This window comes from Malaclemys terrapin, chromosome 6 (genome assembly GCF_027887155.1).
Source record: "Malaclemys terrapin pileata isolate rMalTer1 chromosome 6, rMalTer1.hap1, whole genome shotgun sequence".
NCBI classification, from domain to species: Eukaryota; Metazoa; Chordata; order Testudines; family Emydidae; genus Malaclemys; species Malaclemys terrapin.
The window spans coordinates 37,648,045-37,708,992 of record NC_071510.1 but is presented as its reverse complement, the minus strand read 5'-3'; the positions used below and the strand labels follow the sequence as shown (position 1 = coordinate 37,708,992).

At 39.3% G+C, this 60,948-nt stretch overlaps 1 protein-coding gene and 1 long non-coding RNA gene across 2 annotated transcripts; one reads left to right on the top strand and one right to left on the bottom strand.

Moving 5' to 3' along the window:
- Positions 1-266: 266 nt before the first annotated feature.
- Positions 267-48,086, bottom strand: ALDH1A1 (aldehyde dehydrogenase 1 family member A1). The gene is made up of 13 exons (XM_054031975.1): positions 47,921-48,086; positions 36,997-37,101; positions 30,074-30,214; positions 24,201-24,330; positions 22,994-23,055; positions 21,582-21,710; positions 18,525-18,638; positions 14,356-14,458; positions 13,458-13,642; positions 7,440-7,604; positions 5,695-5,852; positions 4,042-4,116; positions 267-878 (listed from the first exon to the last, which is right to left on the bottom strand). The coding sequence occupies exons 1-13, from the start codon at positions 48,014-48,016 to the stop codon at positions 806-808; spliced, it is 1,536 nt and encodes a 511-aa protein (XP_053887950.1). The 5' UTR covers positions 48,017-48,086; the 3' UTR covers positions 267-805.
- Positions 33,010-38,879, top strand: LOC128839198 (uncharacterized). Its single transcript, XR_008445381.1, has 3 exons — positions 33,010-35,514; positions 37,888-37,973; positions 38,143-38,879. It is a non-coding gene; the product is annotated as an uncharacterized LOC128839198 (long non-coding RNA).
- Positions 48,087-60,948: the final 12,862 nt, after the last annotated feature.

Sequence of the window (60,948 nt, the reverse complement as noted above, 5' to 3'; positions counted from 1 at the left end):
ATTTGCACCTCCACTTTTAAGTGTAGACATACCCTAAATGCTGGACTCAGATTATCCTGGTCTCTGTATACCTATGTATTTGTTACAGTTTTCTTCTATAAGTAACATTGTCAAAGAATTAGGCTTTCCTAGAGCCAACTTAATATATTTCTAATGACTTAAGCACATTTAGTTGAGAGTACTGCCTATTCTGTAGCATCCAAAGTGTACTGTACAGTGCTCAGTGAACACTACTGCCATTTTAAATGTCAGTAAAAGAAACAATATTAGATTTGAAGGTAGATTTTAATAAGGTTTACATCCAGATTACATGTGTGGAGTACTTAACATGATAAACAAATTCAGCATTCTTAGATATGTATCCAGAGCAAATCTATGATTTTCCAAAGAGACAGAGAAGAATATCGATTTGATAGTAATTTGTAAGTGCTTTTGCAAAGGTCCTGAAATGTAACGCCAGCTTGCCATCTAATATTTAGAATAGCACATTAAATCAAACTGCACAAGCTGTATGTATTGGAAAAAAAGACATTTTCATAGCACTACAGATATCTCCCATTGAAAAAAATAGTTCTTTCTCAATAAGAATTTCAAAATTTGTTCGCTATGTTCCAGGCATTAAAATGTTCCTTTCTCAGTTAATTACATGTAAAGTTTCTACATTAATCTCAATCATGTTAACGTAAGCAAATTCCTTATTTGCAAGTTAATGAATAATTTGGGATGTAAAAATTTTCACAACACAATTAACCTTTGCAGATTTGCTTAGCATTTTGAAGATGCTAAATTCCGCCCTGAAGCAACATTATGAATTCTTCTGTGGAATTTTGATTGTGACAGTCTTAACTTCTGTATATTCGTGAATGCCATATTCTCCCCTAGATAAACGAGAAACAACAATAGCACTCGCTGCAATGCTGATCATATTAGTGATGTCTCAGAATGGATCTGTTATAGTACTGTGCAACTGGCCACATTTTCTTGGTCACCTTGGAAGTTTTCAGTATAGCTAGGCTACTGCTGGATGCTATTTTCAACACAAAAGCAATTGCTTTCCAGGAAAAATGTGTCAAAGGACTTCCATTTTGGTATGAAACAATGTTACTGAAGCAATTTAGCACATCTTTAAACTGCATTTCTGAGCCCCAAATCAGGAACTTGTCACAACATACACCTGCATGCTTACAGAGTCCCCTTGCAGGGCCTTCCTCAGCTGTCTGAATTTTCCTAAGATTCTTATTCTCAGGTGAATGAAACACATAATTAAACCATTATGGGAACTTTTAGTTAGCGAAGAAATTGTATACAACATTATGTTTAAATATTGTTCAGGCTTTGACATAAACCAACAGAAGTCAGGAAACAAAGTTAAATCAGACTGACCCTTAACCTGTCATGATGGCCCTTTAAATTTCACATTGTGAAATCAGGATGGACCTGTATGCTTTAATTTCAAGTTACCTAGATGTTATACATTTTATGCCATACTGTCTAGACATAATTGATTGTTTTATAGCATATTAAGCTAGACCTTGCTACAATCTAATTATATCTTGGCTCCTATAACCATACTATTAAGTATTCATATGAGAAAAGCTGAGATTTATCAACTATCAGGACCCTACACTGAGAAATCCTTTACTGAGATTACTTTCACAAGGCAACTTGGACATTCATAGCATTCATTTATTTACTTTGTAACCGCAAAATTGTATAACCTTCACTGTAATGGTTACCTTCTAAGTTTTCTTTTAGCTTTAGTTCTAGATATAGCCTGGCACATTTACTTTCTTGTTCACTGTGTTATTTATCACACATTTACTTATTTGTGTGTCCACTCCTTGAAAATGTTTTTGCCAAATGTTGTGTATAGAAATGGATATAAACTGGCCGTGGGGAAGTTTAGGCTTGAAATTAGACGAAGGTTTATTGGAACGACCTTCCGAGGGAAACGGTGGGGGCAAGGGACCTGTCTGGTTTTAAGATTAAGTTAGATAAGTTTATGGAGGGAATGGTTTAATGGTAAAACATATTAGCTGAGGAATACAGAGTTATGGAAGGTAAATAGTATAATGGCTAACAAGGGTCAGGCTGGTGACTCTTGCCTACATGCTCGGGGTCTTGCTGATCGCCATATTTGGGGTCGGGAAGGAATTTTCCTCCGGGGTAGATTGGCTGAGGCCCTGGAGGTTTTTCGCCTTCCTCCGCAGCATGGGGCAGGGATCGCTAGCATGAGGGTTCTCTGCCAATTGAAGTCACTAAAACACAGGATTGGGGACTTCATCAGCAGAATCAAGGGAAGGGTAGGGACGGTTTTGTGGCCTGCAGCATGCAGGGGGTCAGACCAGATGATCATAATGGTCCCTTCTGACCCTAAAGTCTATGAGTCTAAATATAACATAAAATTTTATTCTTTTCCATATGACTTTTCTCCATAAATTCTCATTCTCTCTCTCTCTCTCGCTCATGTTTGGTTTACTTATGACTCAGATTCCCACGTTAGACACCCAAGCCAATGGAAATGTTGCCTCCTCATTGTCCTTTTATGTCACTCCATTAACTTTGATGATGCACTCCTACACAACATGAGGGAGGAGATTTTCAAAGGCACTAATGGGAATTAGATGCTCAACTTCCTTAAAAACCCTTATTATAGAGAATACCAGTGTTTACATTATTTTTGTACAATTTCCAGTGGTGAAATCATTCTCTAATAACTGTATGTATCTCCTGATTTCTGGAAGGGGGAAAAAAGAGTGGTTTCTAAAGACAGTGGTTCAGAAATGACTGCCTCAGGTATTTGACACATACCAAATTTAAAACAGTCTTTGATAGCAATAGCTTAAATCATCATTTGTTCACTTTGGGTGGGATTTTCAAAAGTGCCTAGCTGTTCCCTTCAACATTAATGGGAGTTTTGCCAAAAGGAGCAGATTGAGGCCAATACTGAGCGCTTTTGAAAAATCCTTCTCGTTATCTCTAGAACGAGAGCATTAACTCAGATGCAGTACACCTGTACATATGTTATTATCAAATTAATTCTGTTTTTCGATGCAAGTATCTATCATGAGACTTAATGAAAGGGAAAATATTTATTGTTTTGGCTTTACCCTTCAGTTAACAAATTAATGTAGATGGAACATTGCTGCTGTGATATATTGGTGTTCTTTAGAAACTTGCAAATGGCTGCTCTCAATGTATGTTCTGAAAATCAGAAGGCATAATGCTATTTAATGCCACAGGCTTACATGATGTCAGGTGTTTCATGATATTACTCATTACATGACTCATCACATTTGCTAATATTACAAGTGGGAATGAGTGAGCTGTCTCAGATAAACCAACAAGTGATCCAAAAGGAATATGAACCAAACTTCAGAGATTCAAAAGAGTCGGTTCGCTTTTCATTTGTATGCACCTTTCCACTTTGTGGTTTGGGTCAAAACCAGAGGTAGAAGGACTGGAAGACTGTGAAAGGCTATTTCTGTGGATACTTTTGAGTAAAGTGGAACTGGGAAGCAATTTAAAAATGTTGCCATAAACCTGCAAACCTGGAAACGTTCATCTAAACTAAAATGAACCTCCAAAACTTTTGAAATTTGTGCCTCACTAGTTATAATATGCAGGATGGGTTGAATTTTCAAAAACTGAGCACCCAAAGTGGAATCCACAAATTATACAGGAGCATTCAGGTAACTGCATGAAAATATTCCTGTGTGCACGCTAAATGGAAAACTGCACCCACAAATACCAATTTTGCATGTACATGTGAGCCCTTATACCTCACCACAAGTGCTCATGCTTTGAGACACTGGCTACAGTGTCAATAATTTAATTACTGACATTTATGAAATGATTTGCCTGATGCTATATGTAATAACAGGAAAGCTCTGAACTTTAGCTGAAATATATGACACTAGAGACACTAGGTAAAGCGTTCTAGTGAGAAATGGTAAAAGTGGTCCCCCAAAGTTGAGTTTTAGAATTCCTGGGAATGTCATGCAGCTAAACCCTAGTTTACAGATCTGAAGCATTACTTACAGTTCTCGTCCATTTCCTGACATTTTAAATCCTCCAAAAGGACACTGAGCAGATGCTGCACCATAGCAGTTAACCCTGAAAAAGAAAGATGACTTTACACATCATGGGCCAGATTCTCAGCTGGTGAACATCAGTATAGTGCCTTTGGTTTCAGTAGAGCTATGGTGATTTCCACCAGCTGAAGATCTTAAATATACTTACCAGGTATGTCGTTCATAATTCAGTGAAACAGTAATACTTGCATTTGCAGTAGTAGATATTGGATTTGTACTACAAATTTAGGGTCTTCAAGGGATAATGATGATTTTGTATTTGTAACTGACAACTATAACAAATCTTCCCCCTATTGAAAATCTGTGAAGTTCTGGCACCATTTTTCAGAGCCCAAGGAACAGTCAGTGTCTTTCAGATTTGTTCTCAGAAACAAAATCTAGGGTCATTTCACTATTCACTCAGGATATTCTGTTGGATTCTGCATGACAGTTCCACTACACTATATTATTTGCTGTTGAGGACAAGAAACCTCAGTAGAAGTGTAATTACCTATGGCAAATATTGTTAATAGGGCTGGAAACTAGCAGAATTAATAGTGTGGGCAGAGGGAGCCTTCTACTGGTTCAATTGATTAATTGACTCAGTCCTCCAGAATTTTCAACTGATGGATTCTTCATCTTCTAATTCCCTTCTCTTTCACTGCCAGGTCCCACTGACTTCAACATTGGCAAGTGAGGATTAGGAAGAAAACAGAGATTTCCACGGAGAACAACATTTATTTGAGACAAGAAAATATTTTTATTTAAATTAGTCTCTTTAAATGTTTTTGGTTATTGACTACTGGGATGTGCCACACTGTCTCTCTCGCTAAAGGGTTTATACAATTTTAAATAATCTAAAGAAAAATACTTACTCTTGAATCAAAACCCTAAAATTACTTTTGTAAGAAGGTGCATTTGTTTGGTTTACCAGTAACCATACATTATTCACAAAAGAATACAAATCTTAGTGGACAGGGGACTGGTGCTAATTGTGTGGTGTTTAAGATCTAACACAAAATAAGGCCAAGCTTTGGGTCCTTGAAAAATCTGTCTACCCCTTTCACTACCATGTGCCACTTTACTGGTGCACCAGGGCAACTCTCAATGGGGAGAACTGCATTAATTATTTGAGTCTTTCTCTCCATTCAGCTCATCCCCAGGGTGCCACTCCACCAACGTTGATGTCTGAAGCATTTTAAGAAAATGGGCTTTTTAAGGTAACGTGGGAAACTGAGTTTTATGAACTGAGTTTGACATGCATCTGATGAAGTGGGTATTCACCCATGAAAGCTTATGCTCCAATACATCTGTTAGTCTTAAAGGTGCCACAGGACTCTCGGTTAAGTTCATATTGTGCTACCACAGTATTGTGTATGAAGAGTCCATCAAGTCACCTGGACTTTCTAACGGGCAGATTCATGAGAAATACTACCTAATAACAAATGAGGTATTGGAGGGCCAGGGGATGGAATCTGCCTCCCTAGAGTTCAGAAAGGTTTAGAAGAAAAACATATATAGTAAGTCACGCAATAAAGTGTTGTTGAAATGGCCTACTATTTCAGCATAGGCTACTTTATAAATATTATCAATGAGGGATAATTAAATCATTGTTACATACCATACTGTTCCAGCCTGAAGAGCAGTTGCAAATGTCAATGCTTTATCAAGGTCTTTGGTAAAAACTGCTGCTGCTAATCCATACTGAGTATTGTTTGCCCTCTTGATCACTTCATCTACAGTTTTAAACTTCATGATTTGCTGCACTGGCCCAAAAATCTATTTCACATCCGGAAAAAAAAAAGTTAAAATCTGTGAAAACTTCAGCATGGTTTACTGTTTGAAATAATTTATTTCAAAAGTATTTATTTCTGTCAGATGAGTCTTATTCCTATGTTATTAGTCAAATCAAGAAAATAGACTTTAGGGCATGATAACTAAATGTTCAGTACTATCCTAAGTGCAAGTGAAGTTAGAATAATATGGAGTCTACAATTAATTAAAGTAAGATGATTGTAAACATGAAAATAATTAAAGAGAAACAGAAGATCATCTAACATGAAGTTACAGAATGTTACCAGATCTGTTCAGTGTTCCAGTGAACTCTTAAATTACTTATTTTTTTGTCAACTCCATTTTTAAAATTGAAAAAGACATTCAGCTTTTCCTCTCATAAACCTTTTATTAGCATTTTATCTCCACAAGTGCCTGCACAACTAAACAAGGAAGCCAAGTAAAATAACTAATTCTACTCTCCTTCTGGGTGTTAACTATTATACAGGAAAATATTCCATTAGACTCAGCTCTTCTTCTGTTATTGGGCAATTAATTCAGCTCTGTGTTCTCAGCCAGAAATTGCAATGCTGCACTAGTTAGTACTTCTGTAACTAGGGATAGGAGACTAGTACTACATAGGCTCAGTCTTGCTCCCACTGAAATGAATGGGAGATTTGTGCATGATTTTACTAGCAGCAGCATCTAGTCCTAATTTTGCAAGTAAGGGTATATGAATTGGTTTGGATAAAAGAAGCAGCCACCTGAACATCCCCTCCCCCCCCGCCTCCCAATTAAAATTGAAAGTCAACCTCTGAGGTTCAAAATTGTAAATTAAACTTGAACATTTTTAAATTGTCTCTGCCCATCCTGGTTTCGTCTAGATCAGTGCAGATAACAGAGAGGCTATCCTTGTGGGAGTGATGTTCTAACGGAAACCAGTAAATCTGGTGAGGAAGTATATTTCTGTGAGATTTCCCACCTGACTTCTAGACAACAAACAAACAAACAAACGTTCCAAAACAGCTTTCAAATCTATTTGACTGAGAGGTTATTTTAAACCACTCTCCTGTTGCGCCTGGACCCTCAGCATTCATTCTAGAGGCACCAGGGCTTTTTTATTCCCTTTAAGTTAATCTTACTGACAGCCAAATTGTGAACCCATGGGGGTGCAGCTACTCAACAGAATAGTTCCACTGAAGTCAATGGGACTACTGCAGCAAATAGCTGCTCATCAAAGGGTTCACAAGCTGTCCCTGAAAGATTTGTTTTCTCTGTTATGTGTTACCTTAGCTCTGGCAGTATAGGGTGATGTAACTAACAATTCCAACCACTGTACCTGTTGTCTCATATAGACTCTAACTGGAACCTTTTTTAGCCAGGCAGATTATTGTCCTTTTCCAGCACATTTCATTGAGTTGACTAAGCGAATGTAAGTAACTAAGAAAGAGATACTAAATGGAACCAACCTAAAATGAAAGATTTATTGTGAAAAATTTTATCTACTAAATTGACCTTTTAAATGGATGTTTTGTACAGACATTTAAGCAGAGAACTGCGTGTGAAAGTACAGACTGTCATGAATTTATTTACCTCTTCTTTGGCGATGCGCATATCATCTGTAACATTAGAGAAAACCGTGGGCTGGATGAAGTAACCTTTGTCTCCCCATGGACCTCCTCCACATTCCAGTTTGGCTCCTTCTTTTTTCCCACTCTCAATTAGGTCGAGGATTTTATGAAACTGCTCCCCATTAATCTAAATGAAAATATATTGCAGGAGGGATAAAAGTAGCATGTACTGATAGCAATCCCTTCCCAACCCATTAATCGCTCCTTAACAATGCTGTAGCTTCATTAAACCTTACATGTTGAAATGAAACAGCTGGCATGCCCCATAAATTTTTTCGTCTTTAACTTCTCAAAACTTTACAGGCTTTTCCCATATACTGGTATATGTGTGGAGTACTTAACATGATGAACAAATTCAGCATTCTTAGAAATGTATCCAGAACATATACCGGTATATCAGTAATTAGAAATATAAGCACAGTACAAAGGGTTAAATGTTCTAAACAAGCTGATATTCTAATTGCATAAAAAATAAAGATTCTCCTTTATAAAATACATTAATTGCAGACTTCTGTCTGTACTCTGAAATCTGTGGGATTACTATTGGCCCATGCAAGTTGGCATCACTGAGACTGATCCTGCAATCCTAATATAGGGCCCGATCTAGCACCCACTGACGTCAGTGAGATTGTTTGGGATCAAATATACCGGCAAGCCTTCCCAAGAACTGCTGGATTGGTCACACTCTTCTACTAACACTAGTAGAGGGAGAAAACACAGCAGAATTTGAATTCAGTACTATTTAATTTTGTTCTATGACTGGAAGTTGCTGGAATACAGAATAACTGTTGGCATTGAGCTTCAATGGCAGTTTGTTTATCGTGTTACACCAAAAACAAATGCAAGCAACGCCAAGCATATATCAACTTGGCAGGTCCATCCGAGCAAGATGTGGAAGGAACAGGCATTTACAATGGGAATGCAACTGAGACAAGCCATTCCCAACAAAATGGCAAAGTTGATAACAGAAAATAGAGTTGGACCATGTTAGAAAGTTATTATTGTGGCAGCAAAATAAACACTCTATTGTACAAAATTTCCCTACAGAAAGGAATGGACAAGTAACTCTGTATATGTTTCAAAATATAAAACCAACAACACAACCTGTTTCTTATAGGTTGAGAACCTTCCTATCTTGTCCATTTTCTTTGTGATTTTTTTTCTGCGTGTTTTTGGGGTTCAGCCCTACAAACACCCAGTCATGAAGACAATGAAAGACTACTCCCATGAGTATGGTTACCCCTATCCATTAGTGTAGATAGGGTCCTTACTCTGGACAGCACAACACTCAAAGTGAAATCCTGGTCCCAATGAAGTTAGTGGCAAAACTCCCATTGATTAATTTCAGTTAGGCACACTATGTTTACTTTTGCCCAGCATTTATCAGCATTCTTATTGTGCAGTTTTGCCCATTATTATATCATTTTGCTGAGGGGGGGAAGGGAGTTCTATCTTCTTGCTTAAGATGATATGTACAGTACTTTAGAGAGCTGAGGTGACAACTAAACTCTTGCTACAGAATTTGACTTCAAGCCAAATCTCACTGTAATACTCACATGATTTGTCCAGTTCTTAAAATTGTCAACTGCTAAAACCATTGTTTACAGTTATCAGGGTTGTGTTTTGAAACCTTACTGGTAGAGTTTCTAAGTAAACTCTTACTTAGTTTAGTAATAAGTAAACTCTTTAGCTAATAAAGTATACACAGAAAAGTTTATCTGGGAAGCAGTTTTTCTTCTTTTTCATTCTTTGTGGTCTGATATCATAATTCACCATGGATGTTTTGCACCTCATCCCTTTTCCACACAGTAGAGAAGGGGACCGGAGAGTTGATTAAGCAAACAGAAGGACAAGGCGGGAGGCCAAACACTTCAGCTTAATCAGCTCTAGTATTATCACATTCATTCCCATAAAACAGTATTTTTAAAAGGCTTTGGAGAACCCTGGGTCATTTCAGTCTATTTTGTAAGGTTCCAACCTACCCAATGGTTCAATAAAAGCTATGAGAAAAGCTTGAAAATATTTAAGAGGATTGAAGTCTAACTGTTTTCCTACCTTGGCCACCCACTATACTTTTAAGAAACTGCCTTATTGTACCCAATAGATATACAAGGTTACTGTTATCCTCATGGGAAAAATATCTTTGATATGTGCAACATCATGAAGAATAGAAAATATTGAATTGAAATAGCTGGCAGTTGTGTCCACTTTCCAAATTAACTCTTTGGGGACTTCAGTTATAATGTAAACTAGATTGTAAGCTGTTCAGGAAAGACTCTGTTTCATACTATTTGTTTGGACAGCACCCAGCACAATGGAGCCTTAATCTGATAGAGGCCTCTGGGCCCTATTGTAATACCCAAATAATAATAAGTGATGATAATGTGTGAGTCAATGTGCATGTACATATGAATGAATATATGATGATATAGTGTGCTCCCATGAGTACCACTGTGCAGTACCTCCCAAAATAACATCAAGTGTCATAACATTGACAATAGAAATGAAAGTGTCATGACCAGGCCCTTCCAGTATAAGAGACAAGTTTCAAAGAGAAGCTGGGAAGCTCCGCTTCCCTATGGAATAAAGCTCTCATTCTTAGCCTTACATGGTTGTTTGATAACACTCTTGGAAATGATAAGACTTTTGCATATAGAATCTCAGATAGCAATCTTGCCAATCCTGGGTATTGGGCTAAAGAGGGAACATTTCTCTAGCAGGTCAATTAAAAAAACTAAAATAAAATGAACCTGTGTCTCCTACATGTTAGAGTTTAGCTGGAGACACCGATTGTCTACATTCTGATTGGGTCCTTTTAATGACATCACATCTGCACACAAATCTCCAGTGGAACCAAGATTTTCCAAACTGGGTCCCTCAGACACCAAAATAAGTGGCCTATATGGGAGCTGCTGGGTGCTCAGAACTTTTCAAAGTTAGACCTCTTAGTGTACCTAAAAATGGACTTACAAATTTTAAGCACGCACTTTGCAAAATCTTGGTCCTGGTACCTCAATAATGTAAAGAACAAAACACACACATCCCATGCTCATTATATTTAATGGATATGGGGGAGGAGAAACAAGAAAAATAAAAGCAGCATGAGAGGATGAAGAGAGGCAGCTAGAGTAGAAGGGAAATGGGCAGAACTAAAAGTAAGAGTTTTAAGCTACCTCCTCCCCCAAAGTGCACAGCTACTCTTTCAACTCCAGGGTCTGGCCCACCCGTCACTTTTAACTCACTTTCCAGTACAAAAAATGTCAATATTTCAATTGGAGCTCTTGGTGAGGTGAAAGAAGCGGCTGCATCACAAACTGCTGCTGCCTTTTGGACTGAGAAGAGGTCGAAAATAGGGACTTACAGAAAAAAGGGAAGGGTTTGAAATAATTACTAAACAATACTGTAGTTACTGTCCTGAATGTGTGTAACTGTTGTTCACCATGTCCAGCTGAATCCAGTCCATCATCCCTTTTTCAATTCAGTTTTGAAAAACAGTGTAAGCAATAGTATAGTATAGTGATTCTGGGGATAAAAGTTCTGCTGGCCTGGGAGGAAGATAAGGGGTGCTGGTGAGCTGAGAATGAAAATGAGGGCAAGAAAGGGACATGGTGGGAGTGGGAAGAAAAGGTTTTTTTATTTTCCTTTTAAACCTTTTCAGAAATGTACCTTTCAGCAGTTTGACCAGTCCTTTTGATTGTGGTAGGTTTGTTTTCCTCTTTCATATCAAGCAGGAGTACTTAATTTTAAACTCAGTACAGCAACAATAACATGAGGGTGGCTTCATGTTAGCTTAGTATTAGTCACACACTAGACTAAGAAACACACACACACCTTAATTCCCTGAAGTTCAGTGTTATGAACACCACATTCCTTGGTGTTTATTCAACCCAGGATATGGTTGTTACTTCACTAACAGGATACACCTTTCAAACTCCCCAGCTAGAATGGTTTTGGATGTATTTTTCCATTTTTTGTGATGTCTTTGATTATTCCAAGTGTCAGTACAGTTGCCAGGAAGAGGAACATTTTATAACCATTAATTTTGGGGAGTTTTCTTTGCTCAGCTCTAGTTTTATCATCTCTAAGAAGATACTTTTATTCTATAAGGAGCAGGTACACAGTGAGTAAAAAAAGTATATTTACAGTACATACCCTACAGTGCCTGCTCCCATTTTAGTCAGACTTTAGACAAGGAACAATCTAACAGCTCTATAAAGTAACCTAAAAAGAATCCTTATCAGTTGCATAATGTTATATTTTAAAATATGCTTAATTGGTTATTTATGTAACAGGCTAAGGTTCTGCAGAGCAAAATGGGTCACCACCAAATTGTGATACAATGTGTTTAAAATTTGCAATAGTTTGGGAGCAGAACTGGAAGCACAAGAGCCTTGGAGGAGTGGGGAAAATATCAGTAACTGACTTCTGCACAGCTGTTCACTTATAATACAGTGGTAATACTTAAATATATTATTGTTAGAGGTCTCTGATTAGTATAGATGGGTAATAATAATTTGAACTTCTACAATGGCCTTCATCTGAGTTTTCTCAAAGCACTTTATGGGGTGGGTAGGTATTATAGTATTATCCCTATTCTATAGAAGAGGGAACTGAGACAAGGAGGTGAAGTATGTTGCCCAAGAACCTTTACTTAAAGATAGTAAGGCATAAAATGCCGGTCTCCTGGTATGTAATCCTCTCCAGGACTCTAATTTGTGATGTTGCACCCCATAACGCTTTATGGAAATATGCTTATGAATGTAAATATGACATCATTGGAATATGTTTTATGCTACATATGCCATGTAACATATCTCTGCAAGTTATGATCTACTGAATATATTCATCCTATTTGTATGCATGTATCATTTTTGTATTCGAAGTTATGAATATTGGCTGTGTACTTGTGTACCTGGTGGGGGGGCGGAACTGTTCATATCTCTCTACCAGTGTTATAGAGGGCGAACAATTTAGGAGTTTACCCTGTATAAGCTTTATACAGTGTAAAACAGATTTATTTGGGGTTTCAACCCCATTGGGAGCTGGGCATCTGAATGCTAGAGACAGGAACACTTCTTAAGCTGTTTTCAGTTAAGCCTGCAGCTTTTGGGAGACGTCGTTCAGACCTGGGTCTGGGTTTGTAGCAGGCTAGCGTGTCTGTCTCAAACCAGGCAGAGCACTGAAGTCCCAAGCTGCGAGGGAAAATAGGCTTAGAGGTAGTCTCAGCACATCGGTTGGCAGTCCCAAGGGGGTTTCTGTGATCCAACCCATCACAGTAATTAATAATAGAATATATTTTAAAGTGTGGTGCCTGTCACAGAGGCCCACTCACTCCAGGAACCACAGTCTCCTCTTTGTGACCCAGCCCTCCAGCCAGGTCACTATGAGTGTTTCCCCTTCCGGGGCAGGGTGGAAGGGTGAAACAAAGACTTTCCAGAACAAATTGTCCCAGGCAGTCCACTGTCCTCTGCCTGGCCTGTGTCATGTCCCCAGTGGCTGGTAGGGGAAACCGGGCTCACTCTCTCCTCGGGGTTCCAGCGCAGGGACCCTCTAAACAGCAGCCAAGGTCTACACTCCTGTTCCTTGCTGCTTTTCCTCTGAGCCTTCTTCTATCTTCCTGGCTTCCCCGCTCTTTGGGTTTGCCAGACTCCCAACACTCCTCCCAGGGAATAACTGTGGACTATTCTCGATAGTCCTAACACACCTCTGTTCTTCCGAAGGAGTGACTGCAGCCTACTTCCCTACAGCCTCCTTCTGTTGCCAACTACCTGGCTTTATACAGGTCCCTCCTGTTCCTATCCAGTTGAGCCTCATAGCTGATTAATCACTCCCTGCTCCCTGGCTGCTCCTCCAGGTGCTGCCTATAGGTTAATTGGCCCTAATAGACCCTCTCAGGGCCAGTGTGGGGAGTACACCTCATCCCAGTGCCTCTTTGCCATAGCATTACAGGACCATAAAAAGTTAGAGAAGTATACCTTACCTGGGGACCGTGATTTGCATTACAAGACAGAGGATCACCAAGGATAATTTTCTTAGCTCGCTCAACGCTCCTGCGGACAAACTCTTCATAAATAGGCTCTTCCACAAAAATCCTAGAGCCTGCTATGCAGCATTGACCCTGATGGTAGAACAGACCAATGTGTGCAGATTCCACAGCATTGTCCACTGCAATGAAATGAATATTTAATCAAGTCTCATTTCTTTACCGTCTCTACATATACTGGTTTTGAATGCTCAGAACATTCTGCCTTGCCTCCCTTTGTCATGCCACCTCATTTGTAAAACTTTCCACTAGGTGGTTTTTTAAGGCACAGATGATCACCTGCTTACATGTATCCAATGCTACTATTCAAAAGACATCTAAATATGATACACTTAGACAAGTGCACCTTTGAGTACATGGTACAGAATTTTCATTCCACATTTTCTCATGATGCTGGGTCAACAGTGCCAAAAGGAGCATTCATTTGTGGTAGCTGAAAATGATCAACTTTCAGCTATCCATCTGCCTGAGTTAGCAGCACTCTTGCCATTGGTCCAGAATCTCATGGATTTATATCTCACAACAGAAGCTAGTTTTGTAACCAAAGCTGATACTATCACACGTTACTAAGGGCTGACACACTGACAGAAGTTCTGTCCTTCCATGAATGTCAGATCAAGATCCTTTTTTCCAATTTTTAAGTGAAAATTAAGTTAAAGGTCCTGAGGCATGACTAGAAAAGAATGAAGGATCCCACACGGGTATTGGACAAATGCAAAATGTGGTACACATAGAAAAGAAATAAAACAAAAGGGATTTGGATACATTGTCTAAGACCAAGAAGCAAAAGAGGAAGGTAGCTGTAACAGGAAAAAAGATAAATAGAACTACTAACAATCTGCATCCGCAAATATGATATTAGGACTTTTCCCTCCAAGTTCCAATGTAACCCTCTTCAGATTACTCTTTCCAGCAGCTTCTGTGATCAGTTTGCCAACCTAAAATGTAGCACAAAAGAGAATTTCATCTAAACATTTTCATAACAAAACCCATAAAACTTAAAAGTGTTGTTCCATCCCCAGCTCTCACTTTCCCCAAAAAGTGAAGGTTGGGTTAGTAACTGTCCAATAGGAGAATCATTAAAAAAACATTTTGGGGGGATCAGATGGTGGGATGGGTCCCTGAGTTTTATGTCCCCCAGGAATTCCCCCATCCTCAAACCAGAGATAAGCCCAGGTCCCACTAATGAATGCATCTGTGAAGGGTTATTCTGTGGCTCCCTCACGTGGACACAGCACCTCCCTCACCAATCATGTGCCTGTCTTGGAGCAGCACTGAGCACTAACATCACCCTCACCTCTGTAACACAGGCATTCTGAGATAGGGGGCAGGAAAAGTTGCAGTCACAGGGCACCAGGGATCTGATCTCCCACCTTCTCCCATTCAAGCAGCCTTCCTCTACTCCAGGCAGTGGGAAAGACTTTTGAAACACCATATGTGGGAGGGGAGCTGTGGAGAGGGGAGATCTGTCTGCACAGGCCACTCTTTCCTGGTCCAACTTCTACCTCTTCAGTGGGATGAGGTAAGGAGGCCCAGAGGGGACTAGAGAATATGGGAAGGGCAGACACAGCCCATGACACCATTCTGTTTCCCCTCCACCTATTGCATTATTAAGGGGACTCCCCTGCAAACTGGACTGGAGAAGGTGGGGTGGCGATGCCAGCTTCAGTGTGAGGGATAGAGTCGGTAGAGTCCTGTTGGCTTTCGTTGCAGCTGGATAATTTGTGGGAATTGATAGTGCCTAGATCTTCCGGCTTCCAGGAACAGCTGCTCTTTCTTGCTGCTAAGTTACTCTGTGAGGGAAGGAATTGTCATTGATTCCTGGCCTGGTCTCTCATGACTGCAGGGTTTGTGGGTTTCCTCCACTTCCCCTGCACCAGCCAGCTGTAAGAAGCTCTGGAGAAGCTCCACCTGCTGCAAACTAGCAGCTAATGGGAAGCATTATGTTGCCAACCCCTTACTGATCTCCATTAGGAAGGTCTGTGGGGGTTCTTCTCAGATCTAGAGATTCCTGGGAGGAAAAGCAGCTACTGCAATCAGTGGATATGGACCCTTGTCATATGAGAGGTGTGTTAACCTTTGGATGCTACACCCTTGATAGATAAGTATATTCAGTCTCTTACTCACACTCTTGTGTGGCACACTCTTATAACATTGGTGTTCTTAAACCTCCCACAGAAAACAAATACAGTATAATTAAATAATGCCAGGTTTCAGAGTAACAGCCGTGTTAGTCTGTATCCGCAAAAAGAAGAACAGGAGTACTTGTGGCACCTTAGAGACTAACAAATTTATTAGAGCATAAGCTTTCGTGGACTACAGCCCACTTCTTCGGATGCATATAGAATGGAACATATATTGAGGAGATATATATACACACATACAGAGATCATAAACAGGTGGGAGTTGTCTTACCAACTCTGAGAGGCCAATTAATTAAGAGAAAAAAAAAAAACTTTTGAAGTGATAATCAAGCTAGCCGAGTACAGACAGTTTGATAAGAAGTGTGAGAGTACTTACAAGGGGAGATAGAGTCAATGTTTGTAATGGCTCAGCCATTCCCAGTCCTTATTCAAACCGGAGTTGATTGTGTCTAGTTTGCATATCAATTCTAGCTCTGCAGTCTCTCTTTGGAGTCTGTTTTTGAAGTTTTTCTGTTGTAATATAGCCACCCGCAGGTCTGTCACTTGCGCTACATTGATGACATCTTCATCATCTGGACCCATGGAAAAGAAGCCCTTGAGGAATTTCACCATGATTTCAATAATTTCCATCCCACCATCAACCTCAGCCTAGATCAATCCACACAAGCGGTCCATTTCCTGGACACTACTGTGCTAATAAGCGATGGTCACATCAATACCACCCTATACCGGAAACCTACTGACCGCTACACTTACCTACATGCCTCCAGCTTCCATCCAGGACACACCACACGATCCATTGTCTACAGCCAAGCTCTAAGATATAACCGCATTTGCTCCAATCCCTCGGATAGAGACAAGCACCTACAAGATCTCTATCAAGCATTCTTAAAACTACAATACCCACCTGCTGAAGTGAAAAAACAGATTGACAGAGCCAGACGAGTACCCAGAAGTCACCTCCTACAAGACAGGCCCAACAAAGAAAATAACAGAACACCACTAGCTGTCACCTTCAGCCCCCAACTAAAACCTCTCCAGCGCATCATCAGAGATCTACAACCTATCCTGAAAGATGAAGGGCTTCTTTTCCATGGGTCCAGATGATGAAGATGTCATCAATGTAGCGCAAGTGACAGACCTGCGGGTGGCTATATTACAACAGAAAAACTTCAAAAACAGACTCCAAAGAGAGACTGCAGAGCTAGAATTGATATGCAAACTAGACACAATCAACTCCGGTTTGAATAAGGACTGGGAATGGCTGAGCCATTACAAACATTGACTCTATCTCCCCTTGTAAGTACTCTCACACTTCTTATCAAACTGTCTGTACTCGGCTAGCTTGATTATCACTTCAAAAGTTTTTTTTTTTTTTCTCTTAATTAATTGGCCTCTCAGAGTTGGTAAGACAACTCCCACCTGTTTATGCTCTCTGTATGTGTGTATATATATCTCCTCAATATATGTTCCATTCTATATGCATCTGAAGAAGTGGGCTGTAGTCCACAAAAGCTTATGCTCTAATAAATTTGTTAGTCTCTAAGGTGCCACAAGTACTCCTGTTCTTCTTTTTTTAAATAATGCCCTTACTGGGCAACTATTAGCTCAGATCCTCGCTTTTTTGTAAAGTGAGGATTGGGGAAATTATCTGCAACCCCTCTTTAAATTATTGAATGGAAACATTATCAAATGCACTTTTCTTCTCAAAGAAAATTTCCTTTGATATATGAGTTATTAATGCCATCACTCATTTATGTCATGGTAAAGGCCTAAGCAGGGGTAGGCAACCTATGGCATGCGTGCTGAAGGCGGCATGCGAGCCGATTTTCAGTGGCATTCACACTGCCCGGGTCCTGGCCGGGGGGCTCTGCATTTTAATTTAATTTTAAATGTAGCTTCTTAAACATTTTAAAAACCTTATTTACTTTACATACAACAGTAGCTTAGTTATATATTATAGACTTATAGAAAGAGACCTTCTAAAAACGTTAAAGTGTATTACTGGCAAGCAAAACTTTAAATTAGAGTGAATAAATGAAGACTCGGCACACCACTTCTGAAAGGTTGCCAACCCCTGGCCTATGGCATTAGTGATCATCTACACTAGTGGTTCTCAAACTTTTGTACTGGTGACCACTTTCACACAGCAAGTCTCTGTGTGCAACCCCCCTTATAAATTAAAAACACTTTTTTTATATTTAACACTATTATACGTGTTGGAGGTGAAGCAGGGTTTGGGGTGGAGGCTGACAGCTCATGACCCCCTATGTAATAACCTCACAACCCTCTGAGGAGTCATGACCCCCAGTCTGAGAACCCCTGATTTAAACAGAGGCCCATCCTGTAAAGACTTATGCATACGTTTGACTTTACACATGTGAACAGTCCAATTGACTGTAATAGGATCACTCACGCGCACACATATGCATAAATCTTTGCAAGATTTGGGCCTAGATTTCAGGTGGTTTTCCCTACCAAAATGCCATTGTTGAAATTAAATAGTAGAAAGTTCCATTTGTTGCATTTTCAAATTTTTAAGACAACCTCACCTCCCAAAAAAGATATGAGAATAATATTTTAAAAAAGAAGCTTTAAAATAGTACTGCTAAATTAGAACCAATTGTTTCTCATTGGATTCCTTTGTTTGAAGAGGCCTTCCTACAGTACAAACATCGTTTAGATATGTTTGAAGTTTTCAGTAACTAACAAATCATTACACAGACTTTGTTTAACAAAACAGCAGCCAAAAAAGAAAAAGTTAAAATAATTACATAAAGCAAGCTAGACACTAAATCATTACTGAGAATCAGAGGAGAAGAGCACTCCAGTTTATAGTTACTTGCATTCAGAATAATACCTGTGTAGAGCCTGTGAAAGCCACTTTATCTATGTCCATGTGGTGAGAAATTGCTGCTCCAGCTGTGGGTCCAAAACCTGGCACAATATTCACTACCCCTGGTGGAAATCCAGCCTAAATTGTAAAAACCAACAGAACTATGAGTTAACGATGAAGACTGGATCAGCACTTCTATTACTCTGATTAAATTGTTTCTATTCTACAGCTCCCCAATAATTTTTCCCCAACCACCCAATAAGTCATTCTCAGCCCCAACTCAAATATTTTTCTATTTGACAGTTCTGTCTTTTTTGCTTTTCTTGCAGACTAGGTATCTTGCTCCAAACCATTGCAGACATTCTTTTGGAAAAGCAGACTCATTTTCTGTCATTATTTCAATGCTTTTGTCAAATGATGAAACAGCATTAATTTAATATGCCCCTCCCCAAATCAGAAAATGTTTAATGACGTGAAAACTGGTTAATATCTTTTTCAGCTTCATTAAGGCAATTCCATTCATTTGACTGCTGATTTAGAGTGAGATTCTGCTCTGGAAAGTGACTGTAAAAATGTCATTGAAGTGTGCCACACAGAATGGCTTGCTTCTTTCCATTGGCACAACCTGAGCTGTAGGTCTTTGGTGGTGGACTGCTAGCAAGGAACTTTCCAATACAAAGTGGGTGGATCTGGCTAGTGAGGAGGCATGTCCGGTGTACCTAGGAAATGGGCTGTTTAGCCTCCGTTTAAAAGCATTCTGTTTAATGCTGTCCTCCTCCCTGGTGTACAAATTTTGGCTTGACTCAAACCCATTGTCTCTCAGTGACTCCAGATGAAATTTGCTCAGTTTACAAACAGCATATATCCCCCCCGCAACTGCCACCCCAGCAAACTCCCACTAGGGTCTGAGAATCAAGTTGGGTTCCCTTCCTGCTCATGAATCCTCACTCCTAATTTAGACCCAGCTGAGGTGTATGGTAAATATAGTTAAGGTGGGTCTCAATTTCATAGAATGGGTCTGCAGGGCTGGCAGTTAGCAGAAGATTGTTTTACTTTACATGAAACAAATGTGGCATGGAATCACTGAAGGTAATAAACATGGATCCCTCGTGTTATCACTTTAACAGAGTCCCTTTTTAGAGTAGAACTGGGACTTTGAAATAAGAAGCCTTTGAGGCACTTAATAGTGAAATATAACTCCCAGACAGACATGTTTAATTAAGAATACCACATAGCTGAGACTCATACACATATTGTATATATTTTTTAAAAGTTATTTCATATTCCCTAACATAATAGCACCCTGACCCTAGTTAGCTTCTAGGCCCTACTACAATATACATGTTAAATTATAATATCAAATGTAATATAATAACATATATAAGCAGTTTTTTTAATTTCTTTTTAAACTTAGTCTTTTTAAGTGCTCATTAAAGGTTCCAGATTGACGTCATTGGCAACTGAAGTCCTCTGTTTAGCCACAGAATGGGTCTGCAACAATAAAATCTTCTCCATGCTGCCTTAGCTGTGTTTTGTCCCTAACCTAAAAGGACCACCGTTAGGGGGGGAAAATGAGAGTGTAGGGTCTAAAAATCGATTCCCTCACTCATCTCCATAATGAGACTGCCAATGAGGATCACCAATTGGTTTCACATAAAGCAGCTATCAGAGTAACAACTTTTTGCCACTACTACTAAGCTCAGATTTCAATAGGTGATTCAGATGCAAAAGCAGAGCTGCGATGAATTTTGGTTCACAAATTTGGACTCAGAAACAATTTGACAAACTTTGATAAGAATTTGCACATTTTAGTGCCCTATAACTTATATCGGAGCATCCATCAAAAATATTCAATCCGGATATACTCAAACTGAGCTTTCAACAGGTGAAATTTGGATAAAGAAAACAGAAACAAAATGAAAAATGATAAAACTTGATTTTTTTAAAATTAAAAAAGTAATTCTACTCCTTTCTATATAAAAGTGCCATAGTATTATATCAGTTATACTCTGTTGAACAACAGCACTGAGATTTTGAATACAGTCGACTCCTTATTGCAGGAATGTTAATCTTATATTTAGAGAGAGATGGTACTTCATCAAGGTCAGGGTAGAACTAAGTTAATTTCTCTTTTATATTGCTTTTCAATGGAGCCATCATCTTTATTTTAGCTGTTTAAAATGAACAGATGGAATACTTTGAGCAGTAAAAGCAATTCCCCCAAATTGTATTTTCTAGTAAAGTTTTCCTATGTGACTCACTATGAGCAACATTTGGCTTTTTTGTGAATCTCGTCCACTTCATCATATTTTTATGTTTGCCCTAAACGTACTATGGGCTGTATTTGTGATGAGTCATTGTTATGAGGCAGAACACTAAAATGTGCTGAGTCAGGCTGGTAGTACTTGGGGAAGTTACTGACCTGGTGATTATTGACCTTGGTGGCAGTAATCACATCTAGATAAAGTTTTTAGTTTGTTTTATTGACCGTAACGAGAGGCAGTTTAACCATTTCAACACTCTTCTCTGGCGTCGCTTCTATGCTTGGTGACACCCAGTAACATTACTTTGAAACCAATGGAATGTTAAGGAGTATTATACTTGAGACATTCAGAAGCACAGGAGGTGTATTATACCTGGACATATTGTACATGAAGTTTGGCAGCAGTCAAGCAGTTTAATTTTATCCTCATTAATCATAAACCCAGGTGAACAAAATATGTGTTCCGTAAAATCACCCACACAGATTTGTTACTAAGATAACCATGATGATAAACTAATCACAGTCATCTCCAAAAGCTTCTTGTTTGCTTTGAACTTTGAAAGGTATGATGCTTTTATAAAACAGTCATTTGCCAAGAAATTTAGTTTACTAGATTGTTAATGTGATGGGATTTTTTTTCAGTAGGATAGATTGTAAAATATGTAAGCTTTTCACCCTTCATTTGCTTCAGTGGTTTGCAGTAAATTCCATAGTACAAGGCTAGATATGCTATTTTCTATTTTGGCACAGTGCAAACTAGTTCTTACTACTGTACTGGCCTTTTCGAAAAGTGTAATAGTTTGCTGTGGCAAACTTACCTCTTTAATTAAAGATCCCATGTAAATAGCAGACAGTGGAGTTTCTTCTGCTGGTTTGATGACCACTGTGTTTCCACAACAAAGGGCAGGAGCGATCTTCCAGACAAACATAAGCAAAGGGAAGTTCCACTAAAAGACAGATGAGAAGATGTATCCTATTTCTAATACAACATTGTATTGCATTTGCTTTCCCTTCAATAGAAGCACGAACTGTCACATAGGCTGTGCAAAACCCACTGATTTGGGTTTATGCGATTTCAGTGCACTCAAACTGGCAGTTAGAGATCAGACGAGGCTGAAAATATCTAATGCAACTCAAGCGAAGCATGACAAAAGTTGCTAGTTTAGTGATGAAACTGGTGAATCTTGCCATCACCTTCTCTCTCTAATATCTCACCAGAATTGGCCTATTGAAGGGGATGGGGTTGTAAGTTGCAACCTCTCACCTCCGCATGGCTTTGGTGAATGGTTGATTGGTTCTCTCATTCTCAGGAGTCTTCAAGGAGCGGCTGGTTGGCTTGCTCCCCTTGCTGTGCATCTCCGGAGAGTCAACTGATTGGTTTGTTGTCTCACAATCAACAGGAAATAGCTTCAGGATCACTAACAGCCTGTTCCTCCACCCCACAACCTGCTGTAGCTGGTATTTGAAAAGGTTTACCTTCTACTAGGGTTGGTATGTACTGCTATCATAGGGAATGAACATCATGGGGTACATAAAGGGTCTTTAAATCATCCACACAGCACTGGAGAAACATCTCCTGGTCAAGCTGCTGCAGACTATGTAACTGGGGCAAGGTGGGCCAGCTGTCTGTTCTTTTGAAAATACTTCATGCAGGCAGGAGGCAGTGGGTCTCTGTGCCTGCAGCTAGGGACAGAGCAGGGTACAATGTGCCAACTGGCCACCTCTGAAGATCTGTGAGGGGTGAAGTGGCCAGTGAATACACCAAAAGGTACTTGGAGATTTACAACTTATTATAAGAGATAATGCAGATTGTTTTGCTTACTCCTTGTCTGCCTGTATCCATCTGTTATTTCTTGTCTCATACTTAGATTGTAAGCTCTTTGAGGACAGGGACCATCTTTTTGTTCTGTGTTTGTACAGCACCTAGCCCAGTGGGTCTTTGTCCATGACTAAGACTCCTAGGCACTACAGTAGGGAAAGAATTTATTTTACATTCTAGACTGTACATATTTTAAACCGTGCTGTATTTTGTGAGGGGTTTACCCTTCATATGTCAAACACCTTCTGATTTTAGCACAGCTCCTCTCAGGGTCAGGTCCAGAAGCAGTCTGGCCTGAGAAGGAAGGTTCTGATGGTTAAAGATCCATACATTCATTCGTGCAGAGATAAATTTGAAAGCAACTCCTTTTAAATAAAAAACATTTTTTTTAATGTAAAGGTTCCAACTCACAGGAATAATTTGGCCACACACACCAATGGGCTCATGTCTCGTAAATGTGAAAAAGTTTCCATCTAAACAAGAGGAAAAAAAGACTACAGTCAGACAAAAGCTTTTGTGAGAAACAGCTCAAGTATAAAGAAGATAAACTTAGTTACCAAACATAGCTACATACTCTTGTACTTATAAACGATATTTTCAAAATTTAAGTATGCAACAAAAAAATACATCTGGATTCAATCTGGACCTTCCCTACATGCCTCAGTGTTTGAGTCTGCCCAGCCTGGCTGATTTTTTCCTAGTGGCAGCTCTGCTTCTGTCTGTGTGGTGGGTAGGCCTCCTGACGCGGTGTGTAAAGCACACCCACTCAGCATTTTTAATTCCTTCTTCTCCCCTCCCCCCCCCTTTTTTTGAAAGTGTTTTTTAAAAAAAAGCTACTCACAATCCTAGGTGCTTATCAGACATTTTTTAATATTAGATTTTAGCTGGTGTGAAATCTATTAAGTATAAAATCCTCTTGGTTTCAAATAAACGTGTTCCAGTAAGCCTAGTATAGAGGTCTGTGTGATGCAAAAATCTCTGAAGTTTGAAGTATTTGTCACTCTAGTTTTCCCTAATTCCTCCTTCATCACAAATCTATCTTTCTTAGAGAGAAAGCTGGGCAGCCAAATTCCTTAGAGTTGATCAATGGAAGGGACAACAGAATGGGCTTTGAGCTAAATCAGGTGAATTTCTTCCCTTCCCTTCTTCCAGTCAGATTCTTCCTCATCCACCCTCAAATAATGGAATCAAAGAATAGTAGGGCACCTCACTTTCTTCTGGCCCAGGTCTTAGTCTTTATTGAGCCAAAGTCCTTTCTTAACATCTGGTTTCCAATACTGTTACACTGTTATGTGTAACCTCTACCACTAATATTGTCCATTTAAAAAAACTCTTCATATTTACTTTCACATGTAGAACCTAATAATTCTCTAGTAAATAATTCATATTATTTAGTTGAATAAATACCAAAAATGTAAATAAGTAAGTTATGTTAACTGTGCCAAATGTGTAAAAAGAGGCATCTGATAAGGCTTAACCAACCCATATTAATGTTTGTCTGAAATCTTTCCCAAGGCAAGATATTTTTCCACATTACAGAATTTTTAGCAGGAGGCAGTTCAAAGGCACAGCACACTCATATCAGTTCTGACTTGAAAAGTCTCTTAAAACGACTCACCCATTGGAATGGTACGACCTTGAACTTTATCAGCCCAGCCTGCACAGTAGTGTAAAGTTCTAAGGCAGGCTCCTAAATCCATTAAGTAGGCATTGGAAAAAAGTTTTCCACCATCAATGGCTTCCAATGTCTAGAAGAAAACATATCAGCCATGTATTAATAATGGCAGTTACTTTTTATATCTATCACTTGTTATTGGCTGCCCAAATTATAGATTTGCAGCTCTGGTATATTCACTTTCTAGAAGGCAAATCACTTTCTGAAGGAAGCAGAGCCACTGAAAAATCAATTTGGAAATCTGCAAACGAGACGTTTCCCTAGGGCTTTACTTTCAGTGATTTATGCAGATAATTTGATAGTGGTGCATTTTAAATGACGCAGGTTCTGGGGGAAAAAAAACAGATTTCTGTTAGCTGAGTAAGTGAAGCTGCTCTAGTTTAGACTGAGTATGCTACTGATATGTAAAAAGAGCTACAACCGGAAGCTCCTGGCTCAGATGATATGAATGGATCCATAAATACTGAGCCAGTGGGCCTTCTCAGTCTGCACTCTCTGCACCAGCTTATTCAGAGCTGGTTAATCCTTCTCAATGATGTCCAAGGAATGCAGAATCTCCCAGCAATGACAACACCACTCAGGTGTCATTGCACTAGGATACTGTGGTTCTTCAGTATTGTGGGAGACCTTCTATGGACCCTCAATGAAAGAGTGAATAATCTGCAAATAATATGAGCAGGGTTCTACTGTGGAGGGCTCCCAGGGCAGAATGGCATCCAAAACCAAACCAAAGTCTCCCAGTCTGCATATGAGAGCCCTGTACACATGAGGAGCCTTTGATGGAGAGCATTTCAGTATGGAAAAATAAACACCTCCTAAACAATGGATTGTCTTTTATTGGCTAGCTACATAGTGGTAAATGAATGAATAAAATCCTCTAACTTGGTTTCCACACTCAAGCCCTCCCTCCACCCCTGGCAAATACCATCCAAAACATTAACTCTCAGAGTGACAAGTTACTGATTCCAAATCTGTAATTTTCCCCTTGATCATGGATGCCCACTTCTGTCAGTACTCCAGCCCAAGAGTTAATATTAAAGAAATCCCACATTCCACTATATTTTGACTTCATTTTACTAAAACTTTTCAGAATAGCAAAGATGTTGTTATAGAAAAAATAAACAGTTAAAATTAGGGTTGGAAAGTAGGTTAACATAAATTAAGAATGGACCTGAACATTTGCCCATAGTTCAAAATAAATCAGAACTGAACTTTTAAAACATTGTTGATTTGTGTTTTTCACATTCATCCAGCTGTACACTTACTGCTTTTTGAGATTTCTGACCTAAATGGCCCCAGAATGTACAAGCAATCTCACAGAAACACCTATTGCTAATAAGGCAGATTCCCAGGCTGAGACACAGATCATGGAAGTTTGAGTTAAACCTCTAAAGGTTGGGATGTTTCACTAAGCAACCAAAGGTGTACATGTTCATCCAGAACTAAGCTGAAGATTAAGCAAACTACTCAGAAACCTCTTGGAGACTGAAATATTGTTAGAACAGTTTTTCTCATGTCTCCCTATGCACGAGGATACCAGGGGTCTTAAACTGTGTGAAGGCTCTTGTGGGGATCATCAGTAGGAGAAGCACCTAGTATTTCCTGCTCCCAGTTAGGCCAGAAATCCCAAAAAATCCTCATGTACTGTATCGGAGTTTCAGCATTTATGCTTTTGGTCCTGGCCAGATGTGCAAACTCATGCAAAAAAAATTTTTTTTAAATGAAATGAACTAAAATCAAAACAAAACAAAAAACCTTTGAATTCTCCTTAAGTTTTGATCAATGGTGTTTGCAGGGGTGTTCTAAGTCTATCCAAATTGGTTCAGCTTTGGGAAGGGAAAAGTCTCAAACTATTGTTGATGAGGTCTGGAAGGCACTGCATTCAATAATAATGATGCAGAAAAGGCAGACTTGTTCAATAAATATTTTTGTTCTGTATTTGGGGGTGGGGGGGGGGAGCAGAAGAACCAGATCATGTACGCATATCATATGATGCTGACACTCTTTCCATTCCACTAGTATCTCAGGAGGATGTTAAACAGGAGCTACTAAAGTTTCACATTTTTAAATCAGCAAGTCCAGATAACTTACATCCAAAAGTTTTAAAAGAGCTGGCTGATCTTGCTGGACTGTTAATGATGATTTTCAATAAGATTTGGAACACTGGAAGTTCCAGAAGATTGGGAGAAAACTAATGTACCAATATTTAAAAAAGATAAACAGGAAGACCTGGTAATTATAGACCTGTCACTCTGACATCAATCCCAGGCAATGTAATGGAGTGTCTGACAGAGGACTTGACTAATAAAAAATAATTAATGCCAATCAACATGGATTTATGGAAAATAAATCCAGTCAAACTGACTTGATTTTCTTTATGAGATAATAAATTTGGTGTATGAAGGTAATAGTGTTGATGTAATAGACTTGTAAGGCATTTGACGTGATACCACACAACATTTTGATTAAAAAACTTGAATATAAAATTAACACGGCACACATTAAAGGGATTAAAAGGTGACTAACTGATAGGTCACAGAATATAATTGTAAACAGGGAATCATCATCAAACGGATGTGTTTCTAGAGGAGTACTGCAGGGATTGGTTCTTGGCCTTACATTATTTCACATTTTTATCAATGTTTATGAAGAAACGTAAAATTATAATTGATGAAGTTTGCTGATGACACAAAAATTGGGGGAGTAGTAAATAATGAAGGGGACAGGTCACTGATACAGAGTGATCTGGATGGCTTGGTAAATTGGGAACAAGCAAACAGTATGTGTTTTTAATATGGATAAATATAAATGTATACAACCTGGAACAAAGAATGTAGGCTATGCCTACGGGATGGGGGAACTTTATCCAGGATAGCAGTGACTCCGAAAAAGATTTGAGGGTCATGGTTTATAATCAGCTCGACATGAGCTGACAGTGCAATGCTGTGACCAAAAGGGCTAATGCATAAACAGGGGAATTCTGAGTAGGAGTATAGAGGTTCTCTTGCTTCTATATTTGGGACTGGTACAATTTCTCTTGGAATACTGTGTCCAGCTCCGGTGTCCACCATTCAAGAAGGATATTGGTGGAAAGGGTTCAGAGAAGAGCCATAAGAATGATTAAATGATTAGAAATCATGCCTTATAGTGATAGACTCAAGGAACTCCATTTATTTAGCTTAACAAAGAAAATGTTAAGGGATGACTAGATCACAGTGTTTAAGTACCTACATGGGAAACAAATATTTGGTAATGGGCTCCTCAATCTAGCAGGGGAAGGTATAAAATGATCCAATGGCTGGAAATTGAAGCTAGAGAAATTCAGATAGGAAATAAGGTGTAAATTTTAAGTGTGGGTAATTAGCTATTAGAATAATTTACTAAAGGTCATGGTGAATTCTCCAACATTGATAATTTTAAAATCAAAATTGGATTTTTTTTTTAAAAAAGATATGCTCTCGGATTTACTTTCAGGAAGTTCTATGGCTTTTGTTATACAGGAGGTCATCTCAGAGGTCTTGGAATCTATGAGTTTATGAACACTTCCTATCTAAAATGAAAGAGGGATCCAATATCACGTGGAAGGTGTGGGAAATAAAAACAAATTAAGGAAAACAGAGACGTAAAAGAGGTTTGGTAGGGGAGGGAAGGAGTAATTAGATATTATAGGACTGGCAAGTAAAAAACAAATCTGACTGCTTCAGCTGTCTTGTGAAAGTAGCTTATTTTCCTTTTCTCTTCATAGAGCTGGACGGGACCTCAAGAGGTGATCTAGTCCAGTCCCCTGCACTCAAGGCAGGACTAAGTATTATCTAGACTATCCCTGACAGGTGTTTGTCCAACCTGCTCTTAAAAATTCCCAATGATGGAGATTCCACAACCTCCCTAGGCAATTTATTCCAGTGCTTAACCAACCTGACAGGAATTTTTTCCTTATGTCCAACCTAAACCACCCTTGATGCAATTTAAGCTCATTGCTTCTTGTTCTACCCTCAGAGGTTAAGAACAACAATTTTTCTCCCTCCTCCTTGTAACAAACTTTTATGTACTTGAAAACTATTATCATGTCCCCTCTGAGTCTTCTCTTCTCCAGACTAAACAAACCCAATTTTTTCAATTTTCCCTCATAGGGCATGTTTTCTAGATCTTTAATCATTTTGTTGCTCTTCTCTGGACTTTCTCCAATTTGTCCACATCTTTCCTGAAATGTGGCACCCAGAACTGGACACAATACTCCAGTTGAGGCCTAATCAGTGTGGAGTAGAGCAGAAGAATTACTTCTCGTGTCTTGCTTACAACACTTCTGCTAATACATCCCAGAATGATGTTTGCTTTTTTTGCAACAGTGTTACACTGTTGACTCTTACACCTATATAGTCTGTACTGTATGGCAAAGATACAAATATCAGTATATGTCATCATTAAAATTGGTATATAAAATCCACATCAAAAGTATGACTCCTTTAAAATAGGTAAACCACTAGTTCAAATAGTGGAAGGCTCAAAATGTAGCTCCCCCAGTGTTTCCCAAGAAGTATGACAGCTAGTTCTTCCGTTAGGTCTGACAGGACTAGGTTAGAGTGCGTACTCTGCTGAAGAAAAGTATACGTTCAGATCTGATTTTTGAAAAATAAACTGCCCAAGACACTAGCAGTGCCAACTCTCAAGTGTGAGCAAGTGACCACAGCCCCTATAAATCTTCATTTTTGGTTTTAAAAGCCTTTTGGAATGCAGGCAAGTGTTATTTAAGAAGACTGAATAGCCAGAAAGAAAGGGAAGGACAAATGGATATTTCTTTGCAGATATTTATGTATTTTTGTAGGCTAAGTATGCTGGTTCCGTTACATTAAATTGTTGGTGCCATCTGCAGCTGCTGGCTGTATAGTTTGAATGCTGTAATTGAATTACTCTGGGTGACGTGGTTAAATCATTGTGTTGTCTTGGATGTTAGCTACACTGGATGCTATGGCTAAATTTCTGGCATCTTTGGCAGCAAAACACTGTCCCAGCTCAAGATTTTGTGAACAATTACAATACCTGCTGGTTATTTTTTATGTAGCTAACTACTATAAGACCCTATCTCTAACACTGCTTCCAATAGCAAAGTGAACGTCTCAATGACAACAAAATTGGGCTACAGAGAAAGGTATAGGTAAATATTTTGGACCAGGTACACAGCTATTTGCAGCACTGATGTAAAGTTTTAAAGTGCATTAATGCAAGTTGTCAGCCATCTGATTGTTAAAATGTTCCAGTAAGGAGCACTACTAAATATTCAGAGTTAGGTGATCCTCTATTTGCTCACCTTCTCACTGTCAACAGCAAATATGTTGCTGCCTTTGGTCTTTGATTCAAAATTTGTCAGATACAAGGGAGGAGGGAGGAAGAGGAGGCAGTGGCAGTGATGAAAACGGTGCATTCATGAAATCCCAAATTCCTTCCACCTTTAAATAGTATCCACTGTAATTCTCGAAGAGCGGAGCTTCGCTTTTAGGCCCTGATTTAGCAATTTTGAGCATGTACTTAAATACCATTGAAGTTACATTGATGTTAGTGGGAACTGAGTATGACTTAAAGCTGAGCATGTGCTTAAGTGCTTTGCTGAATGAGGGTACAAAAGTGCTGGTCATTTAAACATGCCAATTAGCAATACAAAACAAGCCAGTCAGAGACTTGGCTGAAAACAAGCAATGGCATGGCCTGGTTTTCAGAAGGACTGAGCACCAACTTCTCCCACCAATGCTGAGTTCTTTGAAAATCAGGGCAACAATATAAGACCACCCTTTCCCTTCTCTCTGTAAATGCTTTATACTTACAGCTAAGACTAGACGATCTCTTTCAATTAAGTCAGCTAGTTTATTTAAGAGCCTTCCCCGTTCTGAAGCATCCATTGTACGCCATGGCGACCCAAGCTGAAAAGCTTTTCTCGCTGCTTTAACAGCTTTGTCTATGTCGTCCTGTGTGTGAACAATATGGAGATTTATTTGATTGATATTTGATTCTGTTATATAATCCTGTTTTTTGCTATTTGTACAGCACCTTAAGTGTGCTAGGCAGAATAAATACAAGAAATCAACCTTGCTGCAAGCAGCTTACAGTCTAATTAGAAGAGAACAATCATTTTACATCTCTTTTTTTCAAACATGCTCACTATCACTTGACAAGTTTCCCAGTTATATGAAGTGATATAGGAAATAGCTGAAGTCTCAAAGCCCATACATAAAAGTATATTAAGGAACTCCACTTTTAAGTCTAGATTTTCAAAAACTTACCTCCCATTTTAGCACCCACAGTTATTTGCAGTTATATGTCAATGTCCAGGTAATTGCCACAAATCAGGCATCTAAACATCTAATGTAGCCTAACTTCTGGACATAACCCTCCCCCTCTTCCCTCAAAGGCTTGGTTAAGGCCAGTTTCAAAATATGTCTCTTAAAATATTTCATATGATGACCACAGATGTATTTTTTGGAAAACAAATCATCTTTGTTTTTTTAATTGTAAGTGCAGGACCTAAGCATTCTAAATCATGGAAGCGTCTGATTAATTGACCAGGTTTTAATTGCCAACCCTAAGCACTCCACAATGCTGGCACTGTCTCTACATTAAACATGTTAACTTGTCAGCCTATGGCAGTTTTTATAATACTGTTTATTATTAATCTTTTGGCTTTCACAACAATGGACCAATGTATATTTCACTGTGTGGAATTGTATTTACATGGAGGGTATTCTAGGATGCAAAAGAAGCAATTAAAGGCCTACTTAGAAATAATTTTCAGTATTTGAGAGTTTGTCGTACTTCACACATCCTGCTGCTCCTAATCCAAGTAAAATACAAATGGAGGTTCAATTCGGCCATTTGGGTTTTTTTGAAAGCGTTTTCTAGAAAAAGTAGGAATTTATCTGTAGCACAATTTTCTGTGCAATTTGCATGTACAATTTAAGCAGCAACTTCTGAAAATTTGTCCCATGCTGTAATTTGCCTGATTCTCCTCTCACACTGGTGTAAATCAGGAGTAACTCCACTGAATTCAACACTAGGGTAAAATTGTTGTGAAAGGAGAATCGGGTCCAATATTTTAAATTAATATTGATAACTGAAATTGAATTATCTTTGGATGACTTAATGAGGGACAAATCATGTCATGGAGAGCTCAGAAAGCAAAAGAACCAGTGCCGACTTGCTATGCAGGCAGGATCTTCCAACAGTGGGTACTTACAATCACAGCACAGACAGCTCCACAGTGGCTCTCCGTGTCCAAGTCAGCATGGGGTTTGGGGGCAGGATAAAGGAAAGGAGTGTGTGGAGCAGGTGGATTCATGACCATGTAGCTCTGCTGACCAATCCTACCTACATGGGAAAGCACGGTAGCTGTGGGGAATATTGAGGCTACAATAAAGCTAAGATGTAGTTCCGCTAATATTTTGTAGCCTGATGGAGATGGAGAGGATTCCTTCCCCAAGGTACCAGTGGAGCTACCACATGCATAGCCCATGTATTTGGACATTGTGAAGGGATAAGGATTTGATCCCAAATTGAACATTGATACTTATCTGTCACAGATGAGAAAACTACACCTCTGCCCCGATAGAACGCTGTCCTCCAGAGCCAAAAAATCTTACCGCATTATAGGTGAAACCGCGTTATATCGAACTTGCTTTGATCCGCCGGAGGGCACAGCCCCGCCCCCCTGGAGCGCTGCTTTACCGCATTATAGCCAAATTCATGTTATATCGGGGTAGGGGTGTATATACACTGTATGATGGAATGTAATCCATGTACTGATTTAGATGTAATGTTTTCCTACAAGTGTAAAAAAAAAAATCAATGGTACACAATGTCTCTACGGTCTTATGCCATACACCTTCACTCAGCATGGATACCAGGGGAAATGCACAGCAGAATGAGGGAACATCTACCCTACAAGCCCATGGAGTAGCCTTGCAGCGGCTCTGCAGAGGCAATCTCAGCTCAATGGCTGAAGTAGCCCTCATGTACCCTTAATGTGGCCCTGCTTTGAGAGAGAGGATTGAATGGTCTGCACAGTGGCAGATCCTCTTCCTCACTCCCACAAATTCATGACCCATCTTATCCACACATAAGCCAATAGTGAGTCGTGGGTGCTCAGCACCTCTGACAATTAGGTCACTTATTTAAGTGCCTAGTTTAAGGCACCCAAGGGGAAAATATTGGCCTAGACGATTTAAAATTGTCTCAAATGTGTCTCAAATTCTCATTTTAATTATTTGTGGTTCCAATATCATATGAATGGAATGTGCAGATCTGACTGTAAAAAAAATGCAAATATGTTCAAGACATTTTCCATCATACTTGTTGAAATTTCAAAATTCTCCCATGCACTCTATCAGATATTAATGACCCAGAACAACTGCATAAAATAATAATTAATACCGATTAATTTTATGATGCCTATCGGCCTAAGGATAATAGATGCTTATAGTCTATATATGATCAAATGCTTATTTTTGCAAGGATCTTTTCAACTGTACAGTCAAAAATAGCTAGTTAGAATCCATAAAACCAGAAAGCTAAACTTAAATTCAACTAATTAAGTCCTGTGAGCAAAAAATATAAAAGCTCTGTCATTTGTATGAGACTAAATTTAATATAGAAATCTACACCAAGAGACAGAGACAGATAATTATGCACAGGGCCAGACTTACTAATTTTTTTTTTACACTTGTTATAAATGTGCATTTACTTTACATCTCACTGACCATTTGTTAAATAAATGTAGTCATGCTTTATTATTACTAGGGGCCTTCAGGATTAGTGAGCATAGCCTGAAAGAGCCATCTAACTGAAAGGAAAACAGTTCCCATCCACATATGTGTCTGTGCTTTGTAATCTTCACTTTAAAAAAAAAAAAACCCACTGAAAGGCAGTGTACAGCTCTTTGTTAACTCTATTGTACACACAAATTAAATTCCTAAAATCTCTTGGCTCATTATCTAAAGACTAGACTCTAGAATATTAGGTTTACAATGACTGTGTAATTTACTAGATTTGTACATTTCACTAGACAATTTAGTTAATAGCAGTTGTCATTACACATTAGTTTACAAAATTACTGGACATGAAGCAAACCTGTATGCTGAACAGCATTATCTCTTTATTTAAGGAGTTGTTAGATTGCTTGTAAAGAATGAAAGCTACAAGAGTTTCAAATGTTAAGTGAACAGTTTCAGGTCATGAGTAATTTAATTTGAGGATGATTAAATATCAGGTCAACCTGATTTGCAATGTAACTTGATTTTTAAAGATTAAAAAGAGAAGAAGTAGAAGGGTAGCATTTTACATGAAAGGTACCTACAATGCCAGTGACATACAATCAGACAATCAAGAGTGGTTATGAAATTCTTTGCATAAGGACAAAAGGAATGAAAAATGAAGACGAAGCCACTCTGAGCATCAGCTACAGACCACCTGGACCGGAGAAGGACAAAAATGAAAAATTCCAAGACCAGATTTCATAGGGCCAGATTTACTAGTGTTTTTTTTAAACAGAGGTGAGGGAGGAAAAATCTTGGATGCCCCCAACCACTTGGTGCCCTAGGCGACCGCCTAGTTCGCCTAGTGGTTGCACGGGCCCTGCACTGAGCATTTGGTCAATAAATGCAGCCATGCTTCCTACATCATGAGTCTTCCTGAGGTATTTGAAACCATGGGAAACCATTCTCATGAGGGACTTTATCTAGCCATCTGTTTCATAAGAAATAGATCCAAACTTGCATAACAAAGATGTTCCAAACATTGCCAGGTATCTTATAATCAGCTCTTGTGCTTGGACACCTACCAGACAAATCGTACTTGGACCTGAATCCTATCATCAAATCCATGGTGTAGGTATCTGGTAAAGTGCTGAAACCTGGAACTTAGAATCCATAGAATTATGCTATAGACAAAATATTTTATGCTGAATCTGGATCTGTACCATATTAGGGCCAAATGATTACTGGAAGGGGACGGGAAGCTGAGCAACAGAGACACTGAACTGTGCTCCTATGTATTCAAAGGCTGAACACGTAATAAAGTAAACAAATTATTTGGTCTAGTTAAAACCAATAAAACTGGGAGAAATCAGAAAAACTTAAGAAAGGGGGCATTTTGGCTAAATATGAAGAGTTTTTTTGTGACAGTGAAACTATGGGTATGACACTCTGCAATGTAAGTCCAGGCCCGGATGCAGGCTTGAGCCCAAACCCTCTTTTGTCTACACACAAATCTCTCGGGCTCAGACCCAGGTCCTAGGACCCTGCAGGGGTGGAGGGTTTGAGCCTAAGCCAAGCCAAGACCCAGGATTTAAGCTCTATTGCTTTACTGTGTAGATGCAGCCTCCTCTGACTTGGTCCTGGGAGTCTGCCAAAAGTATCCCACAGTTCCATGCGACAACTTCCTTTGTCCTCTCTGTCCTTAGCATCTCCAATCCACTCAAGGGAAACAGACACAATCCCCATTGGTGTAATGCAGCAGCTTGGTAAGTCAGTGTTTAACCCTTCCATTGTCTTTCCAATGCCAAGCTACAAACACACCATGAGAGAGCCTTCTGGGTTTCCAATGAAGGCTGAACAGAAGAAGACTTTTGCAAATCATGCTGCTTCATGGTCATGGGAGCACAGCCAGATTTGGATAAAACTCTGGTACAAAGCCAGCAAAACCGTGGACTTTAGTCAGAGTACTTGGAATGACCATGCATACTAGCAAATAGCAAAGAAACTGGCAGCATTCCAAATTTACTAGCTTAGTGACCAGTGCAGGGAGCAGATTAATCATCTCAAACCAGAAGTGCACCTTGGGCAACTCACTGGCATCATGCCCATTTTATGAGGAGTTTGACTGGAAACAGTGAACTGTGGGGAGGGGAAGTAGAAATGTTTTCCATTTACTAATCTAATCCATGTCAGTTAGAAGTAGTCCATGCCATTCATAGGTGACAAAACTCTTTGTGTCAGATTTGACTGGAGTTTGAAATTTTGTCCAGAAATGTGGCGGGGGGGATGGAGGATGGCTGTGGAGTTCTATGTGTTTATGTGCAGCCATAACAGGCTAAACCATGTGGAAGATAAGAAATCATCCTATTGATTCATGAATTCTGACCCAGTTCCAGGTGCTGATACACCTCTACCCCGATATAACGCGACCCGATATAACACGAATTTGGATATAACGCAGTAAAGCAGCGTTCCGGCGGATCAAAGCAAGTTCTATATAACGTGGTTTCACCTATAACGTGGTAAGAATGTTTTCTGCATTTTGTTATTAATTTCATCACAGACACATTTATATTCACAAAAATCATTATTTGTGTGCAAACTTCTTGAAGCAAAAATGGGCCAATTTTGAGGCCAAAAATGATGTCACAAATGAGAAAACTTTATAGAAACAGAAAAAATGTGTGCCTGTGTATACGTGCATGCTTGGGAACGAATATACACAAAGGCAAATATTTGCATGAATGAAAACATTAACAGATAAAACCAGTAATTTTTTCCACAGGTCTAGTTAAAAGTTTTTCTACAGTTGTCAGCTGGAAATAGAACACTTGCATCTCAGGCTTCCTTTTAGAGAGTTCATCCAAAAAATGTCTCTGGTCATCAGCTCTAAAACTATGGAAACAAAAGAGCCTACTATATTTAAACATATCACCCTGTACTTGATAATGTGCACTGAAAGTAGATAGTATTATTAAGCAAAGTCTTTTCAAACAGAAAATTATACAAAATTATGAAAACATAGGAAATTTGCTCTTGAGTTCTTAGGGTTCCAGATTTTTGAAGTTACTGTATATAAGTGATTCCCTCCCCCCCCAGTGGTCTTATACATGGCAAAATAAGTACATTTATCTTCAGCTATTACCACCTTTTGCAGTCCTCCCATCAAATCTTAACAATTAAGCATGTATGAGCCAACTCTGTTTCGCAGGAACTGGTGCTGGTGATTCAGCAGGCCGCATTCATCACTGCAAATCTGTATTAAATCAATGACGCGCTGTGCTATAAGGAAGCACTATCTTATTGGAAGTGTCATCATTCACAAAAGACATACATACAGAGTTGTGACCACTCGTTAGCAAAGTTTCCCTGCCATTTTATATAAGAATCAAGGATTAGCGTGGTTAGCGTGGCCAAATCCCAGTGTGGCTGACTATTGTAACTGTACTTACATAGCAAATGCGCTTAGTATGAGTAGACCTGTTAAGAAAGTCTTTCACAGTAAGCAAAACTTTGAAATAAATCAGTCAGTGATGAATAGGTAGTATCCCAGTTATTTTCATCATATCAGGTATATCATTATATCTTCACTGAAGGAACAATCAGAACAAGGAGTTGGGCAGTATGGGAGGAAAGAAGTCAGACATAAATAGCCAGAATAATAGTAAGATGAATCAAGAAAGCAATTAGCTAAACACAGGGTTTGGGGCTTTCTTTCTAAAATACTCTCTTTTTTTTCACGTTTACTTAAGCGACTAAATCCTTCTCCAGTGTACAGTAGTTTGTGAACCTGGAGTAGTGCGTGATACAAAGATCTTGATCCTGGTCTCAGGGTAATCAATAGCAAAGCTGTCGTGGAGCCAAATGCTCTGCTGGTGGAAGCTGGTATAACTTCACTGAAGTCGTGGAACTGTGCCAATTGGCACCAGCAGAGCATATGTCCCATTGCCTTGCTGGATTGGATACAAAGAAAGCCGTGACATGACGAAGCTTTAAAAACCTACCTTGTCTCCTTCTTCTACCTCACAAATTTTATCTCCAGTTGCGGGGTTATAGACTGCAAATTTTTTGCCATTAGTTGCATCATGCCATTCATTATTTATAAATATCTGCAAGGAAATAAGGAAACAAAGAGTGGAACATCATCAATAACACAGTTTATTACCTGTTTCAATGAAAAATCAACATGGTATCATCCGATAGCTGAGAGCTATCCAATGATCCTTTTTTGTTTTAGGTCCCTATGCATTAATGGGTAATAGGCCCCTTCGATTTCTGCAGAGTAAATATGGATACATAAATGTGGAATTTTAAAGATTTTGAAAATTTCAGTAACATTCATCTATCTGCTTTGAGTCACCATTGACTTAAAAATGCAGCCATTCTCTCATGGTTTTCATCTCATATAATAAAATAATTGCTTCTTTAAGATTATTGGCACTCAGGGAACTAGCACAAGTGGATAGAAAGCAGTATATGACTTATAGAGTCTTCTATCCGCTTACACAACTACTGCAGCTCCTCTAGTATTAATATATGCCTTCAACATGGGTGGGGATGACAGATGGAACTATGTAGCAGTATATTCTCCTGTCCTGCTCCTCTAGCATAAAGGGATCTCCTTGGGGAACTGAACTCTGTGCCGCACAGGGAATGTAAACTCCCTGTATAGCCCTCTTGAAATCCTGTCTCCCCTTTGCCCAGAAGAACCACACAGGTTTTGCTGCCAGGGGAGCCTTTTTGCCTCAGAGGCAGACAATTTGTCACCTAACAGAAGATGACAAACAACTAGGTCAGAGTAGTCGTAGATGTTTTGGAGAGATCAATTTTATTTAACCATTTATCTAACTTTTCTTTCATTTCCTTTCAAACAACATGTGCCTCTGAAATGAAAGACACCACTAAAGAGCTGCAGCCAGTTTAATGAAATCTACAACAAAGAAGGAAGCATTGAGGCATAGTGCAAGAGCCAGAAAATGTGGTTTGTATACTCCTCTACTTCCATATCACAGGAGAAAAATAAAAAGGAACCCTAATCTCTGTGATTTTATTTCCAAATCCCTCTGGCCTGCGGATTGGTGCTTCATTAAATATGATCCTAATAAAAGCCTATTTAAAAGCAGAAATGTAATGCTATTAATCTTTTACAGGAACTAAGGGATCTATTTCATTTCATGGAGGAGTATCCACAGATCAAGAGGCATTTACTACAATGACACTGCTTATTTAGCAAAATCATGGATTGTCTTTGTAATTATTAGATGGAGCTTAAAGACACATTGCACATATATTTCAAAATGCATGCAACGATGCTGGAAACTTATTAAAACTGTTACAAAACTATAAATTGTTGTGTTATTTAAGTGAAAACATTGTGAGATGTGATATATTTTAAAGCCTAGGAAGTTTCACATAAACACAAAGTGAAGCTCTCAAAAGTCTAGCAACACAAAAACGAAGGCTGTATATCTGCATTACAATAGTATGGGCCTATTTTTCTGCTGGTGCTGAGCTGCACCAAATTTACACCAAGAAACTTGGCGCATGGTCTTTAATTACATAACCACATACACCTCTACTCTGATATAACGCTGTCCTTGGGAGCCAAAAAACGTACCGCGTTATAGGTGAAACGGTGTTATATCGAACTTGCTTTGCTCCGCTGGAGTGCGCAGCCCCGCCCCCGCAGCACTGCTTTACCGCGTTATATCCAAATTTGTGTTATATCGGGTCGCGTTATATCGGGGTAGAGGTGTAGTATTTTTAGACAAGATGGCTACCAACTTTAGTTCCCAAGAGAGCTCCACTTTGCAACCTTCATGTTCTTTTAATTTGGAGGAGGGTGAGGGGGAGGTGGTGTATGGATTTTAAAATGTATCTGCTATAGTGTTATATATTTTGTGAAAAGGGGATTTCCAATCATAGGAAATGAGAAAAAAATAAAGGTTTTCTGATATACAGTAGTTGTTTTGTGATTACGTCACCATCCACTTTGAGTGTCTTCACTGGATCCCCGTCATCCACCACATCAGATTAGCATTTCTTGCCCTCACATTCAAGGCCTTACACAACTTTTCTCCACCCTATATCTCTGATTAAATTTTTTATCATGTCTGTTTCACCATTTTCCCTCTACAAATGACACCAGACTTGATGCTCCATGCATCTCCTTCTCTCATACATTTCTCTGTGCCTTATTCCATGCTTTTGCCTTTGCCTGGAATATCTTCCTCATCCCAGGTAACCAAACCAGCAACTGGTTCTCATTCCAATGATTTCTAATGACTAACTTCTTGCACGGTCTGCACTAGAAGTGGGCTAGTAACATTTAAAAACAAACAAACCAAACCAGTAAGCTATTCTCCCTTCTAAGTATCCTGCCTTATTGATTTCTGTCTTTTCGATTTTAAGCTCTTATATAATATAATACTGAGCATATTTTTGGCAATTCACAAACATAATGAAAAACAAAAAATGTACTGTGGCCAGTATAAACCAAAGATAATCAAACTGGTTTATGCAGCAGCCTTAAAACTGCTGAGATCCCCATCCAAAGATTATTTCATATTTGCCAGGAACTGCATTACATATGCAGCTTTAACCTTTATGCAGGCAGAAAGACCAGCGTGTGCCAATTTCCCTTTTTATAGCTGGAACAACCACCCTCTTGCACAGATAAGAACATTGAGATATCCTGGCACACAAGCACACTTTAATAAAACTAGATGGAATGGATATAGTTATCCATTATCAGTATCATTAAAAGCACAAATCAAGTCACTCACACAAGAAATTATTTGATTATCTTATTAGCAGATTCACTCTTACTCTGGAATAATCCCCCCCAAGAAGAATTCCTTAGACTGTCTGGCTGACAACAGAATCAAATGTGAGCACTTTCTTCAAAGACGGCAGAGAAGTTTCAGGATCGGCTTTTTACTCTGAATTTTGTAGTCTGTTCCATATGGCACTTTCCTTCCCCTTGGTATTAAGCCACACTGATCATCCTGAAGCTGACTGCATATGTTCTAAAACTACACAAAATGAGGATTTCATACATGGGTAATTCTGTCTCTCTTCTTGGTGTTTAGTTACTTGTAAATCCTGCTTGAAGGTTAGTACAAGTGCCTGTTCAGTCGGTATAAACAACGTTTCCCTATAAAATGCTGTGAAAGAAACCACAGCAGTTGCTATCAAAAAAGTCAACATTAACCTACAATTACCACCAAGTGGTATTGGAGGTACTGCAGTTATTTTCTTTTGTAACTACAAGGAAAAATTGACATCTCACATATTACCATGGTAAATTAGGGTAAGCGGTTTTTTTTATGGTGAACATAAACTAGTAAACTGATTATAATAGTTCTGCATCAAATACTGTGATCTCTTTTGTGCCTTTAAGACATAGCCTCTTTTTGAGAGTGGTGCAGAACTGGACTGGCCCAGCAGTTGCTGAGAAAGTGAAACAGGAAAAATGCCTCCCCATATATGTCAGATCTGTAGGGTTCTAACTACTGAGTGCCTGTAAAATCTTAACATTGATATTGAATTATAAAAGAGCCCAGTGGGAAGTAAGTCACTCAACAATCAGGTGATAGCTCAGTGGTTTGAGCATTGGCCTGTAAAACCCCGGGTTGTGAGTTCAATCCTTCAGGGGGCCATTTAGGGACATAGGGCAAAAATCTGTTGGATGATTTAATTGGGGATTGGTCCTGCTTTGAGCAGGGGGTTGGACTAAATCATCTCCTGAGGTCCCTTATAGTCCATGATTTCTAAAGTACTGTTTTTGATATAAATGTTAACTAGCACAAGGTTTTGTTTATTAACTGGGCAATATCCACACTCCATTAAAGATTTCTTCACCAGCTCTGAAGAGCTAATTTTTCTTTCACAAAAAAGTCAACACTTTTTGGTGAAATACCTCACAAACAGCATATAGTTTGGTTTAGAAAAGGAAGGAGGAAAAACATCAGGAAGAAATATCCTGGTGGGTAAAAAGATTAGTGCTCACACTGGTGCTTGCTGTTACCTTAGCTATTCTTTATTGTGGGCATTATTATATAAGAAGACCAATAATAAAAATAAGTACCATCCCCTATCAAGTCTTCTCCATTATCTGTGGATCCAGACCCCTCACTCTCTGCATTATATTTTGCAACAAGTGGAGGTTTTTTAGTGGGCATATCTCTATGAGCATAGCTAAAACCATCGACTTCTGGCACAAAGATCCTCTGCCAGTCCCTCATATTACCACCACAGAAACAAATCAGAGGGTGCAGAAGGACAAAGCTGCAGCAGAATGAGCACGAGAAAAAATTATTCCCATTTCCAATATCACCCTGTTCTGTAGCTCAGCCTAGTAGGAATTTGTTTTAACTTGCTTGATTTCCCAGTATGCTACAGTATGCCAAATTCATATCTGTCTGTGAAAGGAGTAATAGTGAAACATACCCTTTTTGGAAGTTGTTCAAATATTGGTTTAAGTACTGCATTTAGAGTACTGACACAATGATATTATTTTAGTGTCCCTTACTTATTATTGTTCCTAATGTCACTTCCTCCTAATCCCAACCTTTCACTATGTACAAACCTGTACAATGTACAAGAGCAGTGAAAATTGCAGTATCCAGACATCTCCATTAGGATACATTATGACTTTGCTTATACAGGTATGAACTAAAGAAAATGGTACAAAAAGCCAAAATCCAACCTACACACAATGTTACATATGTTGTAACACTGGGTATATTCCAGAGTATGTTGGCAGCTATGCTCCTTTGGAGTGTACACCGCATGGACACAGGGGTTGGGGTGTACTGAAAACAGAAATAGCTAGTGCACAAGCCAACGTGAACAGACACTGCCACAAAGATCAACCTCTGGCTTGCTTGCATTGCAGTACACTCGTTGCCCATGCTTATGAAAGCAGTAGCAGTTATCTTCCATCATGGTGTGGCAGTTTGCTATCAGATATCCAGGTCTTCCATAGTAAGGTGTTTCTTTTGCCAGATGTTCATCCACTGTTGCACATGCTGCATGGGTGTTCACCTGTAAGGACTGGCCATGACTCATTGGGTTTAAGAGTTTTTGACAAGTCAAATCTTTGCTGCAAGTAACTTTTTACTTAGAAATGTTATTGTGTGCACTGTATAGCTATTGTTTTCACTGAGATCTTCAAGTAAGATGGCAAGTCTCTTAATGACCATATGAAGAGCTGTCCTTCACACTCCTGTCCTTTCCACTAGAACTAGAACTCAACATTTGTTATAGATGGATTCTGACACGGTTCTACAGTTCTGAAGCTTTATATTTAAAAATACAGACCCAGATGGTAGCTCTATGGCGGCTGCAAACAAAATCTCATTTGATTGGCATTCATCTTCAGTGATAAAAGTATAGTAAAATCCTGATTCTCCAAACTACTTGGGTTACAGGAATTCATTCCAGATCATCAGAAATGTGGGAAATAGGCAGCTCTGCAAGGGTTTAGCTTCAGCCTTGTAAGGTTTAGGCAAAATTGAAGTCTTAAGTTTCTCGGCTTTGCCCTTTTTATGGCTCAGTTTCACAATCTGGAAAATATAGATAATATTTCTCCATCCCACAGGTGTATTGTGAAAATTGATTAGTGTTTGCAAGACACTCTTAAGACAAAGAGGGCTGTATTTACTATTGTTATTTATCACACACAGACAGCATTTGACCCACAGAGGGCTTGGTGTGAAGTGGAACCCACTGCAGCTCTGCAGAAAGAGAGAAGGTTTCACAGGGTTGCACAGTGTGTGTGTCTACTGTATGCTGTGGAGCACAGTTCTGCAGGACCTCTTTATGTGCGTGACCAAAGGTCTCTTTAAGGGTGGCACAAGGCAGGATTATCTGCTGTGTGACTCCTCTGGCAGTTGGTCCCCAACTGGCAACTGGCTACTCTGCAAAGGCTTCAAGCCCCGAAGGCTTCAATAGCAATTGAGGAGTGGTTCCTAAACTACTCTATGCCTTCAGTGAATGAAATTCCTCATCCCCAAGCTCTGCAGCAATCCTCAGCATGTACCCATGTTACAAATTGGATTTACCCCATGTTTATCCTTTAGCAAGAAAGATTTCCATCTAACTAGATATAATTGTTGCCCACTGTAAGATAGTGGGCAGATATGCCAGCCAGGAAGGTAAAATTACACCCCATTCCCCCCCCCAATAAATAAACCAGTTCAATCCAAGGTTATTTCCTCAAGAATGGCTTCTATCATTACAAAAAGACTCAAAACAACAGCAAAACAACTTAAAACACCTGAACCTGGCCAGCAAGTCTCAGTAAGTTGGGAAGGGAAGAACACACTCTTCCCTACAGGTAACCTTTTCTAGGCATCCTATAATTCCTGTCATGGAGAGACTCTCTCTCTAAGAGCCATCATATTCCTTCACAGTGAGCTCACTGCTCAGGCTACCCATTGCATTGTTCCAAAGGTGGTCACCTGACTTCCTGGTCATGTGCCCTCTAGACTTGCAGTCCCTCCCGGGAAACTACATTTCCCAGAATGCCTGCTCTTAAGAGGCCCAAGGGATGTAATAGGAGCACTGTGCCCAATTACACTAACACTAAATCAAAAATTTGAAACACAATATTGAAAAATAGCTGGTATCCACTCGTGTACACTCTTACCAACTGTGATAATTGCTCCAAGTTTATAGTTCTGTACTAGGGTTGCCAACTTTCTACTCACACAAAACCGAACACCCTTGCCCCACCTCCTGCCCTACCCCTCCTCTGAGGCCACACCCAGCCCCTTCTCACTCCATCCCCCTCCCTCTGTAGCTCACTCTTCCCACTCTCACTCATTCGCTCATTTTCACCGGGCTGGCTCAGGGGGTTGGGGTCCGGGAAGAGGTGATGGCTCCAGCTACAGGCTCTGGGGTCGGGCCAGGGTTGAGGAGTTTGGGGTGCAGGAGGGGGCTCTGGGCTGGGAGGTGGAGCCAAGGAGTTCGGAGTATGATAGGGGGCTCCGGGATGATGCAGGGGTTGTGGGAGGGGGTACGGGCTCTGGGCTGGTGGTGCAGGTTCCAGAGTGGGGCCAGAAATGAGGGGTTCAGAGTGTGGGAGGGGGCTCCAGGCTGGGGCATGGGGTGCGGGCTCTAGTGTGGGGCCAGGGATGAGGGATTTAGAATGATGCTCCAGGCTGGGACCAAGAGGTTCAGAGGGTGGGAGGGGGATCAGGACTGGGACAGGGGGTTGGGGCACAGGAGGGGGTGAGGGCTCTGGCTGGGGGTGTAGGCTCCAGGGTTTGGCTGGGGATGAGGGGCTTGGGGGGCAGGAGGGTGCTCTGGGTTGGGATTAAGGGTTTTGGAGGGTGGGAGTGGGATCAGGGCTGGGGCAGGGGGTTGAGGCACGGGAGTGGGGCGGGGGTGCAGGCTCCGGGCAGCGCTTATCTCATGCAGCTCCCGGAAACACCGGTATGTCCCCACTCCGGCTTCTATGCAGAGGCGTGGCCAGGTGGCTCTGTGCGCTGCGCCATCTGCAGGCACTACCCCCAGCTCCTGGCCAATGGAAGCTGCAGAGCTGGTGCTTGGGGTGGGGGCAGCATGCGGAGTCTCCTGGCTGCCCCTATGCGTAGGAGCTGGAGGGGTGACATGCCGCTGCTTCTGGGAGCCTTAGGGAGCCTGCCTTAGATCCACTGCACCACCAACCAGACTTTTAATGGTCTGGTCAGCACAGCTTACCAGAGCTGCCAGGGTCCCTTTTCAACCGGGTGTTCCAGTCAAAAACCAGACACCTGGCCACTCTATCCTGATCATCTGTGGGTGTTTGATATGGTATGAATGGAAAATCCCACCAATTCAGCCAAACCTAAAGAGTTCCTTGAACCATCAAAAACCAGTCAATTAAACCTGAATCACTATTAAAGGGAATCTGCAGGGTCTGATTCTGCCCCACTTTCTTTGTGCTAGATCCACAAAGTGACTTAAGTATTGCAATGCTGAGCATTGTAGTGCCTCACTTTTAGGCATCTTGCTACCCAGTGAAAACCACAGCCCCAAGTTAGGCACCTAGGCCCTATACAATGCATAGGGAGAGTTTGGCACCTCAGATTGGGACCCACAAAAGCCAGCATGCTGCACGGGGAGCCACCTAAGCTAGTCAATCAGAAATGCTGAGGAGATGGATATAACATAAGTTCTGCCCCTCTCAGGGAGTTAGATGCCTAAATTCTGGGATTCTCAGCCATGAACTCTCTGCTGGAGTTAGGTGTCTAAACCATGTTTTGCAAGAAATGCCAAGGAGGCACGCAGGTGAGGAAAAAGGCCTCCCTTATATATTTTAGCACTCATCCAGGACACTGGAGACTTTGGTTGAATTCTCCTCTCTGTTAGGTGTGGAGAAGGAAGTTTGAATGCAGGTCTCTCATCAATCAGGGGAGTACTCCAACCACTGGGCCACAGAGTCATTCCTACTCTCTCGTTGGCCCAATGCATATTTAATTATTCATACACATTGGAACAGCTTCAATAGGAGAGACTGAGAGATCTGCAGACCAGAATATCTCATAATCAGCTAGTCAGGACCCTCCCTTGACAGGTGGGGAAAAAAGTTCAAATCCCTGCTCCACATCAGACAAAGGGGGGCACTGAACCCTTGTCTTCCACATTTCAGATGAGTGCTCTAGCCACACGCTAAAGGCTGTGATGGAGGAGTCCTTCTCATACTCCCTCTGCCCCGGGGCTATTTTGTGTGAAAATGCCTGCTGGATCAGGTGAAATAGGCAGAGGAATGCCTAGTCTGAGGATCTTGCCTAGTCTGAGGATCTGTGCTTAGGCATAAAATAGGTGCCCAGGAGCCTTAAAATGAGCTGGCTGTGTGCATCCTCACTGGCAGAAACATACCGTATGTAACCGTGGAAACTCAGGCACCTACGGATTTTAGGCACCTACAGGGTTAGGTGGCAGCTGAGCAGGGTTTGACACTTTTTTTAAATTTTAAACCATTTTATTATTTCCTCTTCCTCAATGATTAAAATATATTGTATATTTATGTTTCACTTTTCCTTTATTTACCGTAAGTGATTTAACTTTCCACACACCATGGTCTTCCCTCAGACACTGAAGAGCAGCGGTGGCAAGAGAAATTTTGTTTTTTCTGCTCTCTCATGTAATTTAACTACCTGATAAGTAACTAATTGTGCTTTGATGCCTGGCTGTGGGAGCGACATAGGACCTGCTCTTTTCAGCAGCATCACAACAGAAATAATTTGTTAAACAATCATTGTCTAATTCTTTACTGTAACAAAGTAAAATATTTACCAGTACATGTGAGCCAATTTACATTTCTTAAATACCTAAAATACTTACTGATTTCATTGGCATGTCGCTTAAGAAGTTTCGGGTATAGAAGGAATTCAGGATCATTCCCCAATTCAGGATCCAAACTATCTTTAACAATTTAAAAATTAATCCATCCAAATTAAGAGCATGAGAACGGCCATACTGGGTCAGACCAAAGGTCCATCTAGCCCAGTATCCTGTCTTCCGACTGTCACCAATTCCAGGTGCCCCAGAGAGAACGAACAGAATAGACAATCATCAAGTGATCCATCCCCGGTCACCCATTCCCAGGTTCTGGCAATTGACTCTTCAGTGTGTTAAGTATCTCTTTAGAATGCTTAGTTCAATCTTTATGAGAAAGGTACAGACTATGATCTGGGAATATTTATATTTGGAAAAATTGAAGGTTAGCTCAAGAAGTCGCAACAAGAACACTTTCTTGATTGTTTTACTTGTGAACTTTTCTGTATAGCAGTAACATACTATGTGGCATTTTGATTTGTGTCCAGAACTTGAGATAGCCATGGCCAGCAAAAGCTACAATTGTTATAGAAATTTCTCAGTTTCTGTTTATTGCTGCATTTCTCTTTGCTGTACCAAACATTGTACCTGAAAGTCTGAGATTGCAGAAACTACCAATGACTTTGCTGTTTGCTCAAAGTTCAGAGACTCTTGCAACTCTCTGTGTACTGTGGTACGAAACACATAAAGTGTCTTTTTAAGCCAGGAATACAAGTCTCAGTTTAGGGTTAGCCCAGAGGATCCATTTCATGCTTACCTTATCTGTGTGTTTTTAAATGAGCATGGAAAGAATTTGCTATTGTACAACGTTCCTGATAATACTGACTAATTAGCAATGGTGGACTTTAGCTGTTTTATTGATAGTTGCTTGCTTAGCAAGACAAACAGATTTATTATCTGTAGGAAAATATGTCAAATGCAGGAGGATCCTTGCTTTAGTTTTGTTTTATTTTATTTTTTTTAAAAAAACCTTCCTCTAGACCAACATCATTGGCATAATTCTTAAAATCTGTTTGTAAATATCCCAGTTTATTTAAAAATTAGACTAACTGTTAACATATTCTACAATTACATTTTATTTTCTTCCTGTTCATTGAAATGATGTAAATGTTTCCTTCTCTGGGTCATTTACATTTTCCAGGATACTTATGACCACATATCTTAGCTTCTGAAAAAAATATGGACAGCACACCAAAAAAATAGTAGTATAAAACTTACCAACTCTTTAGAAGAGTTTCTCGTGACAGAAGAGATCAGAGAACATTTCCAGAAATTACAATATACGAATTAAATCTAGGTAAATATTTGTAAATACACAATTGAGTTAGTGAGACAAGGGTGGGTGAGGTAATATCTTTTATGGGACCAACTTCTGTTGGTGAGGGAGACAAGCTTTCAAGCTTACACAGAGCTCTTCAGAAAAGATTATCTCATCCACCTTGTCTCTCTAATATCCTGGGACCGACATGGCTACAACAACACTGCAAACAATAATTGAGTTAGTGTTATTTCGATGGTTTGAACAAAACTACTTAAGTACATATATAGTCTTATATGAATGCCTAAGGCAAGTTAATAAACATGCATAATACTACTAACCTTAGTATACTTAATTTTCAGATCACTGAGTGGTGCAGGCAGAGCTGGAGCAGAATTGCTATCTGGGATTTGTTTTTTCGTATTTTCAGTTGACATGTTTAGTTAGTTCCTGAAACACAGGTGAAATGAGGAATCAGAGAAGCTGAGTGATTTTGTCCTGACTGAGCATTTAGCTTTATTTGTACTATTTTATCTGAACTGGCTATGGTATATTTGCATACAAGTCTATGATTGGATGAAAGATTTCACTGCAAAAAGAAAATGACACTACTTATTTCTAACACCAAGGGCAGCAGTGTTTTCACTTAGGTTGAAATCTGTATGATACAAATTCTTCAGAAATAAACTGTATTGAAAGACATTATGAAAGTTTGCAAATATTAGAGCATTTCTTGTTCTTACCTGCAAAATATCTTTCTTAGATCAGGCAGGTCCAGAAATTCGAACCTGGGCTCTTCAGTTTGGAGGTAGAGACAAATATGTTAGTTCGGGGTGCAGGCAAAGCCTTTCCCACTAGAGAGCCAGGCAGAATAACTTCCAGAGCTGTAAAGTACTCAATTGTGATTTTAATACACTTGGAACAAATCATCATTCCTGTTGATAACATTTATTGTTGTAGAACATGTGGAATGAAGACAAATGTATTAATATAAGGTCCTCATACCCTTACCAAAACCAAGTAATTTAAGGGAGGGACAAAATGATGGACCTGCCTGATCAAAGAAAGAAAATTTGCAGATAAAAACAAAAAATTGCCTATTCTTTTTCTGAGGCAGCTCCACAGATTGTAAGTAGCATTTTTTTCAGCAGTGCCCGCTAGAAAGGGTATCTGAATTTATTAAAATAACAATGTGTAATTCATTATGAAAAGTGGACTGCTGGAGTACTATTGCATCCAGTGCCCCTCTGCTGAAGAAGGTGCCCACTGATGCTTGTATATGTTTAGTTTCTATTACTTAGTGTGGAGCAAAGGTGTTTACTCCACACATCTCTTCATAGAAAGCATGAAACTTCTGTGCCCATGAGGTTGCCATCAGTCTTGAAGAATGAGCATTGAGTTTTTGTGGAGACACTTTTCTAAGCTTCCGATATGCCTCCTGGGCCTGATCCAAAGCATACTGAAGTCAATGGAAAGTCTAATTGATTTCAACAAGCTGTGGATCAGGCCTCATCTGAGCTGTCTTGCAATGGAGAACGTAGAGGCTTTGTTGCCTCTCACTGATGAATGATACAGGCCATATAATTAAGCTGATCTTCTGATCCATTTGGTTCTTTCTGTATATATCTTAGCAGCCCTCCTGACTTCTAATATGTGCCACAATTTCTCCACATTCAAGATCTATAAGGGAAAGATTAGCCATTAAGAAGCACTGTACACTAGTTTGCGTTGAAGCCCTGGTATATGCAATCTGTTTCCCTTTATAGTGTCTCTTCATGTCTTGATATGCACTTGAACTAAACACACTTCAGGCCTTTTACTGCTTGCTACCACTTTCATTTGGGAAGCATGGTTTTCACTACCATTTTCACTTGGGAAGCATGGTTTTCAATAGCACAAATATTGACTTTGCAAAGTCAAGTCCATACTTTGCAATAATTTTGCTGTGATTTGGTTATCAGTTTTCCTAAAAATAATTCAGTCTCTAGTTAGCCAATCTGTTAAGTGTTCAAATTCACATGATTTAGCTTTATCACTCAGGTCTGCAACATAATGATCAATGGCCTCATTTGTTTTTTATGAAGAAATGTGCCTTTTCCAAATGACATTTTCCTGAATCACATTCTCATTTTCATGTATCACAGTATTCTTGAAATTTTTGAGTTAAAATAAGATACCCTGAAAACAATGGCACATATCCCACCTCCCTATATATTATGAGAGTGCAAAATCTCATCAGATATTATTTAGAGATCCTGGAAAGACTCTGGAAATCCTTGCTTCCTTTTCCATGCTATTCATTCTCTTTCCCACACACAGTTTACTCTACCTTCCCAACTATTCTGTGACCAGATGCAAGGAATTGGTTTTTTTTTCTTTCAATCTCGGATGGACTTAAGCTACCTTCACTACAAGAAGTGCACTGACTCCTTCCTTGCCCTCATCCTTGGACCTTTTTGACAAAGTGCAGTCCATTAAAAAGCTTACCTGCTATCTTGATCCTCAAGTTTCTCATATTATCTGATCCTGTCTGCTGAGGCTTTTTGCCTTACATTACTATTATTGTCAATAATACCTTTACTTTTCCCAACTTTTTACTTTCTATGACTGCCTGCCTCTTTAAAATTTCTCCTTTCTACCTGAAATTCTAACTGTAGCCCTTTCTCAACAAAATACCTGATTAGGTAGATTTCTGTGAGCTATCTAGTCACCTATCAATCAGCAACATCCTTGACCATTTTCCACCTGGGGTTCACTCAGGCCTTAGCAGAGAAATTGCCTCTTTTCGTGCTCTCCTCCTGCTTCTTTTCACCATAATCAATTCTTTCCCCCTCCTCATTCTTTATTAAATCTGTGAAGCCTTTGACACAGCAGACCACAATGTCATTCTGGACAGGCAAATCTCATCACATACACATTTGTCAAAAGGTTCTTTCCTTGTATCAGGTGACGATTCCTTCTGTGTGGAAAGATTGCTCTTCGATACCAATGCACAATGTTCAATCCTTAACCAATTGCTCTTTTCTATCTATCTTCTCCATCTCAATCATCATCTTATCTTTACCTTAAACCTCAATTAAAATATAACATCTGGACATATTGTTTGACATCGTTAGTGACTCTGATGGAGCAGTCAAGTAAACTTGAAAGTTCATGACAACTTTCTTCTGCAAAATATTTTGAAGATGGAAGCAAGTGTGTCATCCTCAAATCTAATTCTATCTCCCTTCTTGATTCAGACATCCAATCTCCCCTCCCGGTCTGTATCTTTGGCGTCTTCCTGGGATCTCACCCATACCTCCCAGGTATGGAAATCTTCCTCTTCCTATCAGAACAGTTTTGCCCATGTGCCTCTCTACTTCATCTTACACTGTTATCTCACCACTGCTGGTGTGAGAGGCAGATCCTCAACTTACAAGAGATTTCCTGTAACTAGATTCTCCATCTATTTTCAAATGCTATCTGATAGTACAACTTTTCTCCCTGGCCTAAACCCATTGATTTCTTTTTTCTTCTAGTGCTATCTTTAAAAAAAAACCTTTTCAATTGTGTTATAAAACTTGTTAATGTGTTTTGGGATGCTGTTTATGTGCAAGAAGCTGTACAACAACAATTGTATTGTAATGCATTACATTGGTTTCTTCAAAAAGTTTAAAAACAAGAAAAACAAAACAAACAGAGAGCCACCAACAGGGCATTTCAGAGCATCCAGTTACATACCTCAGGTTTAGTAACATTGGGAGATATCACCAAGGTTGTAAGCACTCGGTCTTTAGTTATATGTATTGCAACACAAGCTTGGCATTGAGCTGTTTGCCAACAGCCTCATGCCTCACAGAATCATCAATAAAATTAGTCACTTGATATATCTCATTGCATAACAAGCAGGACAGAGTTTGATGTCAACTTTTTTAGTAAACATGCTTTGTGATTTTCTACTGATGCAATTACTGTGCTGTGGGTGTAAACTGGAATAAATCTGTCACCAACTAAGATTAAGGGCTCTACTTGTGTTTTTTTAATGTTGGTTTCCTTCAGTGCTCCTCAGAGGTTACATATAATTTGGAAGCTATATAATCTACATAGTATTTCCCCTTCAGTTATCAATAATACAGAAGCATGAGCCTTCCTACTACTTCATAAATGGAGAAAAAGAAATACCCATTCTGAACCTTTCATGGAAGTAGACATGAATTCCACATTTTTGAGAATATATTCAAATTCAAGTTGTTTGTTCTTGTCTGACTCTCTCCAGCCCCATCCATTCAAGTTGCCAAAACTTCCCTCCAACCCAGACACCTCCATCCTGATCCCTTCCAAGCTTTCTCCTCCCACCCTGGGTAAAATGTTCCAGAAAAACTACTTCTAGCAGCCAAAATCCTCTTGCTTCTATCTCCCTCATCCTTGACAATCTTGGCTCAACTAGAAATAGGTCTTTCATAGCTGGCATTACATCTTTCCACAACTAAACCAACTTTGTTCTACTATTGTATATGTCATTATTCAGTGAAATTTTATCTTCCAACTTATAAACTTACAAATTTTAAGGATCAAATTTTGAAAGATTTAAAAAAACCCATTTAAATCATATGACTCATTATTAACTAAACTTCTAAACTATCATGCCATCCAAAGTCAGGTTTAGTTTATTCTGAATATCAAAATGTGATCAGATTACAAATGCACTTGAAAATGACAGTAGTATGTGAAACACTTCAGTTCTGGTAATCTTATTCAAGGTGTATTCAAGGCAAAGATATAATCCTTTATGGAGATCCACAATCTCAAATGTGGATAATGTAGATCAGAAGATGAGTGTATTTTAGAAGATGGCATAAAGGGGGAAGTGAACATAAAGGACGTGGCCAGAAATTCATATTGTGAATCTGATACCTCTGAGGACAGTATGTAAAATACATATCTTATTTTATAGGGTTACATTACACCATTATCACAAATTTGGTTGTATGGAAAGGAGAAGTTCCCCCATGCTCCAAGTCTGGTACAAGAACATCTCACTCTTTGGGGTGTCCTGAGACACTGCATATCATCTAAATATTTTACTTTGCATTACCTCTGCCACCAGCTCAGAAAGGGGAATGCTTACATCATCAGCAAGTGCTCTTCCTCTCCTTTTCATAACGTGATCTTCACATGCTAATTATGAACAGCACCCTCTTATGGGAGTGGAGATTTTACAAAAAACAACAAACAAAGTGACAAAAATGTTCCTAGACAACTATCGTGTGTGTCTGTGTGTTCATTCTTTTTTGGTTTAATGCCCTCTACCAGGCCCTTTTGCTTCACAGCTTACACCAAATCATCTTTATGATGTTAAAATATACCTGGCGATGTATTTTCATTGTGATTTTTACTATTCTGTTTACCCCAACTGGCCTGAAATGATAAAAGAACAGAGGTACATCAGGTCTTTCTGGGTTGCTATCTACAAGGGATAGATGGCAGGACTGACTATTAAATTCTGAATGTGGTAGTTTCCATTTCTCTGGCAAATCTAAGTTGACACTATGATTGGGATACAAATCACCTTTATCCAAGCAACACATATCCTACACACAGTTGCCTTCTACATCTAAAAGGACTGGGTAGGCCATCTCATATACATCCCCTGTGATTAAGTAAAATGAGATAAATTACTACTACTACTACAAACTAAAGAGGGAAACTACTTTAAAAGGCAATTTTTATTGATACTTCATTCAAACTTTTCCACAGAGGGGAATAATCCTCATATAAAGTTTTGTCTTTAGTTGTAGGGATGACTATAATTCTGGACCATTGTCCAGTATTTATGATCCTGAGGAGGGTCAGAGGCAAGTGGGGAGGTCAGAAATGCCATAATCTCCCATTATTGGTCCTGATATTCAAATACCACATCATTACTAAACTTGAAGTGCAAATAAATAACACCATATTTCAGGTCCATATGAACAGAGATAATGATCCACTATGCACCAAACTAAACCAAACCAACAACAAAATAAGAGGGACAAGAAGAATGAAGGAAGACAAAGGAAAATGACATATAAGACAATATCCATTTGATCATAGGGATATCACACTGCTCCCTTACGTAAGAACTCTCAGTAATTAGGACCATACTGAACGTTCTTATTTTCCAGAAACAGCACATTTCCAATACACTGATCCTTAAAAGATCATTGCTGGCATCAATCAAAAGGCACAGTAGCTCTGATCGTGGAGGGCCCTGCTTGCTTAAATACTTTATTTACTACGTAAGTCCTGCCTTTTTTAACTCTGTTTGTAAGGGACATAAATTGAAGGTTGCCTTTAACCAAGTATGTCACAACTCCAAATATGACTTTTTTTTCTCAACCCTTAAAATAACTTAATAATTCTTAAAATAACAATTATTTTATATTTCTAAGTAACTTATTTTATGCCCCAAATAAAATTAATAATTTGTTATGCTACAAGGTGAAATACATCTGAAGATTAACTACGAGGGCCAGAAATATCTCTCCCTAAACACACACGGCTTGATTTCATTCCATAGAAATCAATGGGAGCATCTTTGAGTATAGGATCAGGCCAATTAAGTTCCTGAACATTATATTAATACTATGGCATTGGTGGAAAAATTGAAGGTGCCCTGGATTTGCCCCACTATATAAAGGAGGGACGGACAGGAGAGGAGTAAACTTCTTCACTGACTATTTAATGAGAGTTGTCTTTTCATAAGGAAGTTCAGGATTTCAGGAAGGATTTTTTTTTTGGTTCATATATATACAACGTTGCATAAACATCACCAGATAAGGAAGAAAACCTGGCACCATATCCATGTCAAATATAAAGGAGAGTTATGTGCTAAAAGAGAAGATGAAGTTATATGAAGAGAAGGAGATGCCCTTTAAAAGAGTCAATGGGTTTTGGGAAAACCCAGATAGTCTCACTCTTAACATAAACTGGTTACAGCATTTCATTGCAGGAGTCAAGCTAGCATCCTTTACATGTGCACTCCAAATTATTATTTATATAGCACTTATAAGATGATCCATATTTCACTCAAAGTGCCCTAGATGTAAGACAACACAGGGTTTGGAGAGTAGGTGTTCCTCATCTTTAACTGTTGCAATTCAGATGTTCTGAGAATTCTCCAAATGACACATTTTTTGGCAGCTGTTGACCAGGTAAAAGCCCAGCTGAATGAATTCCTCTTGATCCTCACAATTATTACAAGTCTCCTAAAAAGTGTGATAAAGAAAAATATATATATTTGAAAGTTGTTGTTTCAAAAGGTGAATAGCCCTTTTACAATTTCTTTCAGCCTTTTTGTAACCCATCTCCGGGTCCACAAGATAAGCAGATTCAGTCACCAGTTTTATTAATAGGTTTGTATCCTGTATGCTGAAGTTAGACAACAGATCAATATGCTGAAGCACACATTTAAATTATGAAAAATATTACCATTCAAAAAAAGTCTAAATAGTGTCCCACGAGACAAACGGAGACATTTCTTCAGAGTCTGGATGGCCAGGAGATAAAGGGAGACTTTCAGTGGTTCAGACCTATCCCATGTTGGTACTGACAGAAAGTTATGTTAATCTAGAGGAAGAGTTTTCAAATTGCAAAAGGGGTTTAGGAGCATCATTGAAAATCTAGGACATTTAATAAATGGCTATGCAAAATGAGTTAGTGGTCTTTATCCAGTTCCCAGAGGACAGGAATAAGCATCAGAAAACCATCATCGGGGCACTAATTTGCACCAATATTAGCAGTCTGAGCAGAGAAGCCAAAGACATGAAGGGACATGAAAAATGAATTACCCCTTTACCAACACCCGCGCCAATAAGAATTCAAAATGGATTTGAAGTGAACATAAAAGGTCTATTAACAGTCATTTTAAGAGTTATGAATGCAGGCCAAAGTGGCCTGATTTGCAGAGGTGCTGAGCAGTTTCTTCTTCAACAGCAATTTTAGGTGCTCTACACTTCTGAAAATCAGCACACTTACTTAAGTGCATAAATATAAGTAGGGGAGTGGGCAGCTTTAGGTACCCAGGTTTGCAGTTTGTTCTCATTTTATTTATTCTACCTTTACCAGACAAAATGTAACAGCATATGAGGCAGTGTCACAAGAAATACTTCTTGACAACATCTCCATCATTAACAAGTCTAAGCAAATACTATAATACAGGCTACTTTCTGTTCTATTCATATAAAAGAATTTGCAGTAGTCATGGTTAATTTAATTTGTATTGCTATGTATGCATCACAATGAAGTGTGCAGGAAATGGGATAGGTGGAAAAGGCAAGGCTGAAACTTTTGGAGTACTGGTCACATTATATAACACCTTAATTGATTTCCAGCTAACTTACTCTGCAGGGTGCTGATGCCAATATTTTGTAGATATTAATCCTGCTGAAACCCTTCCAGAATCTAGTAATTTCACATCGAGCCTAACAGACAAAACAAGTGCGTCTTCTGCCATATTACCTGTTCTTGTTCCAGACCTGAGCCACTGCAGAAGAATACCATGTCGTCCATCTAGATCAACAAGCTTAGCCCTGCTGATATGACATTATTTTAATTCTCCCAACTGTGTGCACAGTTTTAGAAGGTGAATCTCCCACTCCACTTCCTATATTCTATGTGCATTGGGAAGAACTATGTGCAAAGTTGTAACAAATACAGCAATAACTAGTCATTACAATTATTGCCATAAACCCTTAAAAATAGACACTTATGTATAGGAAAGGATAAAATGGAGCCAAACACAGTGGAGGCTGGGGGACTCCCAGCCTCCTATATACCATATTCTGAACATGAATGACAGAAAAAGTAATCTTCAGCTACAAGCCCAGGAAGGAAAAGGGGCTGCATGCATCGGAATGACCCTACAAATAGTCCAGGTGGCTGAAGAGAACCAGTCTGGAAGCTATCTTTGCCCAGTTAGTCATGACCCCCCAACACCTAGCCCAACTGGGCTGATATGACATGACTGGACGGTCCATCAAGATCAGGCCCTTGGGGGCTGCCCCAGGAAACTGGTTTCCTGTTTAAGATTTAGGAATTGTTATATTTCTGTTGTAGATGTAATATTTTGTGATTAAGATTTAATAATGCTAGGGTATTTCCCAGGGGGATACAAAAACCTGTCAGTGGTTAGCAGGTCCAAGAGAGAGGATTAACATTTCTTGAGTGCAGAGAGAGTCTTTGCTCATTACAGAGATTGACTTGGCATCCAGGCATATTTATGTAAAAACTAGCTGTGCTCAGCTGGAGCAAACTGCTTCATTAGAAGCATGTGCACCAGTCTAAGCAACCATGTGTTCTTATGACATTTATCCCTCTTTCTATTACCCTGACAATTACTATTTGTCTCCTTTGTTTTATCTAATTTTGATTGTATGTTGTTTGGGGCAGGGACCATGTCTTCTCTGTGCCTAGCAAAATTTGGGCACTAAATAATTATTTAATGACAGCAATAACAATGCCAATAGTAATTAATGTAAGAAGAGAGAACTTTACAAGTCAATAAGGACCCAGGTCCAGCTTTTTAAGGGTATTTAGGTGCTGCTGCACTCAGCGTTGCAATATCTCACTGATTTAAGAGTTGAAATCTCATTTTCAAAAGGAATCTAGGCACCCCCTTTCACCCTTAACCCCTGCACTCCCCTTCTGTGCCCCTAACCCCTGCACTGTGTCCCCTACCCCCTCTCATGCTCCTCTAACCCCTGCATGCCCCTCTTGCACCCCAACCCCTTCCCCCCTCCTGCGCTCATGTGGGGAAAGTAACTTGGATGCACAGAGCAGCTGGCATTGCATCTTGCTCCCCAGCTCAAACGCTGCTCCTCCGCAGACCCCTAGGTTCTTTTTTTTTGGGGGGGGGAGGGGTAGTGAGGAGCAACATCAGGGCTTCCTGCATCCAGATCACTTTCCCACCTGGGCTACATAAAGGGAGGGAAGGAGAGCAGAAGCTCCTGATGCCTCACAGCAGAGCCCGGGTGGGGAAAGTGACCTGGATACAGGAAGCCCTGGTGTTGCTCCATGCTACCTCTCTCTCAAAACCCCTAGGGGGGTGCAGAGGAAAGTTGGGGTGGGGAGAACAGTATATGTGCATCACCTTTTCGCCCCCACCCATGTTCCTCCACAGAGAGGAAGCAGGGAGAAATCTGGGTGCCCCCCCCACGACCGCTTCCCTGCCAGCCAGGAGCAGTTTCTGACTCTACACCAGCAGTGCACACCTCTGTGCTGCAGCATGGCACCTCCTTGACCGTGGCACCCCTGGGCGGTCATCCAGGTGGCTCACCCCTAAGGCCGGCCCTGATCCCAATCAGGAGTGCAAGTATGAATCTTAAATTAGAGCCTGATCCTGCATACACTTACCACAAGGTATACATCATATAATCCCAAGTAACCCCATTGATTTCAATGGGATTTCTCACTCTCTGAAAAACTATGACTGATATTGAGTGTTTGTGCAGGGTCAAGCACACACAAATGAAAAGAAATCAGCAGATTTATAATTAATAATTAATACAACAAAAATCTGTGGCATTTACTCAAGCAAAATTATCTTTGCTGTCAATGGGATTACATCTTTTAATAGAACAGTATACATTTCCTAGTTTCTTTTGGCTATCCTCTAGAATTAATAGAGAAATGGGTCCCTGTTATAAATGTCTAGATGGTTCAAGAAACTTATAGAAAGTATGTTATAATTACAGGATAATAAATAGGGGATAATGTAATATAAATAAAATAGTATTCTCTATGAAACTTATTGAGGCAAATTCTATGCTGGTGTAACTCCATTGACTTCAGTGCACTCATGGCAGCCGAATTTGACCTTATAAAGATTTAGATTAATTTCTATAGAACACTATTGATTTCATCCTTATTATATTCTATAGGACCGTTGAATTATATAAGGAAGTTTTACTTGAAGAAAGAACTCATAATTTTTTTCCATTTTTCTACTGTTAAAAGAATTTAAGATATGTAATTCTGTTCATCTCCCAACTTGCTAGTAATGCTAGAGTAATAATTAGCTAAATGGTTCAAAGTTTTCTCAAATAATTGTGTCTGAATAAACAGATGGGTCTATGCCACAGGTTGCAGATAAATGACCTTAACCTGATCTCACACTGAAGTAAATCAGGAGTGATTCAGCTGAAGTCAGTGAAGTAAAAATGGTTTGCGTGAGACCAGGATCAAGACCAAAGTTGTTAGTTATTAACCTGCATTGTTAGTAACAATTGCTGCCAAGTAGTTTTCAGCATTCCCTACATGAACATTTGTTTCAAAGCCAAGATTTAGACAGCCTCAATTGATTTTACATAATTGCTTTGTGTGCTTTATAAGCTTGTGTGTCTGTGGAAGATTATGTCCTTTATTATGGAAGTCTTGTGTGTAAAAATAACCCTTTTTCCTTTTTTTGAGAGTTTGAGGGAGTATTTAATAAATGTAGTACGGTTAGAAATTTTTGATAATATGGGATAGGTAATGGTGAGACATTTATTCTCCTACTTACCTTCACATTTAGCTTTTGATTATATACCCAAATGCATTTTCCAAGATAGCCCGTACCCACTTTTTTATTATTACTAATGGCATTATTAGAGGCGAAAGTTCATCATGAGTATAAGTTGCAGTGCCATTTGTTTTCATTTGATTTACAGGATCTCAGAATCGGCAGATTAGAAATTTACATTACAAATCATGTACAGTTTGAGATCCAGTACTCACTTGCCACACAGTACAGGAGTAAACATGCAGGGCATGATTCTGATCTCACCTGCACTGCAGTAATTCAAGGGTAATCCTGCTGAACTGCATCGAGTTAAACTGTTGTAAAACCAGTGTGGGATCAGTATTAGACCTTTTGTCTATTCTGGAGTCTGGCCTCACTGCCATTATTCACACAAGTATTTCCATTGACTTCAGTAGGAACTACTAGCCTGAGTGAGGAATTACAGGATCAGGACCCCAATTTGTAAAATCTGAAGTGGAATGGGCAGGGTCAGGAAAATTCCATCTATGTCATTAGAATCTTTGTTATCAAAAATGATTGCCCATAGAGCTTTATCAGACAACATTTTCAGATTAACTTGCTGAGCAACTCAAAATATTATCCTAGACGTATAATGAAAGTAGGGCGTTTACAAAAGAAAAGAAAACATCAGTCCATTTACATTTTGTAAAACATTGCTGAGCATTTCATCGTGTCCAGAACAGTTAATTAAAGATGGGCCTGAACCAAAACAGTGGATCTGAATACACTCAAACTTTGGATTTCGGATTTTGAATCCAAACCCAGATCTGAATCCAAATTTCACCACTGACTGCTAACTTTATCATGGACCAAATAAACCCCCCACACCTGGATTTTGAGAGGTACCCTATTTTAAGGTAATTAGTAGAATTTACATTATCCCGTTGTTCTGTAGTACACCTCTAATCCTCAAATTTAAATACAGTGTAACTGACTTCATTAATTAATCATCCGAAATACCTGTTTCTCATGTATTTGGTTGTTTTGTGATCACATGTATACTGTTTGCTGAACCAGTGATGTACAGGTTTCAAGTCATCTGCATCATTGATAAGCAAAAATTAATAAACAAAGCAGAACACTTTATTGTAGTTTTTGGAAATATAGTTTAATTTAGGTGCTACTCCTGCTCTGCATGAAGTTAATCAGAGTTTTGCTATTGTCTTCAGTGGGAGTAGGACAGTCTCATTTAATTAAATAAATATTTTTAAAAATTAATATATTTTGTGGCAAATAATATGAACGTACATTGAATGTATATTTGAGTCCAGTTCTAAAACTCAGTCAGTGAATGGCATTCCTATAAAACCCACTTATACCCAGAAATGGAAAACAATCCTAAAGCAAAAATCAAACCTATCAATTAAAAATCTAGGAATTAATTTGCTAGTTTGTTGGAGGAATGCTGTTAGTCAGCAGAAGTATAAAGCAAACCCAATTACAGTACATAGTAAATCCTAGAGATAGCCAAGCCTGCATTAAAAACCCCAATGTGTTTGAATTTTCTGCATGTTGTATAGTGACACTATTAACTATATCATCCAAAATTAGAGTTAGCACAAAACAAATCCCTTTCCTGTTTAAAATTTTTTTTAATTGCAAGAATATTTCACAGATTCAGAATAGTAGCATCATCGAATGCAGCTGTGATTTCAGATTCATTTAATACATGTGTTTCATTTACCATTAGGGAAGTAGCCAAAGAAAATAAAAAAAGCCCTTTCTCCAGGTATTGGCAATCATTGCCTTAGAAATGTGTATATTTTAACGAATATATTGGTTTAACAAAAGGTAATACATTATCTACCTAGTCCACTCATTCACAAGAAC

Coding starts and splice junctions, on each gene's coding strand:
- ALDH1A1 (XM_054031975.1), bottom strand. CDS start 48,016: ATGTCAACTGAAAATACGAAAAAACAAATCCCAGATAGCAATTCTGCT. Junction 23,056..24,200: donor AGGTCGTACCATTCCAATGG/GTGAGTCGTTTT, acceptor CCTCTTGTTTAG/ATGGAAACTTTTTCACATTT. Junction 18,639..21,581: donor TGGGATCTTTAATTAAAGAG/GTAAGTTTGCCA, acceptor TTTACAATTTAG/GCTGGATTTCCACCAGGGGT.